At 40.9% G+C, this 72,089-nt stretch overlaps 1 protein-coding gene and 1 pseudogene across 1 annotated transcript; both read left to right on the forward strand.

The window, feature by feature from the left end:
• Nucleotides 1-24,402: 24,402 nt before the first annotated feature.
• Nucleotides 24,403-25,351, forward strand: LOC147430341 (uncharacterized). The gene has a single exon (XM_086495670.1). The coding sequence runs from the start codon at nucleotides 24,608-24,610 to the stop codon at nucleotides 25,058-25,060; it is 453 nt and encodes a 150-aa protein (XP_086351796.1). The 5' UTR covers nucleotides 24,403-24,607; the 3' UTR covers nucleotides 25,061-25,351.
• Nucleotides 25,352-49,436: 24,085 nt separating this feature from the next.
• On the forward strand, nucleotides 49,437-66,740 carry LOC147430342 (uncharacterized; annotated as a pseudogene).
• The last annotated feature ends 5,349 nt before the right edge of the window (nucleotides 66,741-72,089 follow it).

Below are 72,089 nucleotides of genomic sequence, written 5' to 3' on the forward strand. Positions count from 1 at the left end.
GTCACTTTTTTTGCAAGAATTGACAATGTGATGACCTAAACATCTTTAATACATCTAAAACAAGTCCTAAAATGATTTTGGTAGAGTTTGGTCATGTTGGCATCAATTCGTGCTCTCGTCGACTTTGAAATCACCGATTTTTTTGATTACTTGGCATGTAGAGTTGGTTAGTCACTTTTGAAGCTTTGGACTTGTCCGTTACATAGTCCTGATGCTACTCATCCAGTTTTGGCCCATTCGGAGTCAGTTTGACTTCCATTAGGAAGAGAATGGGCTCTAGGAGGGCCTCTTTATTTGGCACTTTAAGGAAGTCAAAGCTCTAGTATTAAGAAAACAATCAAAGGAGAGATTTTGAATTCAAACAAGCAAAACGGCTAGTTTATTTGAATTCAATTTTTTTCCCTTTCCCATTGTCTTCCATCAAACGGCGTTGCTGATGCTGGCAATCTGCGTTTATGTTTCATGTCCTCCCTAATGCCAACATTATCCCTCTTGCCTATGATATGGTCCCAGATCATCTGGCCTACATTTTTGAATATGTGCATTGGGTCTAGCAAATGTTGGACCTTCAAATCGGTGCCGTAAGGCAACTAAAAAAAAAAACCATCGTGTCATACCCTTGGGTGGCTGTCGAGGAAGGGGGTCCATTGAGCAATGCCTATCCCATGCTCTTTTTTCAATCTCTCAGTGTCCATCTATATGGGGCCTTTCCATTGAAAGGTTCTTTGTATTTTTCATGTGTTGGTGGTAGAAAATGATGACTACTAGGATAAATGACCTTATTGAGGTGTGATGGACGCTCTGTGACGAGAGAGGGACCACCAATAGGGCACATTGCATGTTCAGATGTAGACAAACCTGTTGGTATTACGTTATAATCATAATTAGTATGGTTATCTGTGGATGTGTTTGAAGAATTGTAGATGGCACTTCCCATGATGCTTTTGATGTCGTATTGAGATGTACAAGAGGGCCATTTTTGGGATTATTTATCGATGAAGTCCTATGTTGGTATGAAGGCCAGCTAGATTTGAAATTTCCCACGTACCTTTGGCGAGCCTTGTTGGTTGGTCTCTTTTGGCAATATAAATATGAGCTTTGTTGCTTTTGGGGATGCTTTTTGAAACCTTTATCCATCGCATAAGCCGAGGTCTGTGGTTTTGGTAACCAAAGTTTCTTTTGAACCTCATAATAGCCTTGATTGGAGGTGAAGAGAAGTGGATGTGGAGATTGACCTTCATTGTGGCTTAACTCCTCCATAGACCGAAAAGCTCACCTTGTAGAGCTAACCATTTGTGTTGCCACGATTAGCTCACTAACCGTGTGAGTGTTTCCATGCCCTAGCCGGGTAGCTCATCCCCCTCTGTATTGACAATTTTGTTGGTCATTGGAGCTATTGCAACAATGAAATCCCCAACATTTGGCACCGTTGCCGGGGACGATGGCCTACGCTAGTGTAATTCTGGCATAATCAAATGCATTCCCTCACTAATTTCACTTGTGTGTTCATGTTTTTGTGGATTTTCAATGTGTGTACATGAAGCAATGTGTTCATAATTCCCTAATGTGTGATTGTATCTTGCCAATTGTGTGTTTACACACTCTAATTTCACACTAACCCCTTGCTAATTTGACTAATTTTTGATAACATACTAATTTGCTATGAAGGATTGGAGCATTCGACCATTCAATTGATCTTCAATGGAAAGGTAATTAAAGTGGTATTCTCAACCTTCCTAGAATCTAATGATGTGTAGAATTGTGTAGAAATCCCACCATGATGCAATGTAATGCTACGCTATGTTGATGTTATGGATTGAAAATTTTGCGATTATTCATTTTCACGTCGTCGTAATGCCGAACTTTTTAAGAATTGGTGGCGCATGAATTTGACAAGTTTCAATTGCTAATTGGTGATTGTAGGTTGCTAGCTGGGTGCCTAATTGAGTTAATTGCATGTTTGGATGGTCAATTTCAAGTGTGTGTACACTAAAATCAAGTGTGTGTGCATTCTAATTGAGTGTGTGTATGTCTAATTTTAGTTGTGTGTGCACTATTTTGCCCATGCTTGTGCACCTAAAAATCAATGTGTGCATTATGATTTTTCAATTGTGATAATTGAGGATTGATTTGTGTTGTGCTCATGCCCAACTAATGATTTGTGAATTCATATTGCAAATCTGACAAATTTAACCCTTTTGTGGGCGCACCTAAAGATTGGTAAAAACTACCAATTTTTTAGTGTGTGTGTGCCTAAAAAGTGTTTAATTTGCATGATTGATTCATTTTGATTGCATAATTGATGTGTGTAATGATTAATTTCTGTGTTTTTGTGCTCAAAACAGTGATTCACACACTCTAATCGCGTCAAATTTTAACCAATTTTTTGCCAGTTTAATTGCCTAGTTTTGATTTTATTGATAAAATTGTTTGGCAATTGAATTGATGTGATTTGTGTAATTTTATTTGGCTGATTTATTTGGCAATGTGTGGAGAATTTGTAGAAAGTTTTTGGATAATTTTTGTAAATTTTTGACAATTTTTTGCTAATTTTTATATAATTCCATAAAATTTTGATTTTGCGATCTTTACAAGCTATTTGTGTGTGCGTAATTACAGCATCATTTTGTTCGCATTTGTGCCCTCCGTGGACAATTTTTGAGTGTTTTACTATTTTCAAGGGCCGGTTGGACAATTTTGTCGAAATTGGTGTTTTTGGTAAAATCTGTTATTTTTGGTGTGCTTTTGCGTGTCAGAAACGCTTGATTGTGAATTAGATGAATTTCTAAAATTTTTGGAGTTATCGAGAATTGTTTGGATTTTTATATCAATTTTTGGGATTTTCTAGCGATTTTTTTGGGATTTTGGCTAATTTTTGGCCTATTTATGGCATTTTTGGAAATAAAATAAAAATAAAAATAAAACAATAAGAGAAAGCAGGGTTCGCCTCCCGCCGTGCCTTGCGGTGCATGAAATTCTTCGTCGGGTAGATCTTTACGGTCTCTTGGGATAGTTTCTGTCGCCATAAGAAAAAAAATAATACTCTTCTTTTTCTTTTTTCTGCTCTGAGGGAACCCACGCCACGAGCTCTCTCTCTCTCTCTCTCTCTCTCTCTCTCTCTCTCTCTCTCTCTCTCTCTCTCTCTCTCTCTCTCTCAACTCTCTCTCCCACGAACTCTCTCACTCTCTTCCCGTCATACTCCCCCTCTCTGTTGCTGTCCGTGCATGACCAAGTTTATATATAAAAAAAGGGGTCCAGTGTATTTTAACCGGCCGAAATCTTAAAATCCCGTTTAGATTTTGAGCTTGCCTTGAAGAAAACCGGGCAAATTTACACAGGTTTTTGTGTAAACATCGGCAAAAGCTTCAAACTTTGACCTAAAAAACCGATAGAATTTCAAATTGCCCTTATTTTCTTCGGTTAGAAAAATGTATTTTTCTAGCCCGGCACCTCTCCCACCTCTCCCTTCATCTCTTTCTCCCCATCTCTCTCTACTCTCTCTTTCCCCTGCGTGAACCCATCCCTACACACTGCCATCCTATTCTCTCTCTCTCTTAACTCTCTTTCTCCCCATCTCTCTCTAATTTTCTCTCTCTTCCTTTGTCGTTTCTCACACACCCACACACACACTCTCCTGTGGCCTGCCTGAGCAGTACTCTCTCTCTCTCTCTCTCTCTCTCTCTCTCTCTCTCTCTCTCTCTCTCTCTCTCTCTCTCTCTCTCTCTCTCTCGCGCGCGCACATGGCTCTGCCCGTCGGACCCGCGTGCCCTGCACACCCTCGCTGGCTACAGTCAAGGACTCAGCAACTGGCATCTTGAGAATCAGCGCCTCCTCCGTGCTCGCACGTGCGCTGTCCCCCAGTGTCAACGGCTCCTTGCAGGTAGGTAAGCCTTATAAACTTAATTAAAAAAACAATTTAAAAATCACAAAAATACTTTAAAAATCATTTATAAAAAAAACAAAAACAAAAACATTTAAAAAATTTAAAAATCAAAAAGGGTTTTCAAAAATCAGAAAAAAAAACTCATAAATGATTCAAAAAAATATAAAAACCTCATAAAAAATTACAAAAAAATCAACACTTTACAAAAAAATAATTAAAAATTAGAAAAAAATAAATAAAAAACCCACAAAAATTTTAAAAACTCATAAAAAATTAAGACCTTCTTAGAAAATTCTTAAAAAATACAAAAAATAAAATAAAAACTCAAAATTTTTAATAAAAATTCAAATATTGATTTAAAAAATCCCAATAATTCAAGAAAATCTTTAATTTTTGAAAAACTCCAGAGATAATTCAAAAACTGACTAGAAAAATCATAAAAATTATAACAAATTCATAACAGCTCACAAAAAATTCTTAACAAAACATAAAAAATGCATGAAAAATTAAAAACGTCATAAAGAAATCTCATAAAAATTTTCAGAAATAATAGAGATAAATCAAAATAAATCACAAAAAATTAGAAATTCAAAAAAAATTATAAAATTCAAAACTTTTCCAAAAAATCTTTAAAAATCATAAAAAGACCAAAAAAATAGAAAATTTAAAATTTCACAAATAATTAGGAAAAATAAAAAAGAAGTCGTAGGAAGTGCCAAAAACAGCCAAAACGAGGCCGAAAAGCAAAAAACAACACCAAGAAAAATAGGAACGAGAGAATTGAAAGCCGAAATGGCAAAGCCAAAAAATGTACCGCAAACTGAGCAAACACCGCACATCGAGCAAACCGTGCAAAAGTGAATCCGAATAGCCAAAAAAAAGCTGAAAACAGGCAACCCGAAGCCGTGAGGGGCAGACAAATTTCTAAATTTGTCAAATCGAGCCAAAAATTGACAAATTAGAATTGTAAACTCATCGAAGCTCAGATTTCGAGCTAAATTTTGGAATCTCCTTGGGAACTGGGAGTGAATTAATTTGGCCAAGAATATTATTATTCTAGCTAAATTTTGACAGAATCGCCGCGATTCGATCTAGGAGCTAGATGTGAACGTGCATGCTAGAGATTGACAAGTATAAACAATTGCATTGCAATTGAGCTTCCACGAACAGGAGCACGACTCATATGTAATTGCAGATTAGGCTAGTATGAGCAACAAAAATTTTGCTAATCAATACCAGAATCTGCCAATTGACAATTTTTACAGATTGAGCAAACATGGACTCAAATCGATCCGAGAGTTCAAGTATAGCAGAACAAGCCAATAGCAGTGGTAGCACAAGTGCAACTGCAACCGACCAGATTTTACAACTTTATGGCTACAATGGAGAGAAAGTCAAGCTCTAATACCAATTGTGAGGTCCCCAACCCCGAGAAGATTGGGGCAACTTGATAGATGGCCTTCCTTTATTGTCCTTTTCCGTTGATGACACCCTACTCCATTTCCACAAAGTAGAGATACGATAACGGAAGAGAGGAAGTCCTCTATTTATCGTTTACGTGGTTATAAGGGTCATACACCACAAGCCAGTTGATAAATCTAGGATTCTAATGAAAGCTGTTTCCTAACATAAAGATGAAATCCCATTGACATATTTAGAATCCATAAACAACGCCTTTTTCCCACGTTTAAGAGGCACGACCGTCATCCATAAACCATAAATATGATATGAGACTTAGTCTAAACTAACTAGTACTCTTGTGAAAAGTACCTGACTAATCGGGGCCATAGCTTTCAAGGGCACGTATATTTAGGACTTCTCGACTCTTGGCACAACGAGTCTCTAATTTTGCTCTCTTAATAAGAGGGAGTGGAGAGTTTCTTGACTAATCGAGACCACCCATCCTTGTCTGGCAACCTGAGTCAGTCCTCCACTTTCCACCCCACACTTACACTTTTTAACTTGTTTTCTAATTACTACTACACTATTTTACACATAAAAACAATGTTCTTAATTAATTTCAGGCATAGTTTCTTTTATACAGTCCTTCAAAAAATACCAAAACAATTCAAACAAGACCTAATGAAGACAGTCCTATATTTGTACAAAAATAAAAATTTCAATTTCTTAAATTGTCGCTACCCGCACCCATCCTCTGTTTAACCAACAGAGCCTTTGCAAAGGATTTATTCGCTAACCACGAATTGCACAACCTTCCCATCTTACTAACCGCGAGGCATTTTGATAACTGCGAGGCATCTTGCTAACCTCCAGATATCCCACTACCCGTAGGGCATCTTGCTAACCGCGAGGCATCCCGCTAACCACGAGGAACAAAAGAGAGCTCATAACCTCAGCTTAATCTCCTCCGCTAATCGCAGAATCATTTCGCTACCTGTGAGGAACAAAAGATATTCTTTCAACAATTCTTCTCTTTAAATGATTTTTTCAAACACAATCAACCAATTCTTCATATCAGTCACCAGTAACAACTTATCAAACAATAACAATTTATTAAGTAATAACAGTTCAACAAACATTGATAATTTATCAAACAGTTCTTTCACTAATCTATGAAAACATATGCTTGTTTCTTATGATAGAATCACGTTTCTTGAACAATTTAAGGGGATCCCTATGCTTAGCTTCCTAGGTCAACATGAATAGCAATGCAAAATTATAAATTTATCTTACCCGATTAGCGACATGTTCGATTACCTCCCGTATTTGAGGCTGGACTATTTTATCTTCTTTCGGAGTCGATACCTCCGCTTAAGTTATGATTGGAGTGGACGATATCTTCTTTTGCACCTTTCGTGGAGATGGAACGACATGAGCATCCTTTGAGCTTCGAGTCACTCGCTTCGGGGCCATCGTAACGAGGTAGAGAAAAGTACAAGAGAGAAAGAGAACTTAAGAATCCAAAGGGCAATACGACAATGGTAGAGAAAGAATTGGAGATGGAGATGGCTTGAAGGTAAGAATTTGAGGTTGAGGGAGAGAAGGTAACTCCAACCTCAAGGCAAGAGAGCTTCAACTTCTGAAAGTGTGTGTCTGTGTGTCTTAAAAGTGAGGGAAGAGGGGTCTTTATATAGACTCTCAACGCCAGCTAAGAATAGAGGGAAGAAAAGAGAGATAAGTTCGCGTACGTTCGCGGCTTTATACATACACACACACACATATATTTATTAATTTTTATTTTTTGCGGACACGGATTTTGATGCACGATTTCAAGCCTCTTAGAAGAAGCTTGGATTCTAAGAAAAGAGCTCTAAACTAAACTCCTCCTCTTTTTCTTTCTTAAAAGTACTCCTCCTACTCCTTCTCTTCTAAAATTACTCTTCCTTTTTTAAAATTACTCTCTCTTTCCTAAAGTGTCAACTCTTATCTTTAGATACAATCTTGAGGCTTAAGTTTCCCATCAACCTATTGTTTTGAAGTGAATAAAGACCATAAGCAATAGTTCTAGAGTCCGATTTTTGATCTGATCATTTCGTTTGAACACATAAAATGCGAACCTTCAATATTTGCAAAGTGAATAAAATCATTTTATTGAAAAATATTGGGTACATTACAGGAACCAAATCTCAACAACCAAGAATCGATTGAAAGTGCCTTCTAGACTTACAGCTTCAAAGAAAGATGCTGCAAATGGAAAGCAAGACGAAGGGGCCAAAAGACGTAGCAATAGAGTGGTAGTGAGAGAGAGAGCCTAGTTTTGTTCTCATGTACAGAACACTTAAGTACAAAACTCATATGCTAAGCTAGTGGACTCATGTAATTGATTAATGCAATACAACCTTTACCATCTTATTGTGTCATCTCGTTACTTGCAGTGAACTTTGTCGTTGTTTTGAAGTTACTTTATGTTGTCATCCAACTTAATTGTGTGTACTTGTTTTGAAATACTATTGCTTTCCTCATTTTCTAGGCCCCACAAAAATTTGTTTCAAGAACCAAGTTAGCCAAGAATGTTTGTAGTTGATACGTTCTCGTATTTTTAAATAAAGGACATCTAAATATGAAATGTGAACATGAAACATATAGTTGCTAGTAGTACAATTAGCTTTTATAGAAATTAGAAAGAGAATGGGATATATGAGGGCCTCTTATTTGGAAGCTTAAGTACCTACTTAAAACTTAATGAATCTTTGACCAAATGCTAGAATGGTGGGGTAAGTGGTGGACTTTAAGACATATGCACAAAAGTTCCTTGGATCAAGTTAGTGGCTTAGACCACTCAGGTCATGGTAGATTTTGATAATCTGACCATAACTTCCATATACAATATGAAATATTCATAGAAGTATAGTTTTAATATGTTAAAAACATGATAAGACTTTTATTTGATTTCAAAGGACCCAAAACATATATTTTTAAAAAAACTAGAAGTTATGCAATAAGTTGCAATTTATTATTGAGCGTAAATGAGTATTGATTACCATCAATCTTAATTGAGATATCGTAGAAGCTTCACAAAAATACTACATACCTAAAATGGAATTTTCAAAAAAGTTTGAGCCAACTTAAGAAATATCTAACCTACACTAATGATAGTGAAAATTCTTGCAATTTGACAAATTATTATGTTAAAGATGGACATGGGAATGCGTTAAGTATGGAGCTTGATTTACCCTTGTAATTATTATTATAGAAAAACACATTTTTAAGAACCCCATAATGAGCAGAATCCATTGTACATGAGAAAAATCACTCGTCGAAAAACTAAAATCACTCACCGAAAAACCAAAAATCATTCCCTGATCTCGAGCTCTGCTTGAGACCAGGTTCGTCGGAATATTCTCTTTTGCGGGAATATATTGGCCGAATTGTGGTAAAAAAGTTAGAGTTTTCCATGCGAGGCCATGTTTCGAGGACAGATTATGGCCAAATCAGGCATCTTTTGCACCAAAGAACTGTGTCGGGGGGTGTTTTGAGACCCGAGGGCTCTATACCAAGCTCCGTGCACCATGACGTGCAAAATCCATGTTTGACCTACAATTCATGGCCAAATCAAGCATCTTTTGCACCAAAGAACCGCGTCGGGGGATGTTTCGAGACCGTCCATCAAAGTATGGGTTTTTTTGGCACCATGATCAAGTTACATGCCTCATTTTTGGAGCAAAAAATTAGAGTTTTCCATACGAGGCCATGTTTCTGGGGAAAATTATGGTCAAATTAGGCATCTTTTGCACCAAAGAACCGCGCTGGGGGGTGTTTCGAGACCCGAGGGGTCTGTACCAAGCTCCGTGCACCATGGCGCTCAAAATCCCTGTTTGACATGCAGTTTATGGCCAAATCAAGCATCTTTTGCACCAAAGAATAGCGTCGAAGGGTGTTTGTTTGACCAAACATGCCTTTTGCATGCCGTGGCGCATGGAGCATGGTCCGGACGCCTCCGGTCCCAAAACACCCCCCGACAACCCAATAGGCCTTTTGCGTGCTGTGGCGCATAGAGCATGGTCCAGACCCCTCCGGTCCCGAATCAGGCGCTATTCTTTGGTGCAAAAGATGCTTGATTTGGTCCATAAACTGCAGGTCAAACATGGATTTTGCATGTCGTGGTGCATGGAGCTTGGTACAGACCCCTCGGGTCCCAAAACACCCCACGACGTGGTTCTTTGGTGCAAAAGATGCCTGATTTGGCCATAATCTATCCCCGAAACATGACCCCGCATAGAAAAATCTAATTTTTCACTCCAAAAATGAGGCATGTAACTTGATCATGGTGCAAAAAAAAAACCCATACTTTGATGGATCCAACAAGTCCCGAACGCAACACATTCTTTTGAATCTTTTTCCAGGTGACCCCATTTTCTTAGATAAGTAGACTTCTTACAAAGAGGGTACGCAAGACCAGACCCTTAATGACCATGACAAAGAAAGTTTAAAAGAAGAAAAAGTATATAGCTCAAACCACAGAGGAACGGACAGTCCTTTAGAGTGAAGAAAAAAGTACAAGAACTTTGTCCTTGCATGGAAACGACAATCACCTCCTCCCCCACCACCAACGAATAAGAAGAATAGGAAATGGGGAGCCATCATAGTCGCTTTGCATGATATACAAAAATATGAAAAGAGCATGAATCCTATAATTTCTACAGCTCGATACTAAAGGATGGAGCGTGAAATAATTAAGAATTTTGGCTTATACTACCGAAGTCCAACAGTCTTTGAAAATGTCATTGACAAAATGAAATCGATGACCCTTTATCACCATTGCATGCAAATGGAGTAGATAGAAGTCTAGAACCTCCTCTATCACCTCATCTCCATCTAGTTTTTAATTTATGTTGTCCGTCAAATTAGATTCACGTAGGAGCACAAGCTTCATTGAGACCTCTTCATGCTCACTTATATCTTTAACCTCCCTATCTCTCCTCGTGCTTTTTCCTTTGTTCTTATCCCTCTCCATTTCCTTAAGCACTAGCTATACACCCCATGCCCAAGTCGATAAGGCCATTATGATCATTTACCTTGTAATCCCTCTTAGCAAGCCCTTTGACAAATTTCAATAGGCAAAAATAAAAAATTCTTGTGAACTTTGTACACATGCTTTAGAAAATCAATTAACAACCATATGGTGTAAGTCCTTTAAAACGAGTTCATATTCACACATGTGTGCCTCCATGGAGTACTACTTAGAATTCACTTAATTACTAAAAATTGAGTTTTAAATGTTTTTTTTGTGGAGAAGATAAATAGAGAACTAAACCGCACTTGCACAATAATACAACTCTTGGATCCCATTTTCTAAGAGTTAATTAATTTTGATGTTGAAATGCTTAGAACTCAAAAAAATCATGAAATACCAAAATAATCACACCTATAAAATTGAATGAAAGATTAAAAGAACTTAAATTAAACTTTACAATCAATAGTTATGCAAAGAGTTGGGATGTAAAACAAAATTTTCATTAAGATAAGGCCCTATGTTTGAGCTTGTACAATGATACATCATGAGAATGACATGTCCCTACACGTAAAAACCTTCTCTTTTTTAGACCTTACAATTTTGCTATCCACACAAAAAGAGTACTATTCATGGATTGAGGTACTTGCAAAGATTGCTAATGTGCCAGTCATCATTGACACAACTATTGGGAACAATATTAATGTGGGGGAATATTTGAAGGTCCACAATCTCCTGAAAAACAATATTGGAGTCGAGCGCCTCCCATACTAGCGCAATCTTTGTCTTAATCTCCCACTCACCCAAAGGGCACCCCCTTTCTCAAGGAGCACATGGAAACATGTCAGGCTCTCCCTATGCTTATCCACATGGTGTGCTTGAATGCTATTGGCTGGGCTAAAGAGGGGTCCAATGAGCTTCTAGTTCAAATCAGCAAACATTTAGATATTTTCGAGTTCTCTCTCACAAAGAGGTAAGGAGGACTCTTGTCCTAATGCTACCCAATGTTGCTTGAAATGCATTATGCATGTGATTGGCTAAGATGAGAGGGATCCAATGATTGAGCAAAAAGGAGGGGTCAACCAAATCAAGCAAGGGGTGTGCTTGGTTGGGAGTATACACCCTCTCACACACTCATTTTTTCAAACATTCTCACTTGGTGAAAGTGGAAGAACTCCATCTCCTTCTCCAAGCTTGTTAAGAAGTTGAGAGTCTACACCAACACTCTTGGCTATGTAGTGCAAATCCAACCAAGTGCCATGCTTCAATGCTTAAGGTTTCCATCTTCTCCATCTTCATTACTATGCTATTATGTATGCTAGCAAGAAGAGTGATGATAAGTGAGGAACTATTTCTTTTTCCTATGAATGTTTCTTCTTCCTCTTCCCTACCCTCATCCCTTGCTAGCTCTCTCCACCTTTGAGGGTGTTTGAGGCTTTGGGACTGAGGCCGGGGATGGTTAATGCTTTTACAAAGTTTATGTTATGCTCGTGATGCATGAAGCTTTCCATCTTCGTAGCATCACCAAGGTCACAAGGAGCACAAATATTGTATTATACCAAGTCTCTCCTTATGGGAGAATATATAATAAAAAAGTCTATTGGAGGGGGGAACTGGCTCCACATAAATCCGGTCGTCAATTGTTGTCAAGCTCTCTAATTCTCTCTCTCTCTCTCTCTCTTGCAAAAGTATTGTTCATGCCAAGTTAGTTAAGTATAATGGTTATGTTGCTACCTCTAATTAAGTTTATCCTCTATGTTCTCAAAGCATACTCACAAAAATGCTCTCTTTAATTCTCCTAGTTCCACTATTCTCAAAGTTCATGGCCATTTCCCTTACATTGATATCAAAGCTATTAGTTTCTCTTTTCTTGCTTAAAAAGAGAGGTCCTTAAGTTGTCCATGAAAGGTTGGGCCTGTTTATTACAATAGGGTAAGTGGGATAGGGATCTATTATCTTGCTTGAGAAGGACTTAGTTCGAGGTACACTGTTGGGAACTATAGTCTTAATAATGGAGTCTGTAGGGGCTTGCCATCAGGGGGTTCAACGTTCAGTACCCCCCTATATAACGTGCATTCACAGGGTATTAAAAAAACCCCTCTTTTAACATGTTTAAATGAATAAAATGACCCCTTATTTTAGGAAATTTTTCATAAATTGAATATGAAAACCCCTTATTTTAATGCATCTCTTTTAAATTGCCTAAATTTTATGCATTTTAAAACTCCTCCTTTCGAACTCACGTTATACGTTAACATTACATAGTGCACCCCTCAAGGACCTGCCTTTGGCTTAACCATTATTGAGCTACTAGCAATCTCAATAGGAACTATAATCAACCGATCAATGTTAGACCCTCTCCACTAGTCTTTGCAATCAATGGTGTCTAAACCACGGGTGTGGATGTTTGAGAACTAATTTTCAAAGGTAAAGAAGAGTAGCGACTAAGGGTTTTGAGGGTACCAAAGCACAAAGTAATTTATACTTAAGTTTAATTAGCATGGGCTGACAATAACCAAGAGAGTAGAATGAAAATTGATAAATTTGATTTTGCACATGAAGGTGCTAAAGATGATGCCCCATGTTTGTTAATTATCTTGTTACTAGGTTGCAAAAAGCTATGGGCAACCCTGCTTTGTAAGCCAAAGTTACTGAACAACTTCGTGCTTATGGGATTTCCCTTCCTCTCCAAGAGGAGAGAGAGCTTAGGAGGCCTCTTGATGAGACTTCCAAAAGAAGACTCTCTCCCATACGAGGGGAGAAATCCAAAGAACGAGAAAGTAATGAATTCCTAAGTTCCTCAAAAGATGTGGCTCCACAAAGATGGCAGTCTAGACGGTTGCCAACTCCTCATAAGAGGAAACTCTCAACCCACAATCCTTCTCCTTGTCACTCCAAAATGGAAGAGAGAAAAAAAAGGAAGAAAAGGGTAAGAAAGAGGTCACCCTCTTTTACTTTTTCTCACCCTGCATGGTGAAGGTCACAAAATCTCAAGAAGTTCAAAGAGGGAGGAAAGAGTATCTCTTTTCTCACATATGATGGCACCTTTGGTGCTACCGACAAAGTATTGGCCTTCATCCAACAATTTGACATGGCCTTTGGAGACCAGGGCTTCACGGAGTCCTCCAAGCTATACCATGTAGCTATGCACTTCTAGAAATGTGCTCATCAATGGTGGGCTGGCCTTCGTGGCAATGGCAAAGCCCCAAAGACATGGAAAACTCTACAAGTTTCCATCATGAAGCAATTTATTGCAAGTGATGCAAAGGACAAAGTGCTTACTGAATGGCAAAGTTTAAAGCTGCTCTCCAATGAGTCTATTCACAAATATGTAGACAAGTTTTGGGATTTACATCTCAAGGCTACTGTCTTTCAAAAGATAGACTTCGTCAAGCAAAAGCAATAATTTTGCACAAGACTACCTAAAGATATGGCTGAGTATGTAAACTTTCAAGGCATAGGACTATCATGAAGAGATTCACCATAACATGGTCATTTCACAAATCAATTTCCAACAAGGGGCTAAAAGGAATTTTATTCCCACAAAACCTAGGGACCGAAATAAGGCAAAGGGGAAGAACAATGCCCAAAACTCTTCCCAAGGAAATTCCAACAACAATCGGTCCAAGGAGAAGGAGAAGGGAATTTACAAATGTAGATATAAACTCTCTCCTAAAGAGCTAGAAGCTTTTCTTAAGGATCACAAATGCTTTAAGTGTGGGGAGCAAGGACATGGCTACCGTTCTTGCCCCAAAAGTAATACCCACAATGAGACTCCTAGAGCTTCCATGATCGAAGCTCCAAAATAGGATGCTTATTGCAAAGCATCACCTCTCTCCTATGCTTGGGGATAGGTAATGGAGCATGATGCCTTCATCTTGTTTTACCCTGGCTTTACTATAAATTCCTTATCAACGGAGTTGGCCACCGAGTTAAGCATTCAAGCTCATGAGATGGGAGATGTGGTTAGCCGATGGAGCCTTCAAGGGGCAAGAAGACACATTTACTCCCTTGATTGGAAAATTGAAGCTTCATGTCCAAGGCTATGTTGACAAGAAGATTTCTTCATCTCTTCTATAAAACATGAGGATGCTATCCTAGGGGCACCATGATTCAACCGCATGTGCCAACATGAGGTTCCCTAAAAGGAGAATCTACTTCACCTACAGGGAAAAGAGCATGTACATAGATGCTAATGAGTCGGAGAACACCATATCCTTGGTAAATACGCTTGTTTTTTATAAGTCAATGAAAAGCTCTATTTTTGCGTAAATGATTTTTGTTAGAGAATCTGTAAATGATTTTAATGTTTTAACAAGTAGCAATAAAGGGCATCAAGAGGAATTAGAGTTGTCTAATTTTTTAAATGGATTCCAAGATGTTTACATTGATGACATCCCTAGTGAGCTACCTCCAAAACGAGGGATGATGACAATGCAATAGAGCTCCTACCAAGAAGCTCACTGCCTAATAAATCTCCTGATTGAGTTTCACAAGATCAACGAGAGGAGATCATGAGGCAAGTGCATGAATTGGTGGAAAAAGGGATGTTGAGGCCTAGCTCCTCTCCATTCTGTTCACCACTACTTTTAGAGCAAAAGAAAGACGGCACATATCACATGTGTGTCGACTACATATCACTAAATAATATTACTATCAAAAACAAATTTCATGTGCCATGGGCCACTCAAATTATCTTGAGGAGTACAAGAGTCTCCTCCAGGTAATCTTTCAAGTTGTGATAGAGAATAACCTTTTCATTAATCAAAAGAAAAGTGAATTTTTCCCTACAAGAGATTCAATATTTAGGTCACATTATCTCTAAAGATGGCCCCCGTATGGATGCAGCAAAGTTAAAGCTAATAAAAGGATGTGTTGGGGGTCCCATCGTTGCAATAGCTCTGGAATGACCAACAAAATTATCAATCCGGAGGGATGAGCTACCCGGTTAGGGCATGAAAACACTCACACGGTTAGTGAGCTAATCGTGGCAACACAAATGGTTAAGTCTATGAGGTGAGCCTCTCGGCCTATGGAGGAGCTAAGCTGCAATGAAGGGCAATCTCCATATCCACTTCTCTTCACCTCTAATCAACCCAATCACACATACTATGATTGCAAGATGCACACAACACTAATCCTATCATGCAACACACTAATCGCAAGCACACACACATAGATCTATCAAGCACCACACTCCAATGAAACCTACATGCACACACAAGCAAAAGAGGGCAATCACACAAGATTATAACCACTAATTAGTTAAGATCTAGTTAATCTATGCATCATAGGCAATCATAAGCAGTAAGAGAGAGGCATAGTGAGAGAGAATGAATCATTGATTAGTGTTAATCAAATCTCATGAGCAAGGAGAATCTCAAGGACTCCATAGCCACACACCTCAAGAGCTCTCACCAAAGAGTGCTCTCAACAAATGACTTGAGAACCCTAATTTTCTTTACACAGTGCCTTATATACCTAGGTTAAAAATATGCATTGTTCGGGCACCCAAGCCCTTTAGGGCTCACCACTTAGTGAATCTGCAACCTAGGCACTGTAAGTGACCTATTGTTTACAACTTGGAACTCCCATTGAGCTCGTAACACATTAAAACATTACAATGGCTTGAAATAATTCGGGAATTTACAATATATTTTGGGAAAACGTGAAAAATGTGTAACTCCAATATTTATTGCTTCTTTGTATTCATCCTTGATGTGCATTCGTAAGTCTTCGATCTTTAACAGCTTCTGTTAATTGACGGCGACTCAGTTAACATGATGGCCTAATCCAAGAAATCTACAGGAGCTACAAGGCTTTATAATTATGTGTGCATACTATAGATGCTTCCTTAAAAAATTCTTGCTAATAGCAGGCCCACTACTTGACTTAACAAAAAAGAATGTTAAGTATTCATGACTTCAAAAGTGCAAGAAGCTTATGAAGAAGCTTATCTCTCAATTTGTGCTCACACTACTAGATCTCTCAAAGCCATTTGAGGTCCAATGTGATGCTTGCGGTGACTGCCTTGGAGCTATTTTGCTCCAAGAAGGGCATGCCATAGCATATGAGAGTCAAAGACTCAGACTCAACTCCAATAAGTCTCAATAGGGGAGAGATGGTTACATCTCAATAGGGGTCCAAAAGGAGGTAGTCTATCAAAGAGAAACGTGCATCTAATGAAGCTTAAAAGACCTTAGGGTTAGCTTCATTAAAGACCTCCAAAGGCTAGTGTTAAAAGTCCTTAGACCTTCGCATTGCTTGAGGTGGGAACCCGGCCCAAGCTTGAGGTGCTTGTCATGCTTGGTGAGTAAGGTGCTTGAGGTGCTTTTCATGCTTGCTGACTAAGGTGCTTGAGGTGCTTGTCATGATTGATGAGTAAGGTGCTTGAGAAGCTTCCCATGCATGGGGGGTAAGGTGCTTGAGTAAAAAAGAGACCCTACAAAGGAGGGGGAAAGCCCCAAAGTTAGGGGAATCTTTGACTTAACCTCCCACTCACCCAAAGGGAACCCCCTTTCTCAAGGACCACATGGACACATGTTAGGTTCTCCGTATGCTTAGCCACATGTTGTGCTTGAATCCTATTGGCTGGGCTAAAGAGGGGTCCAATGAGCTTCTAGTTTAATTCAACAAGTATCTAGATATTTTCAAGTCCTCCCTCTCAAAGAGGTAAGGAGGACACTTGTCCTAATGCTACCCATGTTGCTTGAAATGCATTATGCATGTGATTGGCTAGGATGAGAGGGGTCCAATGAGCTTCAAGCTTGAGCAAAAAGGAGGGTTCAACCAAAGCAAGCAAGGGGTGTGCTTGGGGTATACACCCTCTCACACACTCATTTTTTCAACCATTCTTACTTGGTGAAAGTGGAAGAACTCCATCTCCTTCTCCAAGCTTGTTGAGAAGTTGAGAGCCTACACCAACACTCTTGGCTATGGAATGCAAATCAAACCAAGAGCCATGCTTCAATGCTTAAGATTTCCATCTTCTCCATCTTCATTATTATGCTATTATGTATGCTAGCAAGAAGAGTGATGATAAGCGAGGAACTATTTCTTTCTCCTATGAATGTTTCTTCTTCCTCTTCCCTACCCTCATTCCCTCTAGCTCTCTCCAGCTTTGAAGATGTTTGAGGCCTTGTGACTGAGGCCGCGGGGATGGTTAATGCTTTTACAAAGTTTATGTTATGCTAGTGATGCACGAAGCTTTCCATATTCATAGCATCACCAAGGTCACAAGGAACACAAAGATTATATTATAAAGTCTCTCTTTATGGGAGAATCTATAATACAAAAGCCTATTGGGGGGGGGGGGGGGGGGGGGGGGGGGGGGGGCTCCACATAAATCCGGTCCTCAATTGTTGTCAAGTTCTCTAATTCTCTCTCTCTCTCTCTCTCTCTTGCAAAAGTATTGTTCATGCCAAGTTAATTAAGTATAATGGTTATGTTGCTACTTCTAATTAAGATTAGCCTCTATGTTCTCAAAGCAGTCTCAGAAAAATGCTCTCTTTAATTCTTCTAGTTCCACTATTCTCAAAGTTCATGGGCAATTTCCATTACATTGGTATCAGAGCTATTGGTTTTTGTTTTCTTGCTTAAGAAGAGAGGTGCTTAAGTTTTCCATGAAAGGTTTATTGCAAGAGGGAAAGTGGGATAGGGATCTATTATCTTGGTTGAGAAGGACTTAGTTCGAGGTACACCATTGAGAACTATAGTCTTAATATTGGAGTCTCTCAGGGCTTGCCATCAAGGGTTTCAACGTTCAGTACCCCCCTATATAACGTGCATTCGCAGGGTATTAAAAAACCCCTCTTTTAACATGTCTAAATGAATAAAATGACCCGTTATTTTAGGAAATTTTTCCAAAATTGAATATAAAAATCCCTTATTTTAATGTATCTCTATTAAATTGCCTAAATTTTTTGCATTTTAAAATTCCTCCTTTCGAACCCACGTTATACATTAACATTACATAGTGCACCCCTCGAGGACTTGCCTTTGGCTTAACCATTATTGAGCTACTAGCAAGCTCAACAGGAACTATAATCAACTGAGCAATGTTAGACCCTCTCCACTAGTCTTTGCAATCAACGGTGTCTAAACCACACGTGTGGATGTCTGAGAACTAATTTTTAAAGGTAATGAAGAGTAGCGACCAAGGGTTTTGAGGGTACCAAAGCACAAAGTAATTTATACTTAAGTTAAATTAGCATAGCTGACAATAACCAAGAGAGTAGAATGAACATTGACAACTTTGATTTTGCACATGAAGGTGCTAATGATGATGCCCCCATATTTGTTAATTATCTTGTTACTAGGCTGCAACAAGCTATGGGCAATCCTGCTTTGCAAGCCGAAGTTAACAACTTCTTGCTTATGGGATTCCCCTTCCTCTCCAAGAGGAGAGAGAGCTTAGGAGGCCTCTTGATGAGACTTCCAAAAGAAGACTCTCTCCCATACGAGGTGAGAAATCCAAAGAATGAGAAAGTAATGAATTCCTAAGTTCCTCTAAAGATGTGGCTCCACAAAGATGGTAGTCCTAGACGATCGCCAACTCCTCCTAAGAGGAAACTCTCAACCCACAATCTTTCTCCTCGTCACTCCAAAAAGGAAGAGAGGAAACAAAGGAAGAAAAGGGTAAGAAAGAGGTCACCCTCTTTTACTTTTTCTCACCCTGCATGGAGAAGGTCACAAAAGCTCAAGAAGTTCAAAGAGGGAGGAAAGAGTATCTCTTTTCTCACATATGATGGCACCTTTGGTGCTACCGACAAAGTATTGGACTTCATCCAACAATTTGATGTGGCCTTTGGAGACAAGGGCTTAACGGAGTCCTCAAGGCTATACCATGTAGCTATGCACTTCTAGAAATTTTCTCATCAATGGTGCGCTAGCCTTCGTGGCAATGGCAAAGCCCTAAAGACATGGAAAAATCTACGAGTTTCCATCATGAAGCAATTCCTTGCAAGTGATGCAATGGACAAAGGCCTCACCAGATGGAAAAGTTTAAAGCTGCTCTCCAATGAGTCTATTCACAAATATGTTGACAAGTTTTGGGATTTACATCTCAAGGCTACCGTCTTTCAAAAGATAGACTCGCTGAGCAAAAGCAATAATTTTGTGCGAGACTACCTAAAGATATGTCCGAGTATGTAAACTCTCAAGGCATAGGACTATCATGAAGTGATTCACCATACTAGGGTTATTTCACATATCAATTTCCAACAATGGCTAGACGGAATTTTATGCGCACAAAACCTAGGGACCGAAATAAGGCAAAGGGGAAGAACAATGCTCAAAACTCTTCCCAAGGAAATTCCAACAACAATCGGTCCAAGGAGAAGGGAATTTACAAAGGTAGATATAAACTCTCTCCTAAAGAGCTAGAAGATTTTCTTAAGGATCACAAATGCTTTTAGTGTGGGGAGCAAGGACATGGCTACCGTTCTTGCCCCAAAAGTAATACCCACAATGAGACTCCTAGAGCTTCCATGATTGAAGCTCCAAAATAGGATGCTTATTGCAAAGCATCACCTCTGCTTGGGGAAAGGTAATGGAGTATGATGCCTTCATCTTGGTTTATCCTGGCTTTACTCAAAATTCCATATCAATGGAGTTGGCCACCAAGTTAAGCATTCAAGCTCATGAGATGGGAGATGTGGTTGGAGCTGATGGAGCCTTCAAGGGGCAAGAAGACGCAGTTACTCCCTTGATTGGAAAATTGAAGCTTCATGTCCAAGGCTATGTTGACAAAGAAGATTTCTTCATCTCTTCTCTATAACATGAGGATGCTATCCTAGGGGCACCATGGTTCAACCGCATGGCTGCCAACATGAAGTTCCCTAAAAGGAGAATCTACTTCACCTACAGGGAAAAGAGCATGTACATAGATGCAAATGAGTCAAAGAACACCATATCCTTGGTAAGTAGGCTTGCTTTTGATAAGTCAATGAAAAGCTCTATTTTTTGCGTATATGATTTTTGTTGGAGAATTTATAAATGATTTTAATGTTTTAACAAGTAGCAATAAAGGGCATCAAGAGGAATTAGAGTTGTCTAATTTTTTAAATGGATTCCAAGATGTTTTCATTGATGAAATCCCTAGTGAGCTACCTCCAAAATGAGGGATGATGACAATGCAATAGAGCTCCTACCAAGAAGCTCACCACCTAATAAATCTCCTTATTGAGTTTCACAAGATCAACGAGAGGAGATCATGGGTGAAGTGCATGAATTGGTGGAAAAAGGGATGTTGAGGCCTAGCTCCTCTCCATTCTGTTCACCAATACTTTTAGAATAAAATAAAGACGGCACGTATCACATGTGTGTCGACTATATAGCACTAAATAAGCTCACTATCAAAAACAAATTTCATGTGCCATGGGCCACTCAAATTCTCTTGAGGAGTAGAGCAACACCTCCAGGTAATCTTTCAAGTTGTGTGAGAGAATAATCTTTTCATTAATTAAAAAAAAGTGAATTTTTCCTACAAGAGATTCAATATTCAGGTCACATTATCACTAAAGATGGCACCCATATGGATCCAGCAAAGTTAAAGATAATAAAAGGATGGCCCAATCCAATAAATCTACAAGAGCTACAAAGCTTTATAGGTATGTGTGCATACTATAGATGCTTCATAGAAAAATTCTTGCTAATAGCAGGCCCACTACATGACTTAACAAAAAAGAACGTTAAGTATTCATGGGCTGCAAAAGTGCAAGAAGCTTTTGAGAAGCTTATCTCTCAATTTGTGCTCACACTACTAGATCTCTCAAAGCCATTTGAGGTCCAATGTGATGCTTGTGGTGATTGCCTTGGAGCTATTTTTCTCCAAGAAGGGCATGCCATAGCATATGAGAGTCAAAGACTCAACTCCAATAAGTCTCAATAGGGGAGAGATTGTTAGAGACCTTAGGGTTAGCTTCATTAAGGACCTCCAAAGTTATAGTGTTAAAAGTCCTTAGACCTTAGGCAAACTAGGGTTGTGCTTGCGGTGGGAACCCGGCCCAAGCTTGAGGTGCTTGTCATGCTTGGTGACTAAGGTGCTTGTCGTGCTTGGTGACTAAGGTGCTTGAGGTGCTTGTCGTGCTTGCTGCCTAAGGTGCTTGAAATGCTTGTTGACTAAGGTGCTTGAGGTGCTTGTCATGCTTGATAAGGTAGGTGATTGAGAAGCTTTCCATGCATGGGAAGTAAGGTGCTTGAGTACAAAAGAGGCCCTACAAAGGAGGGGAAAAGCCCCAAAGTTAGGGAAATCTTTGACTTTACCTCCCACTCACCCAAATGGCACCCCCTTTCTCAAGGAGCACATGGACACATGTCAGGCTCTCCCTATGCTTATCCACATGGTGTGCTTGAATCCTATTGACTGGGCTAAAGAGGGGTCCAATGAGCTTCTAGTTCAATTCAACAAACATCTAGATATTTTCAAGTTCTCTCTCACAAAGACGTAAGGAGGACACTTGTCCTAATGCTGCCCCATGTTGCTTGAAATGCATTATGCATGTGATTGGCTAAGATGAGAGGGATCCAATAATTGAGCAAAAAGGAGGGGTCAAGCAAATCAAGCAAGGGGTGTGCTTGGGGGTATACACCCTCTCACACACTCATTTTTTCAAACATTCTCACTTGGTGAAAGTGGAAGAACTCCATCTCCTTCTCCAAGCTTGTTAAGAAGTTGAGAGTCTACACCAACACTCTTGGCTATGGAATGAAAATCCAACCAAGAGCCATGCTTCAATGCTTAAGCTTTCCATCTTCTCCATCTTCATTACTATGCTACTATGTATGCTAGCAAGAAGAGTGATGATAAGTGAGGAGCTATTTCTTTCTCCTATGAATGTTTCTTCTTCCTCTTCCCTGCCCTCATTCCCCGCTAGCTCTCTCCACCTTTGAAGGTGTTTGAGGCCTTGGGACTAAGGCCGGGGATGATTAATGCCTTTACAAAGTTTATGTTATGCTCGTGATGCATGAAGCTTTCCATCTTCATAGCATCACCAAGGTCACAAGGAACACAAAGATTGTATTTTACCAAGTCTCTCTTTATGGGAGAATCTATAATACAAAATCCTATTGGAGGGGGGGGGGGGGGGGGGGGGGGGGGGGATCCTCAATTGTTGTCAAGTTCTCTAATTCTCTCTCTCGCTTGCAAAAGTATTGTTCATGCCAAGTTAATTAAGTATCATGGCTATGTTGCTACTTCTAATTAAGTTTACCCTCTATTTTCTCAAAGTAGTCTCACAAAAATTCTCTCTTTAATTCTCGTAATTCCGCTATTCTCAAAGTTCATGGGCCATTTCCTTCAAGGTGCAAGTGTCTGTGATTGCGTTTAGAGAGATGTGCTCTCTCTACATCTGTTAAAAATAGCTTAGAGCTTCACGATCCAAGTTGGAAGTGTACGTGATTGTGGCCTCTCTCTACATCTGCTCGAGAATAGCTCGGAGCTTCGTGACCCTAACCCTTGCCTTTCCTTCCCCATTGTAGAGCCCCTCCACACACCCCCCCCCCCCCTTCACCTTGTTATTTTTCCTTTATGATTCAAGCAATGTGATTGCATCTGAAGAGACACCCTTGCTTGGCATCTGCCAAAAATAGCAAAGAGCTTGGACATATCCTGCAATTAGTGCTCTATGAAGTACACTACATTTGAGATACATGTCAACCAAGGCAGTGCTGAGCACAACGTTTTCTTTCAACAACATCAGTCTAATAATATCATCAACAACATCATTCTAATAATATCATCGTGAATTCTTTTATCCGTATTAGCATCTTGTGTAATGCCACATGCCTTCCAGGTGCAAGTGTTTGTGATTGCGTTTAGAGAGATGCGCTCTCTCTGCATCTGTCAAAAATAGCTCATAACTTTGCAGCCTTGACACTTGCCTTTCCTTCCCCCATTATAGAGCCCAAGCTACAAATGTCTCGTCGTAGATCTCCCCCTTCTCCATGCCATGTTTGCCTTCAAGATGCAAGCGAATGTGATTGCATCTGGAGAGACACCCTCGCTTCACATCTGTGTCAAAAATAGATAGAGATTCTTAGTCTGGCCCTGTTGGACATATCCCACAATTAGTGCATTCCAAGAGATGACATCCCAGTCAGGAGGCTCCTCACACACTTTTTGTGCTTTATGAAGTGCACCACATTTATTGATACATGGCCACCAAGTCGGTGCTAAGCACGACATTTTCTCTCAACAACCTCGGTCTAAGAGCCCCATCCCACCACGTGGTTACGGGGGTTCAATGTCCTCCTTGCACTAAAGGAGCTTCTTGGCCCTGCCCCGGTTGGACATATCCTGCAATAAGTGCATTCCAAGAGACGACATCCCGGTCAGGAGGCTCCTCACACACTGTTTGTGCTTTATGAAGTGCACCACATTTACTGATACATGTCGACCAAGATGGTGCTAAGCTTGATGTTTTCTCTCAACAACCTTCATCTAAGAGCCCCGTCCCACCACGTGGTTACAGGGGTTCAATGTCCTCCTTGCGTTGAACAATCGACTCTCGACAGAGTGGCTGCAGTGCTTAGCGAGCTTTGTTCGACACTTACAGTGCATTCCTTGACAATGCCCTACAACCCCTCTAACAGTAGTGCGGGATACAACTCTAACAATATCATGGTGAGTTATGTTACACATATGAGCATGTTGTGGATTTTTGAGAAGAGGCACCTCTTGCTCTCTCTCTCTCTCATGCACGTTGGCGACTCCTACTGCTACTCTCGATCAACCACCATCTCGTCTATCGATCAGGTGGTGTGCTGCTATTACCTATTGTATGCAGCATCACCAATAGACTTGTGCACATATTGACACAGATGTAGCCCTCGTACATTGGAGCCAACGGCCCAACACCTCTCTCTCTCTCTCTCTCTCTCTCTCTCTCTCTCTCGCACGCACTGTGTGACTTTGTCCACCGCTCTTGCCTGATGCATGTCACCTTGCGCTGTGCACTGGTCCAAAGTCTGCCGGATGAGGCTCATGATGACACGTGTTTGGGGGGAGGGACCGGAATCCCTTCCCCTATTATAATAACATAGATCCCCAAAAAAATTCATGGAAAAGCACATGGTTCAATTGTGCATAACTCTTTTTAAGAGATAGCTAAAATACTGATGCTATTGTAAGGATGTCTTTGCGTTGCCTGCGTGAAGAGTGCCCCAAATCCTAGTTCTGGACCTTCGAGGTGCAGCTCCAACAGGCGCACATCGGGTGGGGGCCCCATTGGTGGTATGTCTGGAGGTCTTAAGGAGTGCTTGCACTGGGATCAGAGTGGCATGCAAGCTGTGGTGCTGTCGAATGGCAGGGAATGGAGCTCTTGGATGTCCGCTCCCTGTTCGGTAGTGTTTGGGACTCAGGATCTGGCATATTTTTGTGTTGGGGGCTTGGCAGCGGCCCTTCTTCTAATGGAAGAGAACGTGCTTGCCCTGTCGTAATTGGTTTGCTCATGGGGGTTTCCCGGTTGGCAGATTATGGAATTCTTGTGGTACCTTTGGTGATGTATTTTGTTGGTAGTCATGTATTTTGTTGGTATGGTCTTGCTAGTGGATCGGTGTTGAAGACTTTGTTCATCATGTTGGTCATTCTGGTTTTGTCTCTCCATTTTGGTGATGGTGGCCCCTTGGGGGTCGTGGTTGGAGGCTGTCGGGCTCCACCTATCTCGGGATCTATGTCCATGCTTCTCCCTCGATGGCAAGTTTCGGTGGCAGCCCAGCTGGTTGGCTTTAGATTCCCCTTCTTCGACGGTATATCCTCTCTATGAGTGGCTTGGTGGACAAGGGTGTCGATGTGATAGATCTTCTCTCTTGGTGGCATCCCCCAGGTTGCCTGTCCTTCCCTATGTTTGGGTGGCTCCCATGTCAGCCATTATGTCTGTGTCAGGGTGGCTCCCTTGATCAGCTGATGTACGAGGTTAGTTGGTTATTTGGTGTCATTATGGTGCCATGGCTCGTGTGAGCATGGCCTTCACTGTAAACTTTTTGGATTTTATACGTTCACTCACATTTGTGAGATTTGCCAAAAAGAAAAAAAAGAAAGCTTAAATATTATGATGCTTCACAAAACTTCTAAACCTTTTTTTCTTTTTCAGAACTCACAATTGTGAGTGAGTATTTGAATTTCATAGAGAAAATTATAGAAAAAGCTCAAGCCCATGCCGAGCCTTGGGGTTCGAGATTACACGGATTCAAGCTGGAAAACTACTATCAATATCACTATTTAGGAATCGTACGAATGGCCCGGCCTTGAGCCAGTCATCCGAGTTGTGCCTTTTACCTATGTAGCAAAAATGGACTATGAACATTGAGAATAGCGGAATTAAGAAAACTGTAGTGAGCATTTTGATGAGAATAATTTGAAAAAATGAAGAGAGAACTTGATTAGAGGTAACAACATAACCATTATACCTAATTAACTTGGCATGAACAATACTTCGCAAGAGAGAGAATTAGAGAACTTGACCATAGTTATTTATGTGAATCCGGTCCCCCCTCCAAAAGGCTTTTGTATTATAGATTCTCTCATAAAGAGAGACTTGGTACAAAAGATTTGTGTTCCTTGAGACCTTGATGGTGCAATCCTCAAACACCTTTGAAGGTGGAGAGAGCTAGCAGGAAATGAGGGTAGGGAAGAGGAATAAGAAGTACTCTTACGAGAAAGAAGTAATGTCCTCTCATATCATTACTCATAGAGCTTAACATATCATAGTAGCATAGAATGGAAATGAAGAAGATGGCTAGCATAGCATTGAAGCATGGCTCTTGGTTGGATTTGCATTCCATAGCCAAGAGTTGTTTGTGTAGGCTCTCAACTTCTCAGCATGGAGAAGGAGATGAAGGTCTTGCACTTTCACCAAGTGAGAATGAGCGCATGTGAGTGAGTGTGTGTGTGTGAGTGTGTGTGTGTAAGAGAGAGAGAGAGAGAGAGGGAGATGAAGGTCTTGCACTTTCACCAAGTGAGAATGAGTGCATGTGAGTGTGTGTGTGTGTGTGTGTGTGTGTGTGTGAGAGAGAGAGAGAGAGAGAGAGAGAGAGAGAATACCCCCAAGCACACCCTCATCTTGCCTTGGTTTTCCCTTCCTTGTAGCTCATGATTGAAGCTCATTGGACCCCTCTAGGCTTAGCCAATCACATGCACAATGCATTTCAAGCATGAGTAGTCTTAAGACAAGTGTCCTCCTTACCCCTTTGTCGAGGATCTCTATCTGACACTGTTGATGTTGGTAAGCCATGGTGTTTAAAAATTTGGGATATGAAGAGGGTTACCATTTGGTGTGCCTTAATAGTCTTTTTGACATGTACAAAATGTGCTTGTTTACTAAACTTGTCTACTATTGTCCATATTCCCGTATACCCATGGATGGACTTGGGCAATCCAAAGATAAAATCCATGGATATGTTCTCGCATGGTGAATTAGGAATTGGCAAAGGCTGGAGCAAACCAGGTTGCTTCCCCCTATCATAAATTTTCTTTTGGCATACCACACATTTTGACACAAAATCTTGAATGTCCGTCTTCATGGTAGGCCAATAGAAATATGTCTCTACTCCGCAAAGAGTAGGTTGAATCCCTCAATGCCTTGACATCACTTTCTCACGAAGAGAGTGAGGAACACATAGCATATTTCCATAGAGAAGATAACCATCCTGCAAGGTGAATGGTTCTTCTTTATTCCCTAAGGCAAGGGCTAAAATTACATCTTGAAAATCGGAGTCAATAGCATACTCATCTATCATAGAAGATATATCATTGTGAGTTGCTATGGACACTGCATTGGCTCTTGGCCATCGTGATAGTGCATCAACTACTTGATTGTGCTTGCCATCAATGTGAGCAATATGAAAATTGATTTGGGAAAGTAAAATTTCCTACCTCATTTTTTGTCGGAGAGCTTGGTTTGCGTCATGAAGTACTTAACACTTTGGTGATCCGTGTGTAGGATGAATGGAGTCCCCAAAATATAGTGCTTCCATGTGTCGATGGCATGTAGGATAGCTAGTAGCTCCTTCTTGTAGATGCCCAATACTCGCTCGTCGGAATTGAGTCTTCGACTCTCATATGCTATGGCATGCCCTTCTTGAAGCAAAACTGCTCCAAGGAAATCTCCACAAGCATCACATTGGACCTCAAATAGTTTTTAAAGATTGGGTAGTGTAAGCATGGGGAGTTGAGAGGTGTCATAAAAACTAATATCTAATTCTCCCAAATGATTTTCTGATGTTAAACTGATATCTAATTCTCCCAAATGATTTTCCCCATGTTAAACTAATTATTTAATATGGGGAAGTACTAGGGGAGTAAAAGCTAGAATATTGGTAAGGCTGCCAGACCGGTCTTTGTTAGGGATCCAAAGGGGGACAGTCTGCAAAAGAGCAATGTGCTTCAATGGGGCTTAAAAGACCTAAGGTTCAGCTCCATTAAGACTTCCATAGGCTAAAGTTCCTAAATTTAATTATATGGTCCAATGGCCAAAGTAGGGTAAAATTGGATGGTCATGGGAAGACTAAAAAATCTTCCCACATCCCTAAGAAGGAGGGGGAGAGCCCTAATGGTAGGGGATGAGAGAGAAACACACATGCACACTCCCAAGCTCTCCCCAAGGGGGAGAATGGACACATGGCAGGCTCCTAGGCCAGTTGCCCCCAATTTCCCCTCAAATCCTATTGGATGGCCATAGAGGTGGACCAATGAGAATTAGACTAGAGTAAAATTAATCTAATTGATTTAAAAATGCTCGATAATAGAACCAATAGAGATTAAGGTCCCTAGAAGACTATTGGACAGTCTACCAAGGGCTCTAATGAGGATCCAGTAGCCCAATGGCTTGCCTGATTCCTATTGGCCAGAAGACAAAAAGGTCCAATGAGAGTTAAGATGAATTATTTAATTACCTAAAGCTCTCACAAAAGGGGAAAGGGGGGGACATATGTCAGAAGGCTATCAAGTATGCTTCTAGTTTGTGATTGGCTAAGCTTTGCAGGAGCCAATGAGAGGCCAACATGAGTAATTTGCAAGAGGGGTCGACCAAGAAGAGAGAGAGAGAGGGCTGCATTTTAGTCTAACACATTGCTATACACACACACACACACACACACACACACACACACACACACACACACACACACACACACACACACACACACACACACACATTTGATGCGTGCAAGAAGAACTCCATCTCCTTCTCTAAGCATTGAGAAGCAGAGGCCTGCACCAACAACTCTTGGCTATGGAATGTAGATCCAACCAAGAGCCAAGCTTCAATGGCATGCTCATCTCCTCTACCATGCTAATTACTAATCTAAGCTATGCTATTAGAGTGATTATGTGAGGAGAATACTTCTGTCTCGTAAGATACATCTTCTTCCTCTCTATCTATCCTCATTCCCTGCTAGCTCTCACCATTTTTGAAGGTGTGTGAGGTCTTGGCACTGAGGCTAGGGACACTAGGTGTGTTTTTAAAGCATAATTTGGTGCATATCTTCATTGCACCAACTAGTTTTGTCAAGGAACACAAAGAATGTATTGTACAAAAGTCTCCTTTGATGGGAGAAGCTATAATACAAAGCCTTTATGGAGGGGGGACCGGCTCCATGTAAATCCGGTCCTCAAATTTTGTCACCTGTTCTATTTCTCTCTCTTTTCAAGTATTGTCAATGCCAAATTAGCTAGGTGTAAATTACTATGTTGCTTTCTCAAAATAAGTACTCTCTCTATGCTCATTAGAAACATTAACTATTACATTGGTATTAGGGCTATTGTTTTCTCTTTTCTTGCTCGAGAAGAGAGGTCATCAAGCTTGCTAAAAGTGTTTGGTGTTAAAAATTGCATAAGAGTAAGTAGAATAGGGATTTTCCATCCTTGAAGCACGCTGCTTTATGCAATTAATGGGGATACCGTCAAGAGCTATAGTCTTAATAATGGAGTCCTACGGGGCTTGCCTATGGCTTAACCATTATTGATCTATTAGAAGCTTGAAAGGAACCAGTGCTATCTTGGCTCTGTTGAGCCCTCTCTTCTATTCCTTGCAATTTATAATATTCAAGCCACGGATATAAATGCTTGAGTGCTCTTGAAGTGCCAAAGTACAAATAGAAATTTACACCTAAAATTTTCTAGTATGGTTGACAAGGGAAAAGAGATTGAAATGAATGTTGATAGCTTTGATTTTGCTAATAAAAGAGCAGCTAATGATGCTGCTATGCTTGTAAACTATCTTGTTTCTAGGCTTCAATAAGCCCTGGGAAACCCATCCCTCCAAGGTGAAGTGCTACAGCAATTGCGCACCCATGGTATTCTCCAAACTCCCCACCAAGAAGAGAGAGAACCTAGGAAAGCTTCTGGTGAGACTTCCAAAAGAGGACTCTCTCCAATAAGGGAAGAAGAGGAGGATCCGTACGAAGGGCTCAAAAACTTACTACTTGATGAGGCATCTCCGTCCCAAAGGAGAACTAGCACCAAAGGTGCCATCGTAGGTAACGAAAGAGATGTTCTTTCCTCCCTCTTTGAACTTTTTGAGCTTGAACGACCTCTTCCACGTGGCATAGGATTTCCTATGGCCTCTTCTTTTTGGTGGTTGGAAAGCTGCACCATCACTTTCTTCAAAAGAGGAAGAATTTGAGGAGGATGGAGAAGAGGGTGACCTCTTTCTTACCTTTTCCTTCCCTTGTTCTTCCTTGTCTGCACCATCTGTTATAGCGGGTCACCGCGACGGACGTCTGCAACATAGCTCTTTTGCACTAACATAATGTCAATATGCAAGGAAGCGACTTGGGGTGGGGCACGGAGACTTAATGAGAGTGTCAATCTCACCAAAGTGAACTCAAGGGCTACTCGTTCTATGACAAACTCAAATCAACCACTTCTTAGTCAGACAATCAGTATGCGTCCAATCTCAACACTCAACGTCATCATGCCTTTTCGGTATCCAAACAAATCCGGAATGTCACGAAACTTAAGGAGAGGTATCACAACACTTATGGACTCAATCCTACCAAGTTCTGTGACCATCTTGGAAGGTACATAAATCACGATCCATCACAAAAAATGTGCAGAAAACTGAAACAGAAGTACTTGGAAAGTTCTATGTTAAGCATAGAAAAACTTATCCATGGTCAAAACATAAAAAAACAACCATTTTAACTCCCAAATCAATGCATTTAGCTCATAAACGGTACGTCGCGAACCACAACAAAATTGAAAATGATTACACTTAGATTGTAGAGCAAGAGACAAGGAACGCAATGTGCTATTCGAAATAGAATTCTGATTACCCGTTCAGGAGAAAAGAGGATTACAAGTTGTAGTCACAAGAAGCCTCCACAATGCACGTTTTCTTTCTTCAGCTAATGATAATTTCTTCTTCAAAACTAAGGGTTTTGACTTTAAAAGCTAGGGGGCTTTCCCATGGCCATCCAGCCTCTTACAAGGGGTAGACTCAGAGAAATAAAAAAGGGTATGGTCTAATCTCATCATGATTACAACTCATCTTAGGCTGAATTACAGGGTTTTTTTTGAAAAAATAGAGCGTCCACCGGGTTTGGTTTGCATACACTGGTATGCGCCCGTATCCACCAAACATTCCCCCCTTCCTATTCATTGCACGCCCTCGTGCAAGCTGCCTCTGAGGGAGTTCACTTTACTATCTTCTTTCGAGCGTTGCCGTGAGATTTCTGAACTTCTGAGCTCTGGCTTCGATCTTGACTTTGGTTGCCAGCTCTCTGAAGGGATTATTGCTGATGGTACTTTGGTAGGCGATGTGGCACGCTGGCAGATCTTTTGTCATTGGATTGAATATGGAAGAGTCCACTTCGAAGAAACCTGTCATGAAAGCTTCTTTGAAGGTCTGCATGTAATGAGAGGGCATAAACATGACTCTTGCATATAATCCCATAATAACATTTCTGCTGGGGATTTTGGTCTCTATATTCCAGCAAATACCCCGCGTCCCCTCGACAAAGACCTGCCATGGATGCTCTACTGCTTCAATGTCTCTGAAAGATGTAATGCATGTGATGAGCATTTTGGCAATCTTTACCAGCATCTGACAAGCGAGATCTAGGATCTCTTTCATCATATTGATTACTCCTTTTAGAGTTTGAACCATGTAATGCTCTGATGGGGGGTTGTTATTAAGCGGCTTGGTAATTACCGGGTAGTTCAGCACTGCCGCTCTTTTGCTTTGCTAACTATAAAAACTGTCCCAGGATTGCCATATGTTGATGGGACAGTAAGTGGGGTCGATCCTGAGATGCTGGGGGGCAGAAACATGACTCTTGCATATAATCCCATAATAACATTTATGCTGGGGATTTTGGTCTCTATATTCCAGCAAATACCCCGCGTCCCCTCGACAAAGACTTGCCATGGATGCTCTACTGCTTCAATGTCTCTGAAAGCTGTAATGCATGTGATGAGCATTTTGGCAATCTTTACCAGCATTTGACAAGCGAGATCTAGGATCTCTTTCATCATATTGATTACTCCTTTCAGAGTTTGCACCATGTAATGCTCTGATGGGGGGTTGTTATTAAGCGGCTTGGTAATTACCGGGTAGTTCAGTACTGCCGGTCTTTTGCTTTGCCAACTATAAAAACTGTCCCAGGATTGCCATCTATTGATGGGATAGTAAGTGGGGTCGATCCTGAGATGCTGGGGGGCGTTCTTGTAATAGGTTTCGTAAGTTGGTTGCTGATCGAACCATTTTTTTCTTCAGAGTGGTTGATTGTCGAGGATGGTTTCAATCTGAAGGTTCGTAATCGGAACCTCTCTGTAGTCCCCTCTGCTGTTTGGTTCAATTTTTGGGAGCATCTTTTGCTGCCATAATCAAACTTCTTGCCGCATCAATGGTAGTGCGATCATCTCATGCCCATGATTTTTTGCTACCTCATCTAGAGTGATCATAAGGAGGGCAGCCGATTCCAGCACTTTTAGTTCATATTGCATATACACCTCGTGTGAAGGGTCTTTCACTTCCGAGATCCACCACTGAATTTCATCTTTTTCTAACTCCGAGGTGGATGTCGTGGCTGAATCTGTAGATTCCTTCGTGCCTTTTCCAGTGGTCGTAGTGGGCATTTTTGTTGATGAGTTTCGAACGCTGATTGTTTGAATCCTTCTCCCTGCTCAAATTCTCCCGGGTCCTGCTGATACTTTGTTTGATTTGCTTTCAGAGCCTCTACTTCCTTTCTTACCTCAGCCAGTTGCCTCTTTAAGTCATCGATTTCCTCATCCTTGGCCTATTGTAGGGCCCTATGACCTGCCGTCATGATCTGTCTATCATATTTTTCTTGTTTTAGGGCCTCCTTTAACTCTTTGATTTCCTGGCTCAAGGAAGTAGAGCCTGCAGTCATAGTTGAAGAGGACGGTGTCTCCTGTATGGCAAGGAGTTGAGTGAGAGACCTGCTAACCACTGCATACGAGCCTTGTAGCTTCTCATTTTGTTCCTTTTCTCTGGTTAGCTCCTCCTCTAGGCGTTGCTGTTCGATCTGTAATGTGGAGTTCACCTCATTGAATTGTTGCACTTCTTTGTAATAGTATGTTGCATTTTCTCGCTCTCTCTGCAACTCTGATTGCGCTAGGACTTGTGCGTTCTTTAGTGCTTTGATTTGTTACTTTAACTGCCTGGATTTTGTTGCTGGTCTAGATGCCTCCTTTTTGTTATCTTCTAACTCCAGCTCCTTGAGGTTGTAAAGAGCTCTTTGACATTGGAATTGCAGTTTGATCTGCTCTAAGTGACCGTCAATGTCAAATGAGCTAACTATCTCCACTCCTTCTTTTATGGCCGCTTGTGTGCGTGGTGTTCTTGGCCCATGCTGGTCCTTTTGGCTCTGATCAAATTGCTCAGCCACCTCAGCTTGCTTTTCCTTTTGTTTCAAACCCTGTAATGCATTAGAGGTTGTGGCAGACTTTGTCTGTGATTCTGTTTGTTGATCCATTTGCTGTTCCGTCTGCTTTTCGTTGACCCTTTGCTCCAACTATCCTGCACTTTCTCCTTTCTCTTGTTCTGACCTCTCTGAAAAAGTCTCAACATCCTTGGGAGAACCGAGGTCTTGATCTTGTTGGTCCTGTGTGTCGTGTTGTCCCTCTCCTTGCGAGTGACTTTTCTCCTTTTTACTCTTTCCAGATTCGTCAGATGATTCTAGATCATCGACACATTGCTTCTTTGATTCTTCTTGCTTCCTCTGCTCCATCTTTCGCTTGAGCTCATCGTGAATTCGTTGCCGCATGGCACTGGCAATTTCCCGTTTCTCTTCAGCTTCCTTCCTCTTTTGTTGCTTGATCCTTTCCAAGGCCTCTGTTTGCCAACGTATCAGCGGAGCATTCTCGACTTCATCGTCTTCTTTCTCGTCATCTGCTTCTATTTCTTGGGTTTGATGCCGATCTTTCTTTTGTTGGTGGAGCTTTTCCCTCAATGCCTGATGAGCCTCTTCCATTGTCCTCCTGGCATGAGTGATGGGGATAGCTTCTGCCAAATGTGCAGCCTTTTTCTTTAACCGAGTATACACCAGGGTGTATGGGCTATCCTTCTCTTCCTCCGGAGACTGGTACTCAGAAGGAGTATCTCTTGAGTGGGATCCCTCTTCCTGGCTACTCCAAGCATCTAGCTCGGTTTTCTCACTGTCAGAATCCCTTAGAGGTGCACTTTGCCTTGTTTGTTTGACTCCAAGATTCGGCCTTGTAGAAGGTCCTGCCACCACTGGTCTCACAGCTCTTTTGGACCTGTGGATTAGGTCTATCTGCGCTTCGACAGGTGGTAGATCGTCGATCATGCCCAGTGCTTGATAGGCTATTCGTGTGAGCATTGGTACTCCGTTCATGTAAGCTTTACTTCTTTGACCGCCCTTTAGGTTTGCTTCACAATCGTGTCAAGAAGATAGTTGCCAAAGTCGCAACTGACCACCCTGCCTTCAGCCAAACCCATCGCCATCACCACTGCCATATGCAACAAGGGTTTAGTATATCTAGGCGGCTTCTGCACCTTGAAATGTTGTGATATAAGACGCAATGGTAGTTCCATTTCTGAGTAGATCAGGTCTTAATATGTCAACTTGTGGCCACAATGCTTCAAAAAGGCTTTATCATTATCGATTGCCTTCGATTTTTGCAATAGATTGTGCATCCCCTGCCGGCAGATGGAGGGCTTCATTGATGATTTCAGCTGTAATTTTTACCTTAACAACTGCCCCATCCTTGTCTGTCAGAGTTGCTTCCCCATTGTATTGAATTGTACTTATGAGCTCATGAGCTCGTCCGAAATCTGTTCCCCAAGGAGGCAGTCTTAAGAAATTGTCGAACTGTCGACACCTGACCCTGCTTGCACTTCTGGTTCTTGGTGCAAAGTCCACATTTCCTGGGGGAAGGTGGTGGTCTTTACAATTTCTCCATCTGCGGCTTGGAACCTTCCGATGAAAATGTTTGCCGGAATTGCTTCAAGTACTTGTTCGGTGAGGTGAGCTTTCTCATTTGATGAGATATCGATTATCTCATAGGGTGCCACATTCCACTCCCTCTTTGCTTTCCTTTGAGGCATCTAGTTGCCAATTTGCTAGTGAAATCAAGTTTTAGCCATTGATCAAAATTGTCGAAAAGTGTAAACTTGACCATAAAATAAAAAAGTGAGCTTAACTCTGTCAACTACTCCAAATTTGACCAAATTTCACCAGTGCACCTAGGATTACTATAGGCACAAAACTATAATGTAACAGATGGATTTTGGCAAAAAGGAACATGGATCGCGATCCGTGTTGGGAAGCATTTGAAAATTCTAACTTTGGGAAGTTGCCCCTGGGCATAAGGGGATGCTACTAAGCAATTTTCTATGGATTTAGAGCTGAAGGTACATGGATCGTGATCCATGTTGGGCAATATTTTTGGAAATCTGATGATACCATTTGGTAGGGTTTATCTTGATTATGACTTGGTCCAAAAAGTTTGGGATTTGGATCAATGGTTTGACACTTGGACTAAATTTTGGAAATCATGTACAGATTCAGAGATTTTGACTTTTGGAAGTGGATTTTTGGGATTCAAATGGCTTGAAACTTCATGGCTTGGCTTTCTTGATCATACTAAATCAAATGGCATGGGTTTTACTTATTTTGGCCAAAAAGGTACATGGATCGCGATCCGTATTGGGAAGCATTTGAATACAGTTCTTGTGCACATTGATTCCTATAGGTTTTCCTAGTACATTGGTGAAATTTTTTCAACTTTGGACATGTTTTCCATAGTTTTCCCCATTTTTTAGTTTATGGCCATATTTTTTCCGTTTTGACCAAATTTGTTTATGGCAACCACTTTTGGAGTCATGTTTTGCCTGAAATCTCTCCTTGCTTTGATTTCTGATGATTGAGGTCTGTAGTTCATAGCTTTGCTTGGTTCCTTGGCAATTTTCCCCAGACATTGAATTCTTTTGGGAAGGCAAACTGAATCCTCCAAGTTTCACCATTTTGCAAGTAAACTTTTGCTTGGTTTTGATCCCATCACCATTCTTAGGTTACATTTGCTTGTTGATAGGCTTCGAGGAGAGTTTGAAGTTTCCCAAATTACTTTACCAGTACTTTTGACCAAAAGACCATTTACAAACTGAAAGTAGCAATCCGGGTGGGTTTGATGATCTGTAGAGCACTTTTTGTGATCATTTTGCAACACCAGTACCATTTGTACATTGTCCAGCTAGTGAGCCACTTTTATCCTGATTTTGGCAAAAAGGTACATGGATCGCGATCCATGTTGGGCTGCTTTTTGCAAAAACAGTCATGGGGTTTTGTTCCTGAGCCTCTATTGTTGCTCCTGTAGAAGTTTCCCTGATTTTAGGGTTTTGGGAACATGGATCACAATCCATGTTCTAGCACCTTTTCCTACTATTTTTAGCTTGGCTGATTCTACCAAGTAGTTGGGGTCTACTGATGAACTTTTTCTTGTTTTTGATGGGTTTTGGACTTCCTCATTGGCCTTGTTAGTTTGCCGATTTTGTGACCTTGTACTACTTCGATTTGTTGTTTTGGTACTGTTGATGCAGTATGGGTCACACACACATGCTCTTGCAAGGTTAATGATCATACCTATCAAATCTGGTGTAGTGAGATCCACCGAGGTGGTCGCAGCAGGCAGAAGCAACTCCAAAAACTCTATGCTCCTGTGGCTCTGTGTGTGTGTGTGTGTGTGTGTGTGTGTGTGTGTGTGTGTGTGTGTGTGTGTGTGGATGCAAATGAGCTTCTGTTGCCCTTTTTGACTATATGATCCCAGTCTACCCGGAATGCCCCATTTATACTTACCTTCATTGCTCATATCTTTTTGGGCACATCACCCGCGGTTCGAACCGTTTGTCATTCTGACACTCGGTTTACAAATGGCATTCGATCTGCAGTTTGATCCTTCAGAAGTTGGCTCAAAATTCATCTTGTGTTGATTTTTTCCATATCTGCCATGTTTGAAGTCCTTGCTTTGAAGTTTCGGCGTTTGCTTTCAAAAGTCGATTCTGACTTTCCTCGCTCGACTTATCAATTTTTTGTTGATTACCTGTCATTTTTTGCTTTTTTGTAAAAGAAAATTATTTACAATGATTAATAGTTGGCCAAAAATTAGCCAAAATTAGTGTCACCTCCCTTATATACACACTCTTATTCTGGTATTAGATGATGACGGTATGGCTCATGATTATGCCAACTAAGAGTCTGTCCGCTTCTGAAAAACTTGTGTTTTTTAAAGAAACGGGAAAGAAAGGAAACGAAAAGAAAAGAAAGGAAGTAGGATGTTAATAATGGTATATACAAATGATACTCCAACTGCATTTCGTCCCTTCCTAGAGTGAGTCGTCCGCGACGAGCATGTGTCAGAGTGCATGGGAATAAAGCGCGTGTCTATGCATGCCCATATAGTGTGGCTCTATGATGCTCATGGAGGATATGCATGGGAAAACAAATTGATGTGCAAGAGATAGGTGTTGAACAATATGTTCAGGGACTGTTGGTGGCGAGGTTCCTTGGAAGCTGCGTGGTCCGAACAATAGTAACTGTAGAAGGCGTGCTCTGTGTTTGACTGTGATATGCAAAAGTTTTGATGCTGCCGATGGGGTCGGTTGTTGGCATTTTTTGGGTTGCCATCGAAATTTCTTAGTTATGGATTCACTAGAAGAGGCATCATGAAGGCGATGTTGTTTTGGTTGACATACCCATTTGACTGTGCTTGGATGTCGAAGAGAGTGGTCCATCGGGTTAGGCCGTTTAATTTTTGTGCAGGCAATGTAGGTTTACGTGTATCGATTTGGCATTTAGGTATCCATAATTGCCTACGCTTGGTTTCCATGATTGATTTCTTAACCCATATTTTCGTGACCATGGTGGTGGATGATCGATGAGCTGCCGCATGTGGCGATGGTAGAGGTTCCCATTCATAGTCCATTTGTACGAATGGCGTGGCTAAAGATTGGCCCTCATGTTCGATGCGTAAAGTGTTGTCCTGCCAGTTTGGTGTGACCTGATAAGTGCGCATCCATGGCACTCCCAGAATAACTGCTTCGTTTAGATGATGATCTTCGACCACATGAAATTGATGTGGATAAACTATCCCATCAATGTTGATTGGCAAATTTATGTGGCATAGACTGTCCATAATACCTCTGTTTGCAACCTTGAACCCCATAGTATTGGGCATTAGAGGTTCCTGTGTGATTTTTTTGAAAGTGGAGTAGTTAACCACATTAGCCTTGGCCCTTGTGTCCACTAACGCTCTTTCGATGATGCCGTCAGTAAGTTATAACTGAATGCATAGATTCATTCCTCCTAACCATGTAGTCGCCGTTTGTATGGATGCTATCGGAGCATCTTGAATAGCCACGTCCTGTTGTTCTTTTCTCTGGAAGTTTACTTGTTCCTTGTGTTTCAATATTCTGAGTTTGGCCTCCTACTGTGCTTGTTTCCAAATGTCCTGTGCTTGACATCTGCGTTGGGTTGCTGCATGTAGTGTTGCGAGTTCGTCTGGTGTCAGTGGAAGAAGATATTTCTTTAACCTGCAACTACTCATCCAATTAGGCATCTCCTCTCCCGCCAATGTTGCAAGTTTAATGGCACCACTTTGCGATATATCATGGATCACAAAAGGCCCCATTCCTTGCTTTTTGAGTTTTTTGGAGTGCTGTTTCAGGGTGTACATGAGAACGTAATCCCCTTTTTTGGAACTCCTTACCAATCACTTGTTGATCATGAAAAGCTTTTATCCCAGCTATCGCTTTAAGTCTAGTTTCATCTAACTGTTCTAGGGTGTCTAGTCTCTCCGATAGCTCATGGCCCGTCCATCCTAATTGTGTTTCCACTCTGAGGGATTTGATTAGGAATTCCAATGGTAGTATCGCATTAATTCCGAATACCAGGTTAAAAGGAGTCGCTCCAATGGAGGTTTTAAAAGCTACACGGTAAGCCCATAAGGCGGTGTATAGCTTTTGATCCCAATCTTTTCTTGAGTCACTGACTATTTTGGTGAGCACTGTGCATAGGATTTTGTTGGTACTCTCTGCCTGTCCGTTGGCTTGCGGACGATAGGGTGATGACTTGTGATGGACCACTATGAATTCGTCAAGGAGGCTCTCAATGACGTCGTTCACAAAGTGTATTCCTCTATCGCTTACTATTTCGATTGGTAGTCCATACCACGTAAAGACGTTTTCAAAAAGGAACTGAGTTGTAGTCCTTGCATCATTTTTTTGGGTTGCTTTGACTTCCACCCACTTCGTCATGTAATATGTTGCTACGATGATGTATTGTGCATGTGTCCTATATCCTGGAGGGTAGATGGGACCAATGAAGTCAATGCCCCATTTGGCAAAAGCACGTAGTCCCATCATCGGCCTCAGTGGCATTTCATCTCTCCTCAGGGATGGTTTTGTGCGTTGACATTCATCACATCGTTTGACATATGTGGTGGCATCAAGGTCGGCCACCATATGCCTGAGTGTAGCACTAGCTTTGCCGTTTTATCAGTGGAGAAGTGTCCTCCGGGTTGTCTCGAGTGTGCTTGATCTAGGATGACTTAATATTCGCTTTCTGTAGCACACAACCGTAATTGTTTGTCCTTTCCCCGCCTATACAGTTTGTTGGCAATGAGCAGATAGTGTTTGGCCTCCTCCTCGACAGTTTTCATTCTTGCTTTGTCCCATTCCGCTGGAAAGGTTTTGTTTTTTAAGTACTCAATTATGTGAGCACTCCATTTAGGTGCTTGTACTACCCGAAACATTGTGGCATGTTCCACTAGGGGATATATTATACATCTATCACAGGATTTTACATATTTATGGACAATGTATTCCATGTTTGGCCAGTAGACGCCCCGTCTTTGTAATTGTTGGCCTATCTGTGTTTCACCAGTGTGAAATCCCGTATTTTGTATATGAGCTTGTTTGAGGTAGTAGGTGGTATCTTCAAGCTATACACATAGTTTCAATATCCCATCCTTACCGTGTTTGTATAGTCGTCCTGCTAAAAGGATGAGATTCCGTGTTTGACGGATCATTGATGGTTGTCTTTCTATCTCCAAAGAGCTGATTGTGAGTAGAGGTATAACCTCTTCGCTCCATCTCGGCACCATTTCTATGTTAAACAGATATGAATCAGGAAGTTCATCATCAACACCCGTAGGTGCTTCCCCATGAAATAGTCGTGAAAGATGATCTGATCTCTGGTGTGTGGTCCCCTTTTTTACAACCACCGTGAAGTCAAACTCAAGCAATAGTATAAACCAGCGAACAATTCTTCCAGTGTTGCAAGGTTTGTTTACTGGATATAGCAGTGCTTGATGATCCATGAAGAAGACAAACTTGTTTGCTAGAAGGTAGTGTCTAAATTTCTTGACAGGATAGATCATTCCCAGGCCTTCTCTTTTTGTAGTGGTATAATTTCTCTCTGTGTTGTTTAGTTGTCGATTGGAGTAGCAAATGGGAAAATCCATTTTCTTCTCTCCTGGCTGGGCTAATATGCAACCGATGGCATAGGCTGATGCATCCACATGGACATGGAAGATTTTGCTCCAGTCAAGGGCTTGCAAAATTGGAGCTGAAATTAAATGTTTCTTCAATTTTTGGAAAGCTTGCTCACATTCCTCCGTCCATTCGAACTTAGTGATGAGGGCGTACAATGGATTAGCTATTACAGCATACATATATATGAAACCCCGGTAGTATCCGCAATGCCCATAAATGCTTGCACTTCTTTTATCTTTGTTGGTCTTGGTAGTGTAGCAATTGTCTGCACCTTTTCTTGATCAGTTGAAATGCCGTTTTTGGACACTATGTGGCCCAGAATTCTACCTTGTCTTACCATGAAGACACATTTTTTCGGGTTTAAGCAAATACGATACTTTCTGCATTTTTCAAAGAATTTTTCTAGATGAGTGATGTGGTTACTTCGTCGATGGGAATGAACACAAAGATCATCCATGTAGATCTCCAGAAATTGTGTGAGATATTCTTTGAATGCGTGGGTCATTAGTCTTTGAAATGTGGCTGGGGCATTGGTCAAGCCAAAAGGCATTACCCTGTATGCAAATATACCCCACTATGTTGCAAAAGTTGTCTTATGTTGATCTCCCGTCTTAATCGTCAACTGGTTGTAGCCTGAGAACCCATCCAAGAAACTATAGGCCTCTTTCCTTGCTACCCTCTCAATAACATGATCAGTTATTGGCAGTGGGTAGTTATCCTTGATGGTGGCTACATTTACTTGCTTGAGGTTTACACAAACACGCAGTTTGCCATTCTTTTTGGGTACCACCACAATCGGGGACACCCACTCTATGTGCTCAATCTTGTAGATAAACTCAGCGTCCTTCAGTTTGTCTATTTCCTCCTTGATTTTCTTTGCAAAAGTTTCATTGTACGTGTAAGGACGTTGTTTGCGTGGTCTGGCATCACTCTTAAGGGGAATCGTGTGCTAACATATCTCCATATCTATCCCCTTTAGATCTTTGTATGACCATGCAAAGACATCTTTATATTGCCTGAGTGTATCGACTAGAAGTTGCTCTTCCTCTTTAGTAAGGTCCGTGGCAATATATGCCGGTTTAGGCTCCTCACCTGGTTCTGCTAAGTTGATGCTTTTTGTGTTTTCAAGCCCATCATATGAAGTCTCTGGTTCTTTGGGATCTCGTTTGGGTTTTTGCACCACTATCTTCCTATCTTAAATGGTATACCTCTTATAGTGGGATGGTGCATCAAATTTATCATCATTTGATTCCTCGTCAGTTTCCATTTCTGTCATCCAAACTTTTTTCAAAGCTCGTTCCAAATCATTGTATTTGACTTTGTGCTCCATCTTAGACAACTTAAATGGTTTTTTGGTATTTTTCTCTTTTTTTTGGGTTTTTGTTTTGATATTGTTTTGGTTGAGTCAGGTTTCATATATCACCTTGAAATCCTGTCCTTGAGGCAGTCAGTTGCTCAACTTATCTCAAGTACGGCGTTTTGTCAGTCAATTGAGGTACTGAGTCCTCATTGTGCTTGTTGTTATTTATGTGTTTATCTCAATACCTCTGTTGTCTTTGAGGGGTTGGTTTGGGAAATCATAGTAGATCACTCGGCGATCCTTCCGTTTGATGCTTTGGCTCGAGCTACTAGACAACTCATCGTCCGCGTTATCCTCTAGCGTCTTATCAGTCGAGTCTTGAAAATCTTCTTCGTCATTCATTTGGACAAGGTCCCTTACAGAGATTTTGTCCACTATGCATCGGCACTCGGTCACCCCTTCCTTGTCAGGTACGTCTTCCTCTGTCTTCGGAGTTAGGCGGACATTCATCATCTGGAATGGAATGATATCATACCCTTCCTCATCACAAAATTTGGTGAGGGTCACTTCGTTGACACAAACATCAAGAGTAGCTAGTAGTTGCCATCCAAACGGTTCAAACATCTCTTCTGAAAAAGGCTCTGGTATGTACGCTTCATCTTGTGCAGTCCTATCAAGAATGCAGTCTTCCTTTTTTAGACTTCCACAATCTGAAGCTTCTCATGTCCATTGGTGAGATTTGTTCTGGAGCCAAGCTGGTATTCCTCCTTCCTGGTCAGTTGTGGAATGCAAGTCTTCTCCTAGGGCTCTTTCTACGTCTTTATAGCTATGATCTGTGACACTAATTTTCGTAGTGACATCCTTGTTCCTGAGATAGATATAGTTGTAGCCCCAATCTTGCACCATTTTGAGCTGACGCATGAATGGTCCACACAGTATGATGTTGAAATTACTGCTCTCATCGACATTCATAATAGCGAAGGTGTGTTCATATGCAATTCCACAAGAGGTTACCACAATCTTCTCCAAGATAACAATAGGTCTCTCCAGGTACCCATCCGCTAGTTGAAGTTTCATTCTCGTTTTTAGTAGAGCAGGTTTTCCCCATTTTTTCCACATTGCTTTGGTGGCTATGGCAATTCCAACTCCACTATCCAATATCGCTACCGATTTTACATCCTTGTACTCTACCGGTAGGGTAGATTTCCTTCTTCACCTTCACAATAGTCCCCTACCTTGTTTACTGGCACTGGCTCATGTTTAGTTTGCTTCGAGGGTTGTGTCTTTAGCGTATTTCAAGAAGCCTCGCGTGAAGGAATTACAAGCCCTATTTTTTCCAATTTTTTCGTGACCTCATCCCAAAGATGCGGTCTAATATTCAGCAACTCTAACAAAGTCAGTGTACAATGGATAGGTGATGACATCAGCTCGAGAAGAGTTTTAGTGTCCATCATCTTAGGATTGGCTTTCCATTGAGATCGAACTTTCCTTACCACAGATCGAGTTTCAGAATACCAATAAATGAAGGTAAAGTCTTCAACGGCTGTGGTTTACTGTCTTCCGATATCGATGTGCCTGCATCTCCATACAATGATCGGATGTCATTTGGGTAGAGCTCATGCTCCAGGTGGATTTCTGGGATAGGAGTTGACACAAGTGTGGCACTTCCGTATTTCCTATTCCTAATCTGTTCCCATAGCTCTTTAGGCCATTGTTCTTCTACCTCCAAAATTGGAAGTGGTACTTGAGAATGCGTTCCATCTGTTGTATTGGCTACCACCCTCGTATCCAAAGGTGTTTCATCGACCGGATTGGCTAGGTTATTCGTTTCAATTCCCCTCTCATCTAACTCCCAAATCTTTTCTCATATGAGTACCTCAGTTTTTGGAGTCGTAGGAATTGATGGTTCCATAAGCGCTTGAACGGCTTGAATGAGCTCTTTGCACATCTTTAGCCTCTCTTTCTCATAGCCTGGATGAGGATACATTAACTCTTGGGTTTGGTTAGACTTTAGCCTTGCCTCGTAAGCTTTCAAAATTGCGTCCAAAGGTTCAACCACCTTGTCTACTAAGATTGACCCTCATGATGGCAGTTCCGGCAGTTTCTTTGTCTCGTTGTTGCCCTTAAGGTCTCTTTCCCTTTGAAGTTGTTCCTCTGTTTTCCGCAATTTGGTTTCCAATGCCGTTTTTTCCTTTTCTCTTTTGGCTTTCATCTTGTTTCATTTCGCCTTCCAGGATTTTCTAGGGGTTCGGACAAACAAGTTGTCTATCTCTGTTTGGCTGGCCGGGACATTCTTTGCTACCTCATGTGCGTGAGCTCTAATGAACGCTTTATTTGGAATGTTCTGTTCTGTTTCTGATCCACTTGAGCTTGGTACAATCCCTATTTTGTTCATGGTTGCTTTTCCTTTGTTTTCGGGGTTTTTTGGGCAGTGTGAAATAAGATGGTCGGTCGTGCATCCATCACAGAATCCAAAAAATTTCACCCACTCTCCTTTGTTTGGACACACTCTAGCCCAGTAATCACCGCCACATTCATAGCATGGTCCTATAGGTGGTGGAGAAGCTTGTGGAGCTCCCATCGGTTGTCCTGTTCTAGGAGGGTAGCCTCTAGGTTTGTAGCCCTGATTTTCCATAAACAAGAGCATATTCTCATCGACCAAGTAATGAATTTTGGTTAGTTGTGCTATGTATGAGGGCTCGGGCATTTCTCCCAGAATTATCCATGGATTATATCCCTCTGGAGCATATGCATTCCTATCAATTTCCCTTTCATAAGTATTGTATGAATCTTCTCGGTATGAGACTACCTGGATCATACTCTGATCAGAAGGTGGTTCTATGGGTTGAGAAATCCTTACCATAGCCCTGTTTTCCTGGGGTAAAGGAGGTTGATGTCCCAACACCGGTTGAGCTTTTTCCTGACCCAAGATGGCATTATTTGGCCCCACTTGGTACCTTGGAGGGGACGGAAGTGGTTGTCCCCCATGTGGTCCATATTGTCTCTCTCTAACATAGTTTTGCTTGTAGAAACATTTGTGAGTTTCGTGGTTTGTCCATTTTTGTTTTGTAGCACACCATTTCAATATTCACTGTGCGTTCACTCCTGGCCTTTGATGAAGGTTGCACCATTGGGTTGGATGGTCACCTTCACAAGTATTGCATTTTTGGGTGGGCGGTTTTCGTGTGTTTGGGTTCGTCTTGTTTCCTTGGTTCATTCTCCTGATCACTTCCTCGATCATTCGATCAACGTTTGGCATAGTTGGGTTTTGCCCTCCCAATTTTGTCATGGACTCACTTGTGGTTGAAGAGGTGCTACTAGTCCCCTGATCTGTGTCTTCAGTCACCTCCCCATAGCTTTGCAGTTATCTACAAGATACAACGCCTTTTTCGTGACTTGCTCAAAGGTTACACAGGCTTTCAGGTGCAATTCCTTTTTGAGCGTGTCATTTTGCAGTCCCTCTATGAAGAGGACTGATAGTCTTTCATCTTGAGGTAGTTCTCGAGCAGGGCATCTTTCTATGTTTTGCTTGAAACGAACCGATGCTTCCTTCACTTTTTCTTTTTCCTTTTGCTGAAATGTATAGATCTGGGAGACAGTGTTATGCTCGATCCCTCTTTTTGAGGATTCCTTAGCGAATTCTTGGAGAAGTTGCTCAATACTTGGGAATTCCAAGCTGTTTAATGGTTGAAACCAAGTCAAGGTAGTACCTTCCAATGTCAACCCAAATCCTTCATATTGAGTGTGGAAATCAGTTACCTATTCCGCTCTCAATACTTGTTTGAAGATTGAAACATGGGCATACGGATCGCCAGATCCATTATACTTTTTGGGCAAGCATTTTGCCACCTGAGATGGTCGCATACGCCTGGCCTCTGCAACCATTCTAACAACTAATGGTCCCCCTGGGATGGCTTCTCTTGGTTCGTAATCTCCTCTTGGTACTAACGGTGGTATCCTATCCGTCATACGTTCATCAAGTCGATCTCGTGTGATAGTCGGAGGGATTCCAGTGGTGTAAGTGAATTCAGGAACAGAGCTGCCCCTATGTGTGTCCATGGAAGCCCTAGTCGTCGTCGACCCTAAGGGTTCTGTTGTTGGAACTCGTTCATGTCCATAAGAATCCTCCACGCTGGTTCTCAAGGGGCTCTCAAGTACAGTCTCAGGTCTGATGTGAGGAGTCGTGGTTTTTACATCTTCCGGATTTACATAGTATTGGTGGAGTGGTCCTCCAAAACATGTATATCTCTCTAACTCCTCCTGATCTATTGGGGAGTACTTTTGGCCATACTTGTCCATTATGACCACCTGAATAATTCTACCCTCCATGTACGTGTAAACATACAAGTTTTTTCGGTCTGTTAATTCTTTGATGCGGGGCTCATCACATCTATAATAGAGTGTTTGTTTTCCATTATTGAACTTATAAAGCCCTACATATGTGTTGTCCGTGTTAAGGCGCTCTGTCTCATCGGTGCGTCTGAGTACCGTGTTTTGTTTCTCCATTTTGGGTGCTGCATCGGCTGGTTCATTATCTACTTTGTCCTTGGTGCTGGTCATTCCCCATTTATCCACAATATAAGGGTTATGAACCACTAGGTACATCATTCCCTCTCGGTCGAAATATCTATCCCCGTCATAATCAACATCTACAAGGTCTTTGAACTCGCTCGGCTTATTTTCCAACTTAACACAGTAGCGGTCCATTCCATCCCTATAGATTTTGGCTTTAAGAACATCTTCAAATTGAAACTTCAAATACAACAACTTCACATCAGATGTAGGCTGAGAAGGACCTGCACCCATCGAAGTTGTTCCCTTAGGGTTTGACTTGTTAGAATCTTTAGTCATGAGGCTGTATGATCTCTCAAGCGAAGTGTCCGAGAAACTCTCCTCTAAAATGGGTTTCAAAGGTGGAAGTGGTCTCTGATTCACACTTTCTTCCGTTGAGTGATTACTCCCTTGATCAAAGATTTTATGGTTCCTATTCTGGTACAATCTTCCTGATCGCAGATTCATGAAGAATTGGTAACAAGAAAAATCCAAACCGAGTTACCTCACTAAATAGTTTGAATCTCTCATTTGTTCTTGCTTGCTGGGTACTATCTTCTAGTATCTACAATCTGTCAAAAATGTGCTTGATAGCTGTAAGCTTACAGCTGTTCTTGTTAGTTCTTGCTTTTGTTCGACAAAACTTAGCACACACTTCCCTACACAACCTCAACAATTTTGATCCAATTTCAATTTTGAAAGCCTAGCTCCTTGTGTGGTAAGTTTTTGTCTCTGTTCTGGCTTAGAGGTACATGGATCGCGATCCATGTTGAGAAGCTAATTGAAATTTTGTTGCTATCATCAATTTTAACATGATTAAGAGGTCTTTCAGTACCAATTTTTTTTAAAATGAATCTCAGGATTGGAGGCTAAGTTGATTTTGTCACTTGCCTGAGCTTTTGTTTGTTCTCAGCTGTTGGAATGGTTTCTTGCTTCCAATTTCAACTCTAGAAGGACCAATAGACTCTCTGTGATACCCTCTAGCTATGGTACTAGTTTGGTATCAATTTGTGTCAGGGAACATGGATCGCGATCCATGTTCCTTTGTGTCAAAATACACTAAATTTTGTCCCACAGCTAGTCCTTGGCCTAGTGATGCTGACTATATAGTTTTTGAATGCCTTAAAGCTTTTTTGGATAGAAAAAAGTCAGCTTTAGAGTTTATGTTAGTGCTTTTCCCCTTAATCTGATTTTTGCCACCTTTTGCCCTCTTTTTGAAGTTTTTTGATAAGGGTCCTTGAGGATAAAGTGCTCCAATTGTTATCAATTCACTGCTTGTCGTTTATCAGCTCAAATTTCTAAAAAGGTACATGGATTGCGATCTATGTTTGGCAACATTTTGGTCTGACACTTTGTGAGCTGATCACTCAAGGTATGATGATGCTATTCCCCAAGTCTTTTTGGATTTGGTTAGTTTTTTCCAAGTGAGAAGCAGGGTTTTGTGTCTGTTTTGCGGTTTTTTGCAAACCACTCTTTTTCTGGTATTTTGACCAGCTTTTTTCACTTTTTGTCTATGGCTCCTTTTGGGAAAGTTGTTCAACTAGTATTCAAGAGTACTTTGGTCAAATCTTAATGTCAGATGTCTACATGGAACATGTATCGCGATCCATGTTGGGAAGCACCTGGGCATGAAACTTGGTTCCGTGGATTCCTTGCTTCTAGTTGGTCCCAATTCTCATCCCTTTTTGGATTTGGACTAATAAAAGTTCAGTTTTTCTTTGTTTTCCCTTTTTCCAAGGTTTTGGTCTGCTCACTCCAATCTTTTGATTTTTATGACCTTCTAGCCCTCTTTTTCTCACCAAACTCAAGGTTCTGATGCCTGAGAGCCTGTCCTAAGCAAAGGAAATAATTTTAGCACATTTTGCCATAAAGGTACATGGATTGCAATCCATGTTTGGCAAGATTTTTGACAGGTTTTTGCACAATCTTTTCCAACAAGTGCTTTTATCCCCTTCTTGAAAGTTTTACTGGGTTTGGTCCAGTTTTGAAGCCTTGACCATCACTTCTTCAATTTTTCCATGTTATGGTCTTTAACACCAAAATAAGGTTTTTGACAGTTTTTCCCTCGATCCTTCTGGCCACAAAAGATGGTGTAATTCGATTCCTAGCCTACTCCTATAACTGAAATGAATACGCAAACATAACTGAACTCAACAGTACAAAAATAACAACAATGTGTGTGGTGGAACAGCCATTTCCAAGCATCTGAAAAATCAAAAAACGAAATAATATCTTGTACTTCACTCACAGTTTTCTTTGCTCTTAGGGAATAGCATTGGCTAGTCTCGGACTCCAGTCTCTATTAAGCACTAGACCTACGTCTAGCTACTTCATTGTCTATGGGTAAGCGGAACAATTATCAAAAGCTTGTGAACACTGAGTCACTCACCACCTAAGGATCGGTTTCCTCGGCAACGGCGCCAATGTTAGCGGGTCGCCACGACAGACGTCTGCAACATAGCTCTTTTGCACTAACATAATGTCAATATGCAAGGAAGCGACTCAGGGTGGGGCACGGAGAATTAATGAGAGTGTCAATCTCACCAAAGTGAACTCAAGAGCTACTCGTTCTACGACAAAAGCAAATCAACCACTTCCTAGTCAGACAATCAGTATGCGTCCAATCTCAACACTCAACATCATCACGCCTTTTCGGTATCCAAACAAATCCATAATGTCATGAAACTTAAGGAGAAGTATCACAATACTTATGGACTCAATCTTACCAAGTTCTGTCACCATCTAGGAAGGTACATAAATCACGATCCATCACAAAAAATGTGCAGAAAACTAAAACAGAAGTACTTGGAAAGATCTACCTTAAGCATAGAAACACTTATCCATGGTCAAAACTTCAAAAAACAACCATTTTAACTCCCAAATCAATGCATTTAGCTCACAAATGATACGTCGCGAACCACAACAGAATTGGAAATGATTACACTTAGATTGTAGAGCAAGAGACAAGGAATGCAATGTGCTATTGGGAATAAACAGCCCGCGGTGCCGCGGACTGTTTTCAAGAGTTTTTGGAGCTCTTTCAGATGAGAGAGAGAGAGAGAGAGAGAGAGAGAGAGAGAGAGAGAGAGATACACTCCCTGCTCGGCATTTCAAAATTGCATTTTGTTTGTGGTTTGCACATGACACCCCAAATGAGGCTAGTGACCTATCAACATCCGCTTTTGTTGCAGGTAGAGGTGATGACCTCTGTGTATGTGTGTGTGGTGAGAGAGAGAGAGAGAGAGAGAGAGAGAGAGAGAGAGAGAGAGAGAGAGAGAGAGAGAGAGAGAGAGAGAGGACAGACTTGCTGCAGCCATGTCGTTGACAGTAGCAACAACAGCAGTGGCAGCACCTACAGATGCTCAAAACAGACCCCTTAATTACAGAATGGAAGTGGAGCTTTACAATATGCCATATTTGAGAAGCTGGGAGTCTTCTATGCATGGTGTGTGTGCGCGCGGGGTATTTCTCTCTTGTATGTTGCCAACAATGCTTTAAAGGGCATTAGCGAGGCACATGAAGGATGTATTTGACAGAGTTTGGGCAGGCAATTTACTTCATGATTGAGAGAGAGAGAGAGAGAGAGAGAGAGAGAGAGAGAGAGAGAGAGAGAGAGAGAGAGAGAGAGAGAGAGAGAGAGAGAGAGAGAGAGAGAGAGAGAGAGACCGAGCTGCATTGAATTACACATGTGGATTAAAGAGTGCAGTAGCAAATTTGCTCATCACAGAACCTGTCTACTCTTCTCTATCATGATCAAATCATTTCCTGCGCACCAACACATGAGGAGAAGATGAACCGAGTTGAGCAAGGACCAAGACGTCTAGAGAAGCAGATCACGTGACAAGGGGCGTTGGTAGATAGCTATGGCGTGCTCAATAGGAGACAAACCAACTTTGCGAGCAAATTGTAGGCAGAAGGAGCAAGGGCACAGATTCATCAAAGGCGTTGAGGGCCTCACAAGAACAACAGGAAAAATTGAGGAGGGCAAACTTGACAATCCATGCTCAGGACCTGAATTATCAGCGCTCTCTTACCACGACCACAAAACTCCTCCACAATAAGATTTTAATTTGATTAAGCATTTCAAAACTCCTCAAAACAATCCACGGCAACGCGGACTGTTTTTAGGTGTTTTCGGCCTCTTTCAGACTTGAGAGAGAGAGAGAGAGAGAGAGAGAGAGAGAGAGAGAGAGAGAGAGAGAGAGAGAGAGAGAGAGAGAGAGAGAGAGAGAGAGAGAGAGAGAGAGAGAGAGAGAGAGAGAGAGAGAGAGAGAGAGAGAGAGAGAGAGAGAATGTGTCTCAAATGCCATGAAATGCCATGATGGACCTTGCTTTCCTCGTCCAACTGCCACCACCCAATGTCTTTGTAGACGATGCAGATACAAAGCACATGAGAGATAGAGAGTGAGAGAGAGAGGCTCCTTGCTTTGCGAGCTCGAGTTCATGCATGCCATACACTTTTGTCACATAGGATTTCAGTCATTGTCTTCCATTGCAAGCCCTTCTATCCAATAGTTCATGACTTGCTTGAAGGTTGAGAGAGAGAGAGAGAGAGAGAGAGAGAGAGAGAGAGAGAGAGAGAGAGAGAGAGAGAGAGAGAGAGAGACACCTCCCAGTTGTTTCCTTGCATCCCGACATGAAGGATGTCTGGCAACCATAGACAAAAGATGGTAAAAAATCTCTTAATTTTTAGCCTCCAATATAGTACAAGAAAAGACTTTTAAAAGATGTAGTGGATGGTGGAATGCATATTTATTCCTCCCAATGAGGAAGAAAACATAATGGGAGACTCCTACTAGAGCAATTAGTACCCGTAAAAAATATGTTCAAATTTTGGTAGACAACGACTCAAACAAGAGTTTATCCGTTTATGTGTAAAATTTTTGAAGGATGCATCAATTTTTATACTTTAATACATGAAATTATACTACATTCTTTTGTCAAGACAAGCTTGAAATTTGACGTTATTTTTTGAAAAATACACTGAAGCTAAGCGTTTTTGTGAGGCCTTGAAGAGAGAGAGAGAGAGAGAGAGAGAGAGAGAGAGAGAGGGGGGGGGGGGGGGAGGGGGAGCCTCATTGGGTTGGCACACAACCATCTAGTGCAACTAGTTTGTAGTTATTGAGAAAAAGAGTGTAATTTTAATTTCATCCATTGTTTATTCTTGAAATCTAGTTTGGCTTTTGAGCTTTAAGCTAGTGATAATATCTTAAAGTATTATTTTTTCAGAAAGCTCTAGTACACAGCAATGGTCCAATATTGGACGAGGGTCATAGGGAATGTGTGTGATGTCTCGAAAAATCAAGAAGAGGGAACGGTAGTAAGTGGTGTGCCTACATTTGGGCTAGTAGGATTTACATGCTTCATTTAAAGTGACCTATTGTCAACTCATATGGTAGAGTCTGAACTAAAATTGTCCAATTAAAACAATGCGCCTATCAGTTGCTTGATGTGTTACAACCATGGATCCACACCCTAAACATGGACAGAGGGGAGGATATCTTTTATAAAATTAGTGTTCAATTGCTTTGAGTGTTCATTCTTTGTGGTGGGTCTCGCTCGGTTTTACCATTCACTCGGTAAAGTTCGCTCAATGTATGGTAAGACTCGGGCATCATTAGTAGCATGTTCATTAGCAAAACTAATTTCACTCTCTTTACTAATGTCAGCCATTCTAACAACTTTTAGGTGTAAAATTTTTAAGCGTACTTTGGCACTTCAAGCCCTAGTTTCTACTCCTCTTAACCCCTTTAGAAATGCACTCAAGCTCTTGTACCCGTGGCTCGAATATCATTTATTGCAAGGAATAGAAGAGAGGGTCTTTCACCACCAAACTAGTACCGGCTCCTGTCAAGCTTCTAATAGCTCAATAGTGGTTAAGACGCCCTGTAGGACTCCACTATTAGGACCATATCTTCGATGATGCTGCCCCGTTATCTGCACGAAGCAGGCGCACTACAAGACTGAAAAATCCATATTCTACTTACTCAGTTGCAATTAATAAAACCAACCATTTATAGTTATCTTGAGAACCTCCCTTCCTGAGGAAGAAAAGAGAAACCTTGTGCTCTGATACCAATGTAACATTTAATGGTCTAGTATCTTGTGTGTAGCGGAAAATAACATAGACATAGTGAGCATTTCATTAGAATAGATTCCTAATGAGCATAGAAAGAGTGCTTGGATGGACAGATCAACAAAAGCATAACACCCAGTTAAATAGGCATGAACAATAATTCAAAAAGAAAGAGAAATTAAGCTATAAGCAACAGTTGAGAACTGGATTTACATGGAGCCTCCGCCCTCCGAAAGGCTTTGTATTATAGGTTTCCCCCATCAAGGGAGACATTTTACAATACAATACTTTGTGTTCCTTCAATAACTTGGTAGTGCAATGAAGATGGAAACTTCAAGCACCAAGCTCACACTTGTAAAACACAACATCAATTCCCTCACGGTCTTAGAACCAAGACCTCACACACTTTTGAAGATGGTGAGAGCTAGCGAGGTTTGAGAGTAGATTGAGAGGAAGAAGGAGTATTCTTACTAGAAAGAAGTATTTCTCCTCACATATCACTCATAATAGCTTAGTAATTAGCATGGTAGAGAAGATGAGCATGCATTAGAGCTTGGCTCTTGGTTGGATTTGCATCACAAAGCCAAGAGCTGTTGGGGTAGGCCTCCCTTCTCACAAGCTTGGAGTACATGATGAGCTTTCCATTAAATCTTGAGAAGGAGAGATAATCTTCTTTACTTCACACATGAGCTTGTGTGAGTGTGTAAGTGATGATTCCTTTCAAAAATCAGCCCCCTCTCTCTTGGTCGACCCCTCTTTCTTTTTACTCATGTTGGCATCCTATTGGCCCCTACAAAGCTTACCCAATGACAATTAAGAAGCATAAGTGATAGCCTTGTGACATGTGTCTCTCTTTCCCCTTTTCTTTTTACTCATGTTGGCATCCTATTGGCCCCTATAAAGCTTAGCCAATGACAATTAAGAAGCATAAGTGATAGCCTTGTGACATGTGTCTCTCTTTCCCCTTTTGTGAGATCTTTAGGTATTTAAATAATTCAATTAATCTCTCATGGACCCCTTAGTCTTCTAGCCAATAGGAATCATGCAAGCCATTGGGCTGCTGAATGCTTATTGGATCCTCTGGGAAACTGTCCAATAGTCTTCTAGAGAGCTTAATTTCTATTGGTTCTTTAATCAACTTTTTAAAAATGAATTAAACTAAATGTACTCTAGCCTAACTCTCATTGGTCTACCTCTATGGCCATCCAATAGGATTTGAATGCACCTTGGGGGCAACTGGGCTAGGGAGCTGACATGTGTCCACTATGCCCTTTGTGTAAAGGGGGCTTGCAAGAGAGAGAGAGTGTGTGTGTGTGTGTATGTGTTTCTCTCTCATCCCCTACTAAAAGGGCTCGCCCCCTCAAGGATAGGGATGTGGGAAGACTTTTGAGTCCCACAAGCATCCAATGTTAAGGCTTGACCATTGGACATTACTTTTGGATTTTGGAACCTTAGCATTTGGAAGTCTTAATGGGCTGAACCTTAGGGTCTTTGAAGCCCATTGATGCACATTGCTCATTTGTAGATGGACCCCCCTTTGGATCCTTATTTTCCCTCCATTGGATCCCTATTGTGACCGGTCTCCTAGCCTAACCAATATTCTAGCTTTTTCTCCCCTGGTACTTTCCCATATTACATGATAAGTTTAACATGAAAAAATCATTTATGAGAATTAGATATTAGTTATTATGACAATTTTCAAAATGTGTGGTATGCCAAAAGACGAAGTTTGATAGAGGGAAGCAACCTAGATTGCTTCAACTTTTGTCAATCCCTAATTCACCATGGGTTAGCATATCCATGGGTTTTATCTTTGATTGCCCAAGTCTATCCATGGGAATATAGGAATATGGACGATAGTAGACAGGTTTAGCAAACAAGCACATTTCATACGTGTCAAAAAGACTATCAAGGCCCATCAAATGGCAACCCTCTTTATATCAAAAATATTCAAACACCATGGCTTGCCAATGTCTATAGTGTCGGATAGAGATCCTAGGATGACCAGTAATTTTTGGAAGGGTCTCTTTGAGAATTTAGGTACAAGGCTAAACTTCTCTTCGGCCTATCATCCCCAAACGGTTGGCCAAAGTGAAATAGCTAACTAACAATTCTTGATATACTAAAATCTTATGTCACAGAAGTGAATCAAAAGTCCCAATGGGAGAAGTACTCACCCTTAGTGGAGTATGCTTACAATAACACTATACATACTTCTAGGGAAAAAGCACCTTTTGAGGTGATAGAGGGAAGATCAAAAAGTCCCCTGCTACTCAAGGTACATGGGAAGATCTTCATTGCATATGAATATAGCCGAAACCTGCAAGAATCTTTCCAAAAGATTAAGGATGTTATATCCATCTCTCAGCAAAGGCAAAAGGCTGTTGTTGATAAGCACAGAAGAGCCCTAGCCTTTAAATAAAATGATTGGGTCTTGCTTAAGTTTCCCAAGGCTCAATTAAGGCACACAACGGGCAAGAATCCTACAGGACACCAAAAGTACTATGCTAAGTTAGCAAAGAGGTACAATGGTCCCTTTCAGATTCTTAGGCCAATCAATGAGATGACCTATCAACTTAGGTTGCCCAACCACTGGCTCATACACAATGATTTCCATGTGAGCCTACTAAATCCTTACAAAGGAGAGCCACCTCAAGAAGCAATCATTGAAGACCCACCGAAGATCGAGGACCAAGAACAGGTGTCACAGCCCGAGTCCATTCTCCGACATGAAGACAAGGTATTACGAGGGGGTAAGACTATCCGACAATATCTTATCAAGACCATAAGGGGGTAAGACTATCCGACGATATCTCCACTATGGCTCTGTAAATATTCTAGTGGGAACTCCCTTATGGGTCATGCAAGAACTAATGAGCTTCACTCATTTACAAAAGTGAAGTGGTTGTAAAAAGAGGGGCCTCAATATTTGACACCTTAAACTCAAAAATAATATATTAAATACCAACTCCACAAGAGAGGTACCGTGGAGTGTGGAGTTTGGGGCTAGATTTAGGCCTTTCTCTTGCAGATTCTCTTCTCTACTCTCTTATGCTATGTTCTATTTGCTGTGTACTCTCTAATCTAGTCTCCATCTCTTACACATCTCTTACACTCTCTTACAAGCATGTCTATGTCAATTCTATGTTGTGTGTGTGTGTGTGTGTATGTGTGTGTGTGTGTGTGTGTGTGTCATAGTCTAGGTGTGTATGTGTACTTGGAAATTGGGAAAAGATGTGGACAGGTTGATGGTGATGTTTTGGAGCATGTGTTGAATAGCTTAAGTAGTCGATCTCCCCCTCTTCTCCCAACAGTGGTATCAGAGCAACAAGGTTCGATTTAATCGGCATCAGATTTAACTTTCAAGAAGGAATTCCTCGAATCGACAAACTCCGAATTGCAATTCATCGAATTTACAATTCTACGATTCAAGGATCCGTGGAAGTTCAAAATTTCATCAATCAAATTTGTAGAAGAATTTCTACTTGGTCGTTAATTGGCGGCAAATCAACAACTAGTCGGCAAGCGACTTTCAGTTGCGGCTTCATGATGGTCAAAATACGGTATGTTGAGTCTCAAGCCCCAAGTTAATGCCTAATCAGTGCGGATTGTGAAGGCGAGAAAGAGAGGAAGATTGAAGGAAAGAAAGAAGGGTCGAAGAAGAGAAGAGGAAATTTTAAGAATTCCACGAAGGCTCGAAGATAGAAGGAAGGATGGAAGGAGCCATCAAAACCGTCGGAGAAGTGTCATAATTCTCCTACTTGAAAGCCTCAAGTCCACTACTCTACCTTGCCTTGTGCTTTCTTGAGTCAACCACAGTGCATCCACAATTGGAGACCTCCGGCTCACACTTGCCGTGGAAAGGACCGCTTGTACAATCTCAAGGCATGGCAACACCCTGCACCAAATCCCTTGCAGGCACTGTCAAAGGGGTCTCTTAGGACCGCTAGTCAACAGGCTGTATCTCCAAACGAGCTGCCAACTATTCTGCACGACGCTCGGCATCCTTTCTCTGATCGCGACGCTGTCGACTATCGACATGCACGCCATGCAAAAGGTTACACACCTTTTGTAAAAGGTGTGGCCTTAATTAAAACCTATGGTCGGCCGCCCAATTCCAACTTTTTTTTATAAAAAAAACCCTTGCTTAACTTCCATTCACCCCCTGCTGCCTACGGTGCTCTCCACTTGACGGTCTCCCAAATCGATCGGCCCCCCCATTCGGTCACAAGGGGCTATTGTTTTTCCAAGAAGTTCGGCTTTTCCTTCTTGCAAGTCAATGGGTCGGCATTCGCACAGGAGATTTTCACAGTTGCCAAATATGTTTGCAACGAAAATTGTCGACTCTTCCAACTTAATTCCTCCTTGACACCGACTATCTCAATGGAGCTGCCAAATTATTTACCAAGAATCCGAACATCGTCAAATTAATCGAAAAAAATTTATCACTCATTTGAATAACCTGCGGACTCTCTTCTACAACTGCTATTGTTGTCCCTTCTTTGGGGAGGATAAGGGAGATCAGATGCCACGCAATTTGACTGACTCGCAGACGCACCGTCGAACCACTCCCTTTTCTGGCAATTTCCTAGCGCATCGCCATTTTGGACTAGACACCACCGCAATTTCTCTACTAAGTACATTACATTTATGTTATTTATTTTATTCTCTTTTACTTATTCCACATAATGCATGTGTAAATATCATCAAATAGCCCTTTTAAACATTATTATTTATTTAAAAATTAAAAAATTAAAAAATTAAAAAATTAAAAAATTAAAAAATTAAAAAAAGAGAATAAATAAAAATAATACTCTAAAAAGCACACAATCATGGCACACCTTCCTCAAGCAGCCACGAGTGCGGAACAACTTCAAAATCTGCTACAGTCCCTCACATATGAACGCATGCGAAGGCAAGAACTTGAGGATAAATTATTGCATTCTGCACGCACCGAATCTGCACCGGCACCCAGGACAAGCAAAACTAGCAGAAAAGTCTTCACTTTCAAGGATTTTGATGGCACTAAAGATGCTAGCACGGTTCTAGCATGGGTTAGTCAACTAGATGACTATTTTCATGATGAAGACTTCCCCGAGCGTGAAATGGTAAAATGTGCATCAAATCATCTCACTAGCAGCGCTGCATTGTGGTGGAACGCCACCAAACAACAGGGAAAAGACCACATACCAAGCATGCATTTAAAAAAAAAAAATTATCCCAATTTTTACATAGACAGTACAAAGCTAAAGCACGACGTCAATGGGATTTAATTCGACAAGTTTGAAATGAAGATGTACAGTGTTACACTGATCGTTTTTGGAATTGTTTATTCAATTGCAAGCTATTGAACATGTTAGTCGCAGGATATTGAAGCATAAGTACATATCAGGCTTCACACTACAAATTGGTGTTGAGGTAGATATGTTCAAACCAGATTCTCTGTCAAAGGCTACTAATTTGGCTCTCAATGCAGAAAAGAAGAAAGGTGGACAACCCTCTCACACTGATCAACCTGCTAACACTAACCGCAACAAGAGACCTCCTTTCTCTACTAACTTTGATAGAAGCAAACACGAAAGCCGTACTTTTTTCAAGAGACGTAGATTTGACAATTCTCCTACAATTTCTCAACTCCATACAAGCAACAACAACAACAACACGCAGCAACAAGGCAATCAAAATTCTTTCAACCAACGTCCTACTCCAAATTCTAATGGTAACAAAAAGGTGAAGTGTTTTAAATGCTTTCAGTATGGTCACTATGCAGATAAGTGCACAAATGGTCCTGCTAAGGGAAATGGTCAATCCAAGGGCCACTCCAATGGAGTCAACAAAAATTCAAGTCAAAAACCCTTCAACAACAACCGCCCCAATGGCGCTACTTTTAACCTCATCGAAGATGCTACTCCCGACAACAATGAAGTGGAAGCTAACTACAGTGAGGGATATGATCCTGATTATGATAATGATGACAACCCATCCTCATGTACTCTTATATCTCCTCACACTTTGTTTAAAGTGCAATGCATTGTTAAGGGTGAAAGTGTCTCCATTCTGTTAGATGATGGTAGTAGCCATGATTTCATTTCCACACGTTTGGCACAGCAACTATCTCTCTCTGAAATCTCATCACCTCACAAGGTTAAAACTGTTTTTAATAATCAACATTTTAATTGTAAAACCCAAATCACTGTTAAAGTTTGCATTGGTGAATTTACACAAGCACGAACATTTTTGGTAGCACCCTTGCATGGTCTTGATATGATTTTGTTTTGTCGTGAATTTGACCCGTTGATTAATTATAAAACACGTACAATGTCTCTCACTCATAATAATAAAACTTTCTGCATCCAAGCAACACTAGCATATGAAAAATTTCCACTCCTCTCTCATACTCAAGCCAAAAGAGCAATTCAAAAACAGGGGAAAACATATCTAGTATTGGTAAATCAAATTTCTGCTGAAACTGAAACTTCACGTAACTCCATACACGATGAATTTCTCTCACAATTTAAAAATTGTTTCATGCATGATCTGCCACCTGGAATTCCACCATCACGCCCAGAAGACCACAAAATTGACATTATATCGGGTAGTGAACCTCCTTGTAGAGCACCTTATTGTGTCAATCCAACCGCACACAGGGAAATACAAACTCAAATCACTGATTTACTTGACCGAGGCCTAATCCGACCTAGTAGTTCACCATACGGAGCTCCAGTACTTCTTGTCAAGAAAAAAAATAGAACCTTTCATATGTGCATCGACTACAGGGCTTTAAACAAGATCGCCATTAAGAATAGGTTTCCTATTCCTAGAGTGGATGATCTATTAGACAAAGTGAAAGAGGCAAACATTTTTAGCGAAATTGACCTTAAATCAAGGTATCAGCAAGTCAAAATGTTTGAACATGATGTCTACAAAACTGCTTTTAGAAACTGGACACTATGAATTCCTTGTCATGCCATTTGGTTTGACAAATGCACCAGCTACATTCACACGCATGATGAATAGAATTTTCATTGACCCATCAAGGTTTTGTGATTGTATTTCTTGATGAAATTTTGGTATTTAGTAAATATGAAGAAGAGCACAAGGAGCACTTAATATGTGTATTTGATCTGCTCGCACAAAATCACCTGTATTTGAATCTTGAAAAGAGTTCATTATTTCAATCTAAAATTGAATATTTGGGACATATTGCATCGAGTAAGGGAATACATGTAGACCCCAAGAAAATTGAAGCCATTCAGTCATGGACTATACCCAAAAACTTGCATGAGCTACGTTCTTTTATTGGTCTTTGTAGCTATTACAGGAAATTTGTTCGTAATTATGCTTACAAGTCACATTATTTGACTCTCCTGTTGAAGAAAAACACACCTTATGAATGGACTAATTTATAAGAAAGCTCATTCAATGCACTTAAACATGCTTTGACTAATGCACCTGTATTGCAATTTCCTGATTTTGAAAGACCATTCTTTGTGGTAGTCACTGATGCTAGTGGAAAAGGTATCGGTGCAGTCCTTACGCAAGATAACCATCCAATTGCTTTTGAAAGCCGTAAATTCAAACCTTTTGAATCGAAGTTCAGTACTTATGATAAAGAGTTGACTGTTGTGGTACATGCATCAAAAATTTGGAAACACTATGTAATGGGTACTGACTTGATCATAAAAACTGATCAACAAAGTATCAAATACTTACTTTCTCAGCCCTTAATAGATGATAGACATATTAAGTAGGCTGCTTTTATTCAAAGTTTTCAGCCCAACATTCAATACCAACCTGGTATAGAAAACGTTGTAGTTGATGCTTTGAGTAGAAGACCCTCACTTAATCATCTATCAACCATCACGGGAACTTCATTTGACACTATGCCTGATACTTATGCACATGATGATGACTTCAAAACGACATGGTTGCATAGCTTGATAATTATGTGCACACATTTCTCGAATACACTATTCAAGAAAACTTCCTTTATTTCAAACAAAAATTGTGTGTGACTAAAACTTTCCGTACATTAATTATTGAAGAATTGCACAAACCACCCTATGCTGGACATAGAGGAGTTGCTGCGCCTTTTCAAAATTTATGTTGTGATTTCTATTGGTCTACTATGAGAATGGATGATTTCTATTGGTCTACTATGAGAATGGATGTTAAACAGTATGTTTCAACTTGTTTGATTTGTCAAAAAATCAAAGCAACTATAGGTAAGAAATTGGGACTTTTACACGCTCTCCCCATTCTTGAAAGACCTTGGGAACACATTTCAATGGATTTTGTTACTGGTTTCCCACTCATAGTGCACAAGCATGACATGGTTTGGACTATTATTGACCGTTTTTCTAAACAAGCGTATTTCATTCCTTGTAAGAAAACACTCACAACACATCAAGTTGCACTTTTGTTTCTTAAAACTGTTTTCCCACATCATGGTTTGCCTAAAGTGATTATTTCTGATCGAGATTCAAAATTTTGTAGTGCTTTTTGGACTAATGTGTTTGAAAATCTTGGCACTACACTTGACTTCACTTCTGCATTTCATCCTGAATTTAACGGTCAAACCAAAGTCACAAACTGCACTATTATTGACTTGTTAAAGGCTTATGTTTCTTCTCAACCTAAGAAATGGGATGATTACCTACATATTCTACAATTTTCATACAACAACACCACTCACACTACCACCGGTAAATCTCCATTTGAAGTTGTATAGTCACTCTCTTCCTACTCCTGCTCCACGTCTTTCTAATGTTGTGCCTGCCAGTAATGATTTCACTACTAGCTTTCATTATATTTATGCAAGTGTGCATTTTGACATTAAACACTCACAAGAACTTTACACCAAGCATGCTAACAAGCACCGCAAGAAGGCACACCAATTCAAAGAAGGTGATCATGTTTTACTTCGCATTGAAAAACGAAGGATCAAAAGTGTTGATACCAATGTCTTTGTTAAGCTTGCTCCTTGTTTTTATGGACCTTTTAAAATTTCAGTTGTCATTAATGATGTTTCTTTCCGTTTAGACCTACCTGCACATTTGCACATTCACAATGCCTTTCACATTAGTCTTTTACTCCCATTCAGAGGACCCCTACCTACACACCACATTTATGAAGACCCACCTTCACTTGTAGACCAAGAAGAGCAACTCATCCCTGACAAAATAGTTGATCACAAGACCACCACTACACGCAATGGCATGGTTTATAATCGTTACCTTTTGACTTTCAAGGGCCACCCTAGAGAGGATGCCAAGTGGATGCTTAAAAAGTTTTTTTGCAACTTCCCCAACCTTCTCCACACTTTCCATCACTCACTGTCCAATTGATTTCTTTATTGAGAAACTGAGGATAGTTGCTATCCCTGGTAGGAGGGATGTTACGAGACTAGGCACCCTCCTGTTGTAGTGGTTAGCTGCAATTGGGATATCTGGCATAATGGTTAATTATGTGCTGTCTATTAATTTTCTAATTGCGTTGATGATGATTTTGTAGAGTGGAATGCGGAGAGTTGATGAAGAGGTGCCAGCAATTACTCTTGGCCATTTTATATTCGCACATTACTTTAGAATCTCATTTCAATAAGCCACTATGGCTCTATAAATAATTCTAGTGGGAACTCCCCTTATGGGTCATGCAAGAACTAATGAGCTTCACTCATTTACAAAAGTGAAGTGGTTGTAAAAAGAGGGGCCTCAATTTTTGGCACCTTAAACTCAACAATAATATATTAAATACCAACTCCACAAGAGAGGTGCCGTGGAGTTTGGGGCTAAATTTAGGCCTTTCTCTTGCAGATTCTCTTCTCTACTCTCTTATGCTATGTTCTATTTGCTGTGTACTCTCTAATCTAGTCTCCATCTCTTACACATCTCTTACAATCTCTTACAAGCATGTCTATGTCAATTCTATGTTCTCTGTGTGTGTGTGTGTGTGTGTGTGTGTGTGTGTGTGATAGTCTAGGTGTGTGTGTGTGTGTGTGCGCTTGAAAATTGGGAAAAGAGGTAGACAGGTTGATGGTGATGTTTTGGAGCATGTGTTGAATAGCTTAAACAGTCGATCTCCCCCTCTTCTCCCAACAAGAGCAATGTGCTTCAATGGGGCTAAAAGATGTAATGGGAATGGCCTATGAACTTTGAGAATAGCGGAATTAAGAGAATTAAAGTGAGCATTTTTTAAAGATCACTTTGAGAACATAGAGGGTGAACTTAATTGATGGTAGCAACATGAACATAGTACTTAACTAACTTGGCATGAATAGTACTTTTGCAAGAGAGAGAGTATTAGAGAACATGATAGTACTAACTTGGTGATGGCTATGAAGATGGAAAGCTTCATGCATCATGAGCATAACATAAACTTTGTAAAAAGCATTAACTATCCCAAGGTCTCAAACACCTTCGAAGGTGGGAGAGCTAGCGGGGAATGAGGGTAGGAAAGAGGAAGAAGAATCATTCATAGGAGAAAGAAATAGTTCCTCACCTATCATCACTCTTCTTGCTTAGCATAGCATAATAGCATAGTAATGAAGATGAAGAAGATGGCAAGCTAAAGCATTGACGCATGGCTCTTGGTTGGATTTGCATTCCATAGCCAAGAGTGTTGGTGTAGGTTCTCCACTTCTCCCCACAAGTTTGGAGAAAGAGATGGAGCTCTTTCACTTTGCACTCCACACAATGAGAGAATGTGTGTGTGTGTGGGAGAATATACTCCCCTCTCATGCTTGGTCCACACCTCTCTCTCTCTCTCTCTCTCTCTCTCTCTCTCTCATAATATTTAATTATATCATTTGGGACATGTGTCCTCTTTTTCCTCTTTGAGAGAAAGAACTTATTTGTTTGTTTCTATGCATCTAAATTCTCATTAGACCTCCTTTAAAGTCTATCCAATAGGATTCAAACACATCATGAGGACCACATGTAGTTTTGAACATGTGTCTTTTATACTTCTTAAGTCATTTGGTTTGATTTGAATACTTTAAGCACTTAGTCAATCAAACATGTGTCTTTAATGCTTCTTAAGTCATTTTGTTTAAATTGAATACTTCAAGCTTAATCAATCAAGCATGAAAACGTTCATGCCTCTTGAGAATTTATCTTTGAATTTAACATTTCAAAAACCTTAACCATTTAAGCATAAAAGTCACCTCAAGCTTTGGGCAAGGTTCCCAGAACCACTTTAAGCATCTTAGCACCTCATGCTTGGGTAGAATTCCCACCTCGAGGTTAGCCCTACCTTGCGTAAGGTCAAATGACTTTTTAACACTAACTTTTGGAGGTCTTTAATGAAGCTAACTCTAAGGTCTTTTAAGCTCCATTAGATGCACGTTGCTCTTTGATAGACTACCTCCATTTGGACCCCTATTGAGATGTAACCATCTCTCCTCTTGGTCCCTTGCTGAGGTAAATCTAGAAACACTTATTGCACATTGCTCTTTGGTGGACCGTCTCCTTTTGGACCCCTATTGAGATGTAACCATCTCTCCTCTTGGTCCCTTGTTGAGGTAAATCTAGAAACACTTATTGCACATTGCTCTTTGGTGACCGTCTCCTTTTGGACCCCTATTGAGATGCAAACATTTATCCTTTTGGTCCCCTTTTGAGATAAGTCTAGAAGCACATATATATATCCTAACTCTTGTTTCCCTTTTATCTTCCCATATTAAATGATCAGTTTACCATGAACACAAAGAACTTTGTCAAGGAACACAAAGATTGTATTGTACAAAAGTCTCCTTTGATGGGAGAAGCTATAATACAAAGCCTTTATGGAGGGGGGATCGGCTCCATGTAAATCCGATCCTCAACTGTTGTCAATTGTTCTATTTCTCTCTCTTTTCAAATATTTTCAATGCCAAATTAGCTAGGTGTAAATTATTATGTTGCTTTCTCAAAATAAGTACTCTCTCTATGCTCATTAGGAACTAGTTCTTAATAAAATGCTCACTATGTCATCAATTCTCGCTACACACAAGTTACTAGTGCATTAAATGTTACAAAGGTAAGATTTTCTTTAAGCTTGTCAAAAGCACTTTGCTCTTTAGCAGTCTATATGTACTTAACATTTTTCTTTGTCAAGTCATGTAATGGTCCTGCTATTTGGGAAAATTAGCTATGAAGCATCTATAGTATGTACACATGCTAACAAATCTTCATAGCTCATGTAGATTCCTTGGATTAGGCCATCCTTTTATTACCTCAAGCTTGGTTGGATCCATATGGATACCATCTTGAGAGATAATATGACCTAAGTATTGAATCTCTTGGAGGAAAAAGTCACTCTTCTTTTGGTTAATGAAAATTTTATTCACCCTCATAGCTTTAAAAACTACTTGGAGGTGTTGCTTATCCTCCTCCAAATATTTGGAGTAGATGATAATTTCATCAAAGAACGCTCCAGTGAACTTGCGGTAGGGTCTTAAAGATTTTCTCCATTAGGCGGTTGAACGTGGCTGCAACATTTGTCAAACCAAAAGGCATGACAAGATATTCAGAAAGACCAAACGTTCTACAAAACGTGGTCTTTACAATATCTTCATTCACTATCGTTATTTGATGATAGCCACTTTTAAGGTCAATCACACTAAAGTAGGTCAAACCTTGTAGTTTATCAAACAGATCTTCTACCTGCGGTATGGGAAATCTGTTTTTGATAGTGATCCAAATTAGTACTCTATAGTCAACACATATATGATATGTGTCGTCTTTCTTTTGTACTAAAAGGATTGGTGAACAAAAGGGAGAGGAGCTAGGTCTCACCATTCCCTTATCTACTAGTTCGTGCACTTGCCTCATAGTCTCCTCTTGTTGAGCTTGAGAAACTCTATAAGGAGGTTTATTAGGTGGTGAGCTTTCCGGTAGAAGCTCTATCAGATGGTCATCATCCCCTTGTTTTGGAGGTAACTCCATGATGTCATCTATAAATACATCTTGGAATCTATTTAGAAAATTAGACAAGTCTAATTCTTCTTGATTCCTACCACTTTGTTTTGTCAAAACATTAGCATTATTTAGAGACTCTTTGACAAAAATCATGTCCGAGGAAACCGAGTTTTGCATTGACTTATCAAAAGCAGGTGAATATACAAGTGGTATAGTACCACCAGACTCATAAGCATCTATACATATGCTCTCTTCCCTGTGGGTAAAGTAGATTCTCCTTTCAAGGAACTTCATGTTGGCAGCCATGCGGTTGAACCAAGGTGCCCCTAGGATAACATCTTCATGTTGGAGAAGAGAGATGAAAAAGTCCTTTGTTGATGTAGCTTTGGACATGAAGCCTCAACTTCCCAATCAAGGGAGTAACGGAGGCTTGTTTCCCCTTGATATCCCCATCAACAGTTACAGTATCTCCCATCTCAAAAGCTTGTATGCCAAGCTTTGTGGCCAACTCCGTTGATATGAAGTTGTGAATAGAGCCAGGATCAAATAGGATGAAGGCATCATGCTCCCTCACCTTCCCCCAAGCATATGAAAGCGATGATCCTTTGCAATGGGCATCTTCTTTTGGAGCTCTCCCTTGCTGGTTGAAGGTTGTCGTGGAGTTCAAGCAAGCAATGAACCTATTCCGGTTTCAAAGCGTAGAGGACGGCCCCCAACAAGCCACCAACCAAAGGAGAACCCTTCTACAAGGTGTTTCCATTGGGATATCAAAACACAATAGTTCTTACTGAGTCAAAAAAGCAATAGGATGACAAGAGATTTCATGCGGGGATAGTTGATAAGTTGAAGACTATTAAGGAGCAGTGGGAAGACATTGTTGCAATGGGAAGACGTTGTTGCCTTATGTGCTCAATGCCACTTTCATGTTGATTGGAAGACCTCATATGAGAAGTGGTGGCACCTGTATCAAAGCTACAAGGACAATAAGCAACTGGGAGAGAAATCCTCCATTAGGCAAGAGTAGCTATTCGGCCATGTCACAAAGAGAGAGGGCAATTGAGAAGTCAAGTTGTTCAAGCTGATGGAAAGATACATGGGCTATGATCCAATCTTAGACCCACCACGTTCAGTTATGGATACTTCAAATGGTATGTCAATTGCCTTTCTTGTTATCTATTCGTTTCTTTCAAAAGAAGGTTTTTCAAAACAAATTTTTGCTTCTAACCTTAACGTGTTGTCATACAATGACCTTGGGAAGACATGCTACTCCTACTACACCTACTAAAGTGGCTACATCTCCTCACCCATCACCCTCTATGGATGCATTTGAGGAGAATTCTACATTTGATAGGACCCCTACAAATGGTGGAATGCCCAAGAAAGCTCGAAGGAGAACACACATGCTAGATGTAGGGTTGCAGGAGGATACAATGTACATGATCAAGGTCATGGAGGAGGCAGAAAATGGAAGAAGGTCAAGACACATGGAGCCATTGCAAGTAGAAAACATGTTCGTCAACACTATGGATGGCATCTCCAATGCACTATCGAAGATAGCAGACAAATTTAGTGACAGGAGAGCAATGCTTGAGAGTGATAGGATCCACATTTATGATTACATTAATTGTTTCGTATTGTAATTGATGCCCCTGATTTGCGTGAAGCTACTCTCATTGAGCTCTCATTTACTTATGTAATGTTCATCCGTTTGGATTCATTGCTTTGAAATGGCCCAACCAATGTGAAGGTGGTTTTTTTTTTTGCATTGTGCAAACTATTCTGTGCATTTTCTTTTGCAAATTATAGGCCTTGGATTATGAGCCATGTTATTGTTGAGCAAAGCCTACATATCATCTACTTTGTTTGCATCCAAACTGGATTCGTTTATCTTGAACAAAGCACACAATCAAACTTCACAATTCTAATGGTTTTGTAAGGTAGTTATGGTCAATACTGATGCAAGTGGATTGAAATGGAATGAACTCGTGTTACAATCGGTTGTATTTCATCATCCCTCATATTGTTTCCTTTTGCACATGTATGAAGACCATACAACCATACCAAATCCAAGGTAATTTTGCAGTCCCACCCACCATCCTACTATCCTTGTTTCTATTGAGAGCTATATTCTCGAGGTAGAGTTTGCAAGCACAAAGTCTTCTCTTTGGTTGCAACTTGCTTTACAGCAAGCACTAGCTCCTCCTTACATGACTGTATAACAACAATCAACCCTACCATCCATAACAAAAAATTTAATTAAAAGTGTCTACCTAAACAAACTCAAGAAAGTGGTTTTTTCCTCCTACAAATAGATCATACAATACCAACTACAGTCAAAAAGTCTTGGCACATCCCAGAGGTTTGGTCTCGGCTAGCATTCTTGGTCTAGCATACCATTGCATGCATACTCACTATATGGTTGTATGTCAATATATGATTCAATGTGAATGACTACAATTCAAGCTTCACAAATGCAAATGAATTTACAACCCAACTCTCAATTACATGACCAACACCATTTCAAGAGCCAGTACTTGTCGTCCTGAAACTGTAGAACTTGACTGCAATTTCTTTGCACTTGAATGCATTTACTGCCAGCAAAGAACATCTTCTTGTTACAAGCAAAGGTTGCACATTCTTGACAACACACCACAAAATGCAGTAGACCAACATTTTATTCCCAAAAGCTATAAAATTATGGTCCTTGTCACAGCATACACAAACAGTAGATCAAATAACAGCTACGTAATTGGGCTTCAAAGTAACAATTGAGTTTCGAAGTACATTTTCACATCCATGAAATTCTACAAAAAATATTGAGACAAATATTCTCTTACTTTGTAAATTCTACATGGGGCAATGAAGGACGCTTTGCAAACGACAAAACCTCCAAGGCATCATTGTCTTGCTTCATACACATTGCATGTCTATATATTCCATCAATTCACTTGTGATCTTCTCTCCTTCAAATGTATCTAAAAGGTTAGCTTGCTCCACTTGAAGAAAGTGATTGTACATGAGAGGGTCGTTCATATCTAGAGCTCCTTGATCCATGTCTGGCTCATCATTGATGGTCATGAGCAGGTTATGGATATGTGACAGGCATGTATTACTGATGGTAGCATCACCAAGTTAGGTGATCATATGGTCCCTCCCAGAAGCTTCCATGTCTCCTTCAATCGAACGAAAAGCCCTCTCTACAACCATTCCGGTGAAAGACTACATAAAATTGAATCTTTTATGCTATGTGGATGTTAGCATCGCCCTTGGGAAGGGAATCATCATCCACTTCAAAAGCACATAACCACCATTTCCACATGTACTCTCGTATTCATAAGTCAAGGAATTGAAATGTTTCCCTTGACAACCGCTCTCCTGATTGAGCCATCCTATAGAAGCCACTGTTTCGCAAAATCCTCTTATCATTGCATGAACCCGGTCATCCAATATTCACATCCATAAAATGCATCTTGTGGTCCACAATGCCTTGCATTATCATATTGTAGTTTTCCTTCCTATCAAACTAGGCTTCATTCCTCTTGTTGAAGGGCAAGGTCATAATGAAGTGTGTTGCATCCATTGTCCCACAGCAATTTGGAAGGCCTCAATATGAAAGAAAACCATCCTTGACTTCATGTATCTCACCTTGGGTCTCTGGCCATCGAAGCAGATGGAATGCGTTTCTACAAAGCAAACCAACGAATTGATGTAAGAACTTGGATATTGTAAATCTTCCACAACCGAAGGTGTTTTCAATGTGATGTTGGTTGTTTCTAGATGCTAGAACCATTATTGCAATTCCTACCTTCTTCTCCACTGAGAAGATTCTTCCCAAAAGTGCAGTGGGATGTTCCTTTGCTGAAGGTCTTCATAAACAATGTCAACTACGTCCTGGAATAATTGATATGGCAAACAAAAGAGCTCTCTCCAATGCAAGTCATCCACTTCAACGTAGAATACAAAATGATTCCACCATAGGATGGACAATCATGTCTTGATGTACCACTGCACCTTATTCATTGCGAACTGGGTTTGAAAATGTGGCAGCTTGCACACCAAAGCAGCACCCCATTGCAGAAGAAGGAAATGCGAGAAGATTTCTTGCCGGTCATGCTCATCTTTGTCAATGCCGCCATCTTCCAACAAAGCGGAGAATGTATGCACATCCGCACGATTTGTCACTACGATCAATGCCATTGATACAATTAACATTTGAGCATGTCCAAGTGACAGTTGAGCATGTCGTGGATCCATGATCTGATTAGAAAAGCAATCAAAAATTGTGTAAAGTTGGATGACTTTGTTTCAAATGTGCTGCAATTGGTAGCCTTGACTCCCAATTATTCTCTCTCCCTCATTCTTCGCATACGCATAGACAAGAACCCTCATGCCCAAATATACTTTCATGAACAAGTATCTCTCTCTCTCTCTCTCTCTCTCTCTCTCTCTCTCTCTCTCTCTCTCTCTCTCTCTCTCTCTCTCTCTCTCTCTCTCTCTCTCTCTCTCTCACACACACACACACACACACACACACACACACACACACTTTCTTGTCTGCAAGAACTTGCAAGTCATAAATTGGATTTTTTTTTTGAACTCTCTCTCTCTCTCTCTCTCTCTCTCTCTCTCTCTCTCATGCACACACACACACACACACACACAATAGAATTGGCAAAGAGCTCAGCGCAATGTAGTGGGTTGCGTTTGATGTTGATATTGAGTGGGAGAGCAATCAAAAGTGGATCCACTGTGGAGGGAAATGTGTATGCAATCAGATTCGTGTGGAAGGCATCGACACTGACTGAGTGTTTTTAAAAGAAGTAACCATGTTTTGCACTTGGCATTGGCAAATGGAGGGCAGAAGGTGCGAAGATTGGAGGGAAGAGAGCAATGGTAAACCTTTTGAATTCTAGAGAAACTAACTGTTGCATGTAACTCACCGGTTGTCTATGGGCATCATGACCATTGTTTTTTAGCCGCATGCGAGATCCCTCTCTAAAACATATCTAAATTATTGTCAGGAAAACCAAAGCCTTCTACTTTGATCTCCTTCAATCAAGAAAACATCTTTTTTCTTCTTCAATCTAGAAAAAGTATTCTGATATTTGCTTCCAGATAATGTAAAACATTGTGTCAATTCCTCGACACCAATAGGGTTGCTCAATGTTTTTGGCCTACCCCAAAGGGGTGAGGTCTTAGTGATGCCTCCCCTTTTTGCTAATGAAAAAGGGGAGGTTAATTTTTTTTAAATGAATAATTTTTTATTGGCCGAAGGAGATCAGAGATATTCATTACAAATGCAAGCAAATAGCTTGACCTAGATCTTCAGGTGGCCATTGAATCACAGAAAGGAGAGTGGTGAACCAGATATAATAGTTCTCATTGCTCGTTAAATGTTTGGTTCCAGGAGATAGAGTGAGAAAGAATGCACACGTGTAGTGAGTCATTGTTAGTCTTCTCTCTCTCTCTCTCTCTCTCTCTCTCTCTCTCTCTCTCTCTCTCTCTCTCTCTCTCTCTCTCTCTCTCTCTCTCTCTCTCTCTCTCTCTAGCTACGCACATGCAAGCCGACAGTGAGCAATTTCGATGCAAAAGAGTTGTGAGCCCACCACAACCCTGTACACAACCACCACCAGTACCACAAAGTCAATATACCAATTCTAACGTTCACGATGGTGGATAGCCGTTCGCATGGTGGGAAGAGGGTTGACTAGTTAGGGTGGTCTACAATGTGCAAAAAGTTGTGGACCCTGCTACTACAAGAAGAATCATTACTCGGATGGGTTTGCATGTGTGTACGTTGCCGATGGGTTGAGCATGGCCACCCTCTATCGTACTTTCACTCACAACCATGCATGTGTGCAGCCTCTCTCTCTCTCTCTCTCTCTCTCTCTCTCTCTAAACTATCTCTCGTCCTTGGAGTGTTTTGCCCTAAAGGGCCTAAACCTCTTCAAGCTGATGGGGCAATGTAGGCAAGAATGATCTAAACCTTAGCTCAAGGAGAAGATGTGTGTAGCAGTTGAGCTTCTCTACACTTGTAGGTTTGATTCTTCAGCAATGAAGAAGCATCATTTACATTGAGCAACGGTGGCTTAAGTAGAGATTGTGCGTGTGTGTGTGAGAGAGCCCGCCTCTGCTAGGCGTATCCAAATCTTGACAAAGCTACAGCCCCTCACATGCAGATCTGGAGGGTTCCATTACTTTTCATGAGAGTCAAACTAGCTACAGTGTTGCTAGAGAGAGACAAGAGGAAGAGACGGGGAAAGTCTAGAGAGACGGGCGAGAGAGGAGAGAGAAGAATGAGTGCATGAACGATAAGGACTGCCATGCTCTATTTCATAAAGCATTGTTACCAGATGCATGAGCCAGGTCGACAGGAGCAATGCGCATGGCCTACCGAGGTGTGTGGCTGCTTAAGAAGCTTTTGGTCGCCCATTGCGACTTCTTAGGAAGTAGCAAAGGCATCAAAAAGTTCATGGAAACAGTATTACTTTCCTTTGAAGAAAAGAATCCACGACCGGAAGTAAAAGGAGAGAATCTACATAGATTCTTTTCTCATTTTGATCTCTCTGGCTATGCCATTGCAGGACACTCCACGTGCTCTCTCTCTCTCTCTCTCTCTCTCTCTCTCTCTCTCTCTCTCTCTCTCTCTCTCTCTCTCACACACACACACACACACACACACACACACACACACATCCACTCCAGTCTCCATGGAATATGGAAAGAGAAGGCCTTTAGCAGATCTCTCTCTTTGCCTATGCACGTTACCTTATTTCTTACTATCCGACGCCTGCCAATAGTCTATCCTTGGCAACTTGTTGTTTGCAAAAGTTACCCATGGGGAAAAAGGGTAAAATGACCTCTTCGATTGTGGGTAAAACGGGAGAAGTCACGACAGCGATGCGCTTGTTGTTGCAGAGCCCATGGAGAAAACGAACAGACAAGCAAAGGGCAATGAGGTCATAAGGCATGCAAGCACATGGGTGGGCCAGG

Source organism: Adiantum capillus-veneris, chromosome 22 (assembly GCF_014529385.1).
Source record: "Adiantum capillus-veneris isolate H3 chromosome 22, ASM1452938v2, whole genome shotgun sequence".
NCBI lineage: Eukaryota > Viridiplantae > Streptophyta > Polypodiopsida > Polypodiales > Pteridaceae > Adiantum > Adiantum capillus-veneris.

Coding starts and splice junctions, on each gene's coding strand:
- LOC147430341 (XM_086495670.1), top strand. CDS start 24,608: ATGGAGCTCTTGGATGTCCGCTCCCTGTTCGGTAGTGTTTGGGACTCA.